The 70,925-nt window shown below is 32.8% G+C and overlaps 7 protein-coding genes and 1 long non-coding RNA gene across 39 annotated transcripts; 2 read left to right on the top strand and 6 right to left on the bottom strand.

Moving 5' to 3' along the window:
- Window positions 1-2,396: 2,396 nt before the first annotated feature.
- LOC129308381 (ultraviolet-B receptor UVR8) lies at window positions 2,397-14,480 on the bottom strand. Of its 28 annotated transcripts, none has more exons than XM_054949477.1 (19): window positions 13,927-14,476; window positions 13,398-13,498; window positions 12,943-13,021; window positions 12,612-12,671; window positions 12,363-12,464; window positions 11,350-11,443; window positions 11,101-11,143; window positions 10,943-10,988; window positions 10,780-10,826; window positions 10,592-10,694; window positions 10,447-10,501; window positions 10,289-10,355; window positions 9,537-9,573; window positions 8,232-8,311; window positions 7,179-7,820; window positions 6,248-6,503; window positions 4,337-4,416; window positions 2,799-2,909; window positions 2,397-2,603 (listed from the first exon to the last, which is right to left on the bottom strand). In XM_054949477.1, the coding sequence occupies exons 1-15, from the start codon at window positions 14,180-14,182 to the stop codon at window positions 7,701-7,703; spliced, it is 1,290 nt and encodes a 429-aa protein (XP_054805452.1). In that variant the 5' UTR covers window positions 14,183-14,476; the 3' UTR covers window positions 2,397-2,603; window positions 2,799-2,909; window positions 4,337-4,416; window positions 6,248-6,503; window positions 7,179-7,700. The 28 variants fall into 28 exon arrangements, with proteins under 28 accessions (XP_054805452.1, XP_054805451.1, XP_054805445.1 ...); XM_054949476.1 differs by lacking the exon at window positions 2,799-2,909 and adding an exon at window positions 3,360-3,444 and having other exon boundaries at window positions 3,546-4,416; XM_054949470.1 differs by adding an exon at window positions 3,360-3,444 and having other exon boundaries at window positions 2,397-2,909; window positions 3,546-4,416.
- A 970-nt stretch (window positions 14,481-15,450) lies between these two features.
- On the bottom strand, window positions 15,451-21,740 carry LOC129307654 (sister chromatid cohesion 1 protein 1). Its single transcript, XM_054948509.1, has 21 exons — window positions 21,606-21,740; window positions 21,243-21,311; window positions 21,088-21,146; window positions 20,961-21,005; window positions 20,818-20,837; window positions 20,655-20,731; window positions 20,331-20,436; window positions 19,893-19,968; window positions 19,732-19,810; window positions 19,412-19,521; window positions 18,284-18,354; window positions 18,057-18,206; window positions 17,615-17,780; window positions 17,353-17,432; window positions 17,103-17,271; window positions 16,841-16,952; window positions 16,525-16,622; window positions 16,337-16,424; window positions 16,121-16,233; window positions 15,929-16,017; window positions 15,451-15,808 (listed from the first exon to the last, which is right to left on the bottom strand). Exons 1-20 carry the CDS (start codon window positions 21,656-21,658, stop codon window positions 15,935-15,937), a joined length of 1,824 nt encoding a protein of 607 aa, XP_054804484.1. The 5' UTR covers window positions 21,659-21,740; the 3' UTR covers window positions 15,451-15,808; window positions 15,929-15,934.
- Window positions 21,741-23,154: 1,414 nt separating this feature from the next.
- On the bottom strand, window positions 23,155-23,568 carry LOC129309002 (uncharacterized). The gene has a single exon (XM_054950351.1). The coding sequence runs from the start codon at window positions 23,566-23,568 to the stop codon at window positions 23,155-23,157; it is 414 nt and encodes a 137-aa protein (XP_054806326.1).
- Window positions 23,569-27,231: 3,663 nt separating this feature from the next.
- Window positions 27,232-30,773, top strand: LOC129308036 (peter Pan-like protein). Its single transcript, XM_054949007.1, has 8 exons — window positions 27,232-27,390; window positions 27,465-27,574; window positions 27,854-28,054; window positions 28,477-28,707; window positions 28,836-28,928; window positions 29,011-29,198; window positions 29,609-29,802; window positions 30,330-30,773. The coding sequence occupies exons 2-8, from the start codon at window positions 27,572-27,574 to the stop codon at window positions 30,488-30,490; spliced, it is 1,071 nt and encodes a 356-aa protein (XP_054804982.1). The 5' UTR covers window positions 27,232-27,390; window positions 27,465-27,571; the 3' UTR covers window positions 30,491-30,773.
- A 6,042-nt stretch (window positions 30,774-36,815) lies between these two features.
- LOC129307746 (uncharacterized) lies at window positions 36,816-40,495 on the bottom strand. The gene is made up of 3 exons (XR_008592476.1): window positions 38,753-40,495; window positions 38,203-38,292; window positions 36,816-37,152 (listed from the first exon to the last, which is right to left on the bottom strand). It is a non-coding gene; the product is annotated as an uncharacterized LOC129307746 (long non-coding RNA).
- Window positions 40,496-41,796: 1,301 nt separating this feature from the next.
- On the bottom strand, window positions 41,797-50,822 carry LOC129309078 (protein HESO1-like). Of its 5 annotated transcripts, none has more exons than XR_008592789.1 (11): window positions 50,604-50,822; window positions 50,377-50,406; window positions 49,144-49,335; window positions 48,307-48,483; window positions 47,543-47,727; window positions 46,965-47,060; window positions 46,305-46,350; window positions 45,416-45,522; window positions 45,136-45,237; window positions 44,130-45,049; window positions 41,797-42,083 (listed from the first exon to the last, which is right to left on the bottom strand). XR_008592789.1 is itself a non-coding variant. In XM_054950430.1 (11 exons), exons 2-11 carry the CDS (start codon window positions 50,393-50,395, stop codon window positions 44,845-44,847), a joined length of 1,023 nt encoding a protein of 340 aa, XP_054806405.1. In that variant the 5' UTR covers window positions 50,396-50,406; window positions 50,604-50,822; the 3' UTR covers window positions 44,694-44,844. The 5 variants fall into 5 exon arrangements, 3 of the variants coding, with proteins under 3 accessions (XP_054806404.1, XP_054806402.1, XP_054806405.1); XR_008592788.1 differs by lacking the exon at window positions 41,797-42,083 and adding an exon at window positions 42,101-42,228; XM_054950430.1 differs by lacking the exon at window positions 41,797-42,083 and having other exon boundaries at window positions 44,694-44,886; window positions 44,993-45,049.
- A 7,324-nt stretch (window positions 50,823-58,146) lies between these two features.
- On the top strand, window positions 58,147-60,323 carry LOC129309003 (uncharacterized). The gene is made up of 3 exons (XM_054950352.1): window positions 58,147-58,504; window positions 59,167-59,882; window positions 59,937-60,323. Exons 1-3 carry the CDS (start codon window positions 58,147-58,149, stop codon window positions 60,321-60,323), a joined length of 1,461 nt encoding a protein of 486 aa, XP_054806327.1.
- A 3,055-nt stretch (window positions 60,324-63,378) lies between these two features.
- LOC129310006 (auxin-induced protein 6B-like) lies at window positions 63,379-63,994 on the bottom strand. Its single transcript, XM_054951810.1, has one exon. The coding sequence runs from the start codon at window positions 63,911-63,913 to the stop codon at window positions 63,569-63,571; it is 345 nt and encodes a 114-aa protein (XP_054807785.1). The 5' UTR covers window positions 63,914-63,994; the 3' UTR covers window positions 63,379-63,568.
- Between the last annotated feature and the right edge of the window lie 6,931 nt (window positions 63,995-70,925).

Genomic DNA, 70,925 nt, shown 5'->3' on the forward strand with positions numbered 1-70,925 from the left:
CTCAATCACCATAAAACTCATAAACTTAAGGTTAAATGCTTGATTTAACTCCCTAAGACTTTAAATAAATCAATGAATTTGGCCTAAACCTTAGGGAATTGAAATTCAAGCCCCCATTACCTCACCAATCTAGATTTTTGCATAAAAAGGGGAGAAGAGGGAATGTGCAACTTACCTAATGGTGATTCAAGCTCCAATTGCTTCTAAAATAGCTTAATAATCGTGCCCTAGCAGATTAGAGCTCCTTTTTGTCGCTCTCTCATTTTTCCTTCTTTCTCTTTTTTGTTTTTGATATGTTCTTGCGAATTAATAAGTGCTAATTTTGTACGTGCACTGCGGTGGATTGACACGCCTGTTGTGGCATATGGCATAGAATGTCCCACAAAATTTTAAACTCCCTTCCGTGCCATGGCCCGCTCAAACATTAACCTAACCCTCTTCTAAGGCTGTCCAAGGATCCATAAATTATATTAACCTCCCATAAACTTCATTAATTAATAATTTATCTAAACTGACTAAGTTACCCTTGAAAACTTTGATAATTACTAATTAAGAAACTTAGGATGTTATACCAGGGAGCACTTAATAAAACCTATTTCAGTTAAATAGTATTCTATTTATTAAAAAATGTAAGGCATTTTTAGTTTTTCAAGGCATAATCATTATCTTTTTTTTTTAAGTGCACGCTATTGATAAATGACTTTATATTTATTATAGGGTGTTTAATAGGGGTAAATATAGAAAGATAAGATTAGTTTGAAAATAGTTAATTACTTTATTGAGGGGTGAGATTTAGTTAAAAATGCCTTATATTTTTAATAGAGGGAGTATTAGATTTTTTTTAAATCTATTTAAAACTATAGTTATTTTAAAACAAAGATAATATCATTTATAAATTGTGAACCATATGATCAGTTATGTTAATTTCATTGTATAATTAACATAGTGATTGATTTATTGATGTACTTTAATTTTATCCTCCATACTCCCTCTGTCCCTCCCTAACTGAAATACTATAGTTTTCAAAATTATGCAAACCAGGGAACTTGTTTGTGTCTGAATAATTTTTTGGTGTTTCCAAATATGCTCCTAATTAAATAGGAGTATTTTTGAAAATATTATTAATTAAGAGTTGGGGGAAGTAATTGAATATAGATAATTTTCTAATTTTTTTAAAAAACATCACAGAATCATGAACTATATATTATAAAAAGGGACAGATGTGGAGAAAACTAAGTGTAAATTTAGGGAAGGAGAGAGATCATCAAGTATTAGTAATCTGAAATGTTTTCGGAGGAATCCTTTTTAATTTATCAAGCTAAAATAGTAAGCCATATAATTCGAAAGGAAAAGAAAGGAATGCTTTTTCATCAAGTAAATAGTAATTGTTCAAGAAAATTGATTCTAATTTTGTACATATAGATTGAGGCTATTGTTAGAGTGCGCGTACTTGTATGATGCAGAACAAGTTGGAGTGGCTAACAAGCCAGTGGAAATTGAAAACTTGTTTTGTGTGTGAGAGAGAGAGAGAGAGAGAGAGAGTCGTTGCTTGAAGGGATTGGAGAAAGAAGGAAGAGAGTTGAAAATGATAATAAATTGAGGAAGAAGCTGTCAACGCACAGAAAGGTCAAATTGTTTCCGTTAATTTCCACACGCCATTTTTGTTTTCCTCTCCCCTCCTTCTCCTTCATTTCATTTCCCAAGACGCGCCAGACACTCACTCGTCACTAATTCATTTACTCACTCCTCCACATGCTGTCATGTTCCCTCTTCAAAATCTCTCTCTCTTTCTGGGAAAAAAAAAAAAAAAAACCTTCCTCTACAACATACAAACCATGACTCCACGAAAAAGAAGAAGCTGCTACTGCTGATCCAACCTTTTCTAAAGATGGTTTCTGATTTTTCAATAACTTTGAAAGCCTCATTAATATGTTACACTAAAACACAACCTTTTTTTTTTTTTGGGGTTTTTGCTTCTTTCTCAGTTTTCCATTTCCAGGTTTAGTGCATCAGCTTGTGTAGCACACATACATATATGGTTCGTAATGATAATGGAAGCTGCATGGTGTAAGAGAATCCCTAGCTAGCTTCTCCAATTCCATACATTTCTCGCTAACCGTTCCCGCACATCTCTTTCCATGGCATCTTCACTCCTTTATTGATCATTCATTCACAGAGATATCTCAGCAGCTTCACCAACCCTTGGGATTGGGATTCCCAAAATATCACTTTACAATACTTTTTTGTTTTTCCTTTCTGCAGGTAAAAATAATACTAACATTTAATGACACCCTTCGATTTTTTTAATATCAGAATACTTTTTTTTTTGGTGCACACGTCAGAATGCTAGCTATTTGGTCTAGCTAGTTTATGCGAAGATGATTTGAAATTGAAAATGCTTGAAACCAGTATCAGACCTTTTATTCGTCGCTTTTGGAACCATTAAATTTCATTTGATTACAAAAGAAACTATGATACAATTATAGTGATAATATAGTATGTGATTCATCTTCATTATTCAAACCCGCTGATTGAGATATGCCTCATCACGCCTCAGCTTCTTCACCAGCTAGTGTCTTCAATAATGGAGGGCATACATTTCACTGCAAAACAAAAAGCAACAAATTCATCCGCAAGCAAAGCAACGCTTAAAAGTTGATTATAGCAGCTTACGTCAAAATAATTTGATCAGTAATAAGTGTTCCACGGAAAATTATGGGATATCAAAAGCCCAGGTGAGAGTGAAAAACTTACCTACTAAGGTTATTACTGCCCTTACAGGGAAACTGTAGATTTACCTGTGGTATATTCAGATTCATGAAATTGATGCTTCATTTCAGGGTGATTTGCGAGGTTTCTGTAAATATTTATACTTTTGGCTGCCTGAAAAGGGGGTTACTTCGAAAAAGCTGAAAGAGATTCAGAAAGAAGAAGAACATTATTTCGAAACCCTAGAAGCCAGAGCTGTGCTAATAGTAGTACCTAGCTAGCTAAGTAGGCTAAAGAATTTCACATCCATCTATCTATCTATCTGATGGATGTAGATTTACACAGCACATGCTTTCCCCCTATCTTGTCCACGTGAAGTGAACATTCGATGGTAATTAATTTTCGCCAATAAAATCGATAACAGAACACATTAATTCATTCACTAGTTTGATTAACATCAGAATGCTAGACATCTAGTGATGGCTATCTTTGTGAGTGAGTGTGAAAGAGAAAGCCGAAGGAGGAGGGGAAGCAGATCTGTTATAATTTGTGAACGAAGAATCAGGCCCCAGAAACCGAAGCTGATGAAGTGAAAATCTTCAAAAATATGAATATCTAATTAATCACACGAAGCAAGCATATATACATACATATATGTGAGTAATTTGAGCTGGCACTTCTGACCTTGCGACCCTAGCCAGGTAGGAGCAGGAGAGCCTTTTTCTTCGGTATGAACTGATGGTGTAATGATTATTAGCAATATGCAAAACTTGAGTGATGAACTATTAGCTATATATAGCAAATGTGCAACATAAGAATTGGAAGAGAAGCCTTACCAAGACCAACATTTATGTGAGGAAGATGAAGACTGAGCGTTGAGAATGAGCAGAATTAAGGTATGAATATAGCGAAAAAAGAGCAAAAGATGGCTGGGGGGAATGAAGCCTGGTCCGAGAGTCATTTTAGGGTTACCAAATTTCCTTAACCCTTTCTAGTGATCGTAAGCAATCACTACTGCATGAGAATGATCAACTCCCAATTCGTGACCTCGAGCCAGACAACATTCCTCTCAACCTAACCTTTGCGATAATCGATCGAGGGCCAATCCACAGCGCGCGCGCACACACACATACAGTATCGATGATCTGTTCTGTAGGTTCAAACTTAGAAATCTCTCAGGGAAATAATGAGGATTGAGAAAGGATAAAAAATTTTGAGGGGAATGAAGCCTGGTCCGAAGCCTTAATAGTTCTTCTGAGTGAGAACCTCCTTTGTGGAAAAGCCTCGAGCCAGCCAACATTCCCCTCAACCACAGAAACAAACACGCACCTATTTTCTCTACCCATAAGTTTACCGCATAACCCTAACCCACAACGTACCTTCTTATATATAGCTAGGGTGAGAGAGAGAGAGAGAGGAAGCACTGACTCACTCACTAGTAATGTCTAATGGTGGGCTTCTTTCTTCTAGGCTTTTACAATTCAGATGTTCCTAAAATTAGCTTATGCAAAACGGCATTTTAACTAATAACATAAACCCAAAGCGTCGTACTCGATGGTCTGAACTCAAGAGAGAGTTGAGTTTTGAGAGACCCCACTGATATCAAAATGTAGATATGCATACACACCCAACAAAATGCTGTGATTTGTTTGAATTCCCAAGCTTTGTGCTGACCTCGTGGTGCCGGTGAACCCGACGACCTGTGACCTGCTAGCAACAGTCAAAAAGAGGAGGAAGAAGAAGACAAAAAGGGTATTTTGAAAAAAATATAAAAGAACACATGAAACTAGACAAAAGTCTGTCTTGGCTTGAATGCGATTCTTTCATCATTACCTTATTATTTTGAGCTTTTTGCAACTCCTACTTTCAAACTCCTCTGTACCACCCCTTACCCGCACGGCCACCACCCTCAATCACGCTCCTCTCTTTCCATCTCTATCCTTAATTTATTGGTCATAGGTTGTTTATTTGTTGTACATGTTAGGCTAATTTTCTTATCAAGAAAGTTAATTTTTTTTATAACATTGAGTAGTATAAAATTGCAACCTACTCCATCCATCTCAAATAACAATACATCTTACAAAATCATACATATCAATAAAATTTATTACATATATTTTACGACTTCATTTTTTAAAACAAAAATATAATTTTTTTTAAAAATGCCCTCAATTTAATATTTTATTTATAAAAGAATATTAAAGAGAAAGGATATAATTGTAAGGATAACATTTAAAAAAATTATTAATACAATTTTATTTTTGTCAAAATATATTAAATTTTGGGGCATCAAGTCTCCCCCAAAAAATATCTTACAATTTGAAAATGAAAAAAAAGTGTACTAATTTTGTTATGAAATGGTAGGAGAAAGTGGATGTTAAATTGACACCGCAAATTTATCCCCACTAACTATAATGATAAAAACAATAAAATAATTTATTTTGAAAGTTTTTAAACAATTTGACCTTTTTTTTTCCCGTCAAGTACAAAATTCGACTTTATCAAGCAATCGACTGTAGTTTTTCTTTTTCAAATAAAAGTTTTAAGAACCCTTCAATTATTTTTTAAAAAAATAATATAATTTATTATGTTTTGAACTACAGAACATTTTTAAATCAACAAATTTTTTTTTCTTTTCAGTCCGTTCATATTTTTCTTTCCTCTACCATAACTTTATCAGTCTACAACTACAATTCATGAAATAATGTGGAATGTTGGTTACAACAATAAATATATAATATGCAGACATCAATTTTTCATCTCCATAATGTCTGTCAATAAATGCATGGAATACACTGTTGGTTCTCATTTTTTTCAATGTGTTTAATCTCAAGCCTTAAGCAAAACCTTGACAGTGAAATAGACATTGAATCATTTAACAGTCATATTAAGTAAAAAAAATATTTGAATTAATACTCTAAGTATAATAGTAAAATAGCATTGGTTTAAAGAGTAAAACATATTTATCCGGGAGTTTGTTCAGAATTTTTTTTTGGGGGTAATTTGAAAGGATTTGGGAGTGCCCCACGGTGCCAATCTCTCTCTCTCTCTGTTTTTGTTTTGTTTTGTTTTTTTGTTTTTTTTTTTTTTTTGGGATGGATTTGTTATGGTTTTGGCCCCCGTCAATCTATATCTATCCATGGTATAGCTGTGACAATCAACAGTGTCTTCCGTGAAACACGTCATGAGAAAGACGGCGAATAGGGAATCAAGAGATCGCAGCCGTCCACCGGCTGTAATCGAACGGTCCACATGCAAGCATGATGTAGACCCCGGACATGTCGGTGTCAGCGGGAGCGTAGGATCGGGGACCGAGGAACACAGCCCGATTAACGAGGAGCAGAAATTACCAATTACCAATACACTACTCGCTCCCTCTCCCCCCCACCTCCATTACTCCTCCTCCAACCAACCCCCTCACATATTTCACAATCTCACATTTAATTTTTTTATTTTCTTTCTCATCGCCAGCCAGTACTAGTACTTCTCTTCTCTCATCTCTCTCCTCTCTCCATGCATAGCAAATAATAAATCATACCTCTATGGCTATTAACTCCGGAGTCCAAACCCCCGGCGAACATCCTACGGCTCAGATTCTCCTCGCATCGTACGCTGCAAGCATTGCCACGTGATCCCATTAAATGCTCTTTGGTACGATGGATTCATTGTGGGACCTATTCCCCCAGAGACAACAGCACGTGGACTCCAGGGTTGTCTTCACAGGTGGGGTACGTGGGGGACCACCATTGGTTTTCCAGATGTAGTTCCCCGGTTCATGTAGGGACCACCCCCTGCTGCAATTATGGGTTAATCATAATGCAATTCCCACCAACCCATACGAATACGAATCTACTACGATACGATATATTGCACTCGCACGATATAATGTAATATAGCAAAACATTAGTGACAACACAATTAAACCGATACTACTACAACATAGTTAAAGCCAAGGCAAGGCAAAAACCAAACGCAGGATGGTGTTGAGAGATGGTCTCAAAATCTCAATTCTCGAGGCATAGGCTTAACAGGTGAGCTATGTTCCAATGTTTTGACTTATCACTGCAGGCATTTATTACGCTCCCCTTTATGTATGAAGATGTGTGCATGTCTCAATCCATGGAATCCAAAGATGTTTTAGACAACTTTAATGCAGCGTCTGAACTGCTTTCACTTCTCACATAAAACTCATGACCCCCCCGAGCTTTATGTTTTTAGAAGAATATTTGTGATAGCATAATCACAACATCCATAACGGAGTAGTAATTAAATTCCTTTGACAAAAGAAAATTTAAATTTATAGAGGAGACAGAGGTGTCACTGCTACGCTATTACGCAATTAAACCAGATGATGCCGAAATAAACTGAAACCGAGTACTGTAAGATTTGCCCACTGTTCGAGGTTATACATATGCTTAACCTAACATGAGCAGATTCCATCCAAAAAATACAAACAGAAAAGAGGATACCTTTCCAATCGGAGTGCTGGAGAAGGGATCTGCACGTAGCGTGACCATTAACAACGCATGGGTTCCTCTAATTGCTTCGCCATGATTTATTAGAATAGCGCCCACTCAACCGTCATCTATTTTGAGGGACTAAAAATAGATTTTTAGAGCCAGATCCAAGACACCAGCCAAAAGTAACATGTACACAATGGAAGAATGATACTGTGAGCTATCAGTCTTTTTTTCCCCCCGAACATCATTTAAAATTATTCGCATATACATAACATGTTCTCGTCTTCCAGGGAAACAAGAGCTAAATGCAAGAAATATATGGTTTATGCCTCGTTTAAGTTGAGCCACCACTTCCTGGAGCCTGTTGTGTGTAAGAAGCATCCTTTGTTCATCTGGTGAGATTTATGAAAGATACATGGTAATAATGCGATACAAATAAAATGAACAAATGGATGGCATCACTGCTGTGTTCATATTTGTTTAAACTTGTTGACTATTGAAAAGTAACTACATATAATTGGGTAGCCAAACCTAGGTATATTCAATTATAGCACCTGTATGATTGAACCCACATGAAACTTGCACTGCTTTCATATTTTCTCCAATACAAACCTTTGTTGGATTTATGTAGTCCACATCACTTCCGTGACCCTGAAAGGAAAGCATAATAAGTCAAATCAAATTGGCAGACAATAGCATACTTACAAAACCAAACAATAAAAAAAAAAAATGATTGATGAAAGAAATGCGTTAGTCTGATTGTACTCAGATTAGACATTCTCTAAATTAACCAATATTATTACATCATACAATGATAAGCCAAAACGTTCACGGGATTACGTGAACGTCAATATTTAAAATGTGGCAACTGGAAAGCTCTCCCGCATGCTTGTTGGTGTATATTTGGTAATCACAGAATTATTTGGAGAATGACAAAAGGAAATTCTTGAATATATCTTGTGACCCATGTCTTAGTAGCATCCATAATGTGTGCGCAGGGGCATTCTTCCCTAGGAATGTCTAATTGGAAAAGGCATATAATTATGGGATGAAGAAACAAACCAGTTGTCCACCCGAAGAATGTCCATCCTCCGAGAAAGTCCCATGAGAACCTCCCCAGCCCCATGTAAAGACTTTTCCTTCTGGAAAGACAAGAAGAAATTCAAGATGAGTAACAAAATAATATTGTTCCCTACAGCAAAAATACAACTTGAACATCAAAAACACGTGTATCAACCATCAAGAGAGCAAAAGAAACAAAATATCATATTTTAATGAAAACAATAAAAAACACTGGCAAATTGGAAGAGAGCTGTCTCTTCAGTTCTACAACCCAAACAGACTGCTATAACACGAGGTCTACTGAAAGGCCACTCCTCTAAGCAGAACTCGACCATGCTGACTGAACCCAGGTTAAGCATCTTTTACACCTTTTCTTTAAAAAGATTAAGAACTTTCTGAAAATTACCCGGAGAAAATGTTTATTAGAGATGACTAACTCCAAGCCTTCTCCAATTCATTGTTGAAAAATAGAACACTTCCCTTCCTAGCAGGTAAAGGGTGTATCATAAATATTCATAGATATAACAGAAAACTAAATGCCTGAAAATATGAAATAATTATTCTTTTGTTGCATGAACTTATCTTAATTCTTGAGTTGTTTGTGTCCCTTAATTTTCAATATTTTGGGGCATTTAGGAATTCCAAATTTCCTGCATGAACGACTGGAGGACTTAATGGCACTTTGGGCATGTGAATACAATTATGACTTCTCGTCTCTTGTTGCCTACGGTTTTAGATATTAATCTTCTCCTATTTTTCTTATTTTGAATACAATTTTAAGTGGCCAAAATACTCATCAAACTTTTCCCCCTTAATCAATATATCATTATATATAATAAAATCTATAACAAGTTGCAGTATAAACCATAAATGATAAAATCCACGAGAAGCCACATTACTTACAAGTCTGAACCGTGAGGCTCATTTGCATGGAAAATGTGTCTACTTTCATAATAGGTCTATTACAAAGTTCCTCAAAATCTATAAGAAGCAACTAGATTTTAATTTTTTTTAAGTTTAGAATATATATATTTAGTTTATATATAGCTATAAGTAGTGATAAAAGAATTATAAGGATTGTAAAATATTATACAGTAAAAATTATATGGACAAAAGTAATATGCATATTACCAAAGGATACTTCAATAGAAAATTTTAAAAGCAATAATGACCAAATTGACAATGCGACATGCCAAGATATGAGGGAATTAAGATGACATCAGCAATATATGATTTGACAAAATACTACATATTTAATCTCTATGAATTTTTTCTTTTCAGAAGGAAGTAGGGGAGGCATCTTACCAGCAATAGCTGCTGTATGTTTCCAACCACAGGATACCTGAAATACAAAATAGATAGAGTAAGGAAGTTAAAAACCCGAGTTTGGTGCTGATTTGATTATCCCATGTCAAACATTTGTATTTACAGTTTATGCAGAAATTGCACCCATTGTTCATTTCATGCATATAACATAAAATTTTGAATAGTAAAATGTTGAGTCAATGCACATCCTACACTTTGTTTGCATTACAAACTGAAGTAACAAGATTACCAATGGTGCTGAAAAAAATGCATGAAAGTTATTAGTATGTGATTAGATATATGCATTATATGGCACACAAACAAATTAACTAAAAAATGCATCTACTTCACCGACAGAATGCAGTCATAACACCAATGTGCATAGCAGATATGGGAACAAGATCATGCAAAAATTCACATGACAAGTTAGCTCTAAAAGCTCAGCTACTCTACGTAAATGACTATTAAATAGAGCATAAAATATCAGCAGTAACACAAGAGTATCCCAAGTTTTACTTCCCCTTGAATTTAGTGCAAAATCATTCGTAAATAAAAACAAATTCTGTCAACCAATGCTAGCTGGCTAGATTAGAAATTGAAGTTCAATACTAATATTAAAACGTAGTGCCCAAAATCTGCTCTGATCAATCATATTGCAAACTACTATATTTGCAACTTTTTTAAACTTATTCTTCCCCTTCCTAAACAAACTCTCCATGAAATCAACTGTAAGAATGAATAACAGTACAAACCTGGCTAACAGAAGACTTAAGGAATGGACCTTGAACCCTTTCAGGTTGATCAATAACATCTGAGGAACTAGGAATTGAAAAAAAAAAAAAAAGAAATGAAGATACAAAATTAATTTAGTAAAAAAGGAATTGTTCAAGAAATCACTTCAATAAGTTACCCAATGCCAAGGCAGCCATTTTCATTTGAACCCCAAGTGTAAAGCTCTCCGGAATCTATAGGGAAACAAAGAAATAAAATGAAACCATAAACAAAATATGATCACTAGATCAGCACATACTTTATCAGAGAAACTGATGAATTACTTGTCAGCACACAGGTGTGGTAGCCACCACATGCAACTTCTTCTGAGCATGGAAGTTCACTAATCAATGATGGCTTTGTTGCATTATTCATCCCACCAAAGCGCTAAATATATTGTATGAAGATATCACGACTCATTACAGGTTGTATACGGCAAAGTATGTGATTAAAAAAAAAAAATCACACATACCAACTTGTCAATCCCTTTTTCACCAAATATGAAAACAGAACCATTCTCTGCAAAAATTTACATGAATGAAGATATGATCGAAGGTTAAATGAAAGATAGAACTAAGGTCATGCAGAGTAGAGAAATGTATTTTTTATTTTTTAAAAAGAAGATCATCAAATACCATCCGTACAAGCTGAAGTTTGCAGCCCAGCAGCTACATATTTAACCTAGGAATATAAATTTTTAAACCAAAACAAAGGAGACAACAATTAATATCTTCAAGCTAATATATCCAACTCGGAAACAAACAACATTAAGATATTAAATCCAACATCATACCTTGACTCCAGCAAGATCCTTTATAAGCCTTGGCATATACTCACTGCATTATTTAAAACATGCCATAAAATAAAAATAATAATTGATATAGCCATTTTAATGGAGATCTTTCTTGTGATACCAAAGGCAGTTATACAAACTCTCATATTTTCTTTCACTCGGTTGAATAAAACATAAGCTAAAGACAAAAAGAAGTATCAATTAATGCAACAAAAAAAGTAAGTGATGTTTTTTTAAAGAAGACAGAACCTGTTACTTTTTAAGAATCCTAAAATGCTGGACTCGTGGCCATGACCAAGTTTACCAGACCCTCCCATTCCCCAACTTAGGGCCTCTCCTCCATCTAAGAGAACAATTTTGAAGATATGAAGGATATTTATAAGGCAATATGAAGTGTCACATATGCTCTATGAAGTGAGTAAGAACGGATGAAATACAATTAGAATTAAAATCAAAAGATGTAATATAATAACATGATGAAGAAACACAAATCCAGCACAGATCTAGAAAGAATTAAAAGAATCCACCAAACAATTCAAACCTATTTGCATTTTGTTAACACATTCTATTTGTAGCCTATACAAGACAGTATATTGCTACGGTCATCACCAAATTTAGGGTAAATGTAAAAATTTTGCTGGCTTAGGGTGAATTTCAATTTAGGAGCCAAGGTTTATACATGATAATTGAGATTTTCTCTATGAGGGCAATGATTTGAGAGAGTAGTCAAACATAGAAGCATCATGCTGTAGCTTCATATGTCTAAATAAGAATGAAAGCAATGTTCATATGTGCCCTCTAATCCCTCTTTTGATTCCTGAACGAAATCCAAAACATAACCAAGTCCAACTTTGCATGGCAGTATTTGTATTAGTATATGTAAATCTACCTCAAAATTTTCAAGTCATGTAACTATAACAGCTTACAACTTACTGCTTGCACAAGGAATACAAATAACGGGAACACCATAGTACATTGCCATATCCATGCCACTATAAAATCATTCAATAGAATTTGAGTTCCTACTAGAAAAAGGTTTTGGCTTAAACTAGTTGAACCAAAAAAGCAAAATCCAAACCCATTTCTAAGGCAAATTTCAGAACTCTGAACTCTAAATTTTAAACTTCTCCACATGAGAACTTGGAGAATTACATGTAAGCTCATTAAACCATCAATTCTCGTGTACCAACATTACTAAAGAAAAAAATAAATAGAGAAAACAATCTCAACAACAAACAAAACGAGGATGTAAAATTGCATACCACTGATAGCCAATGAATGCTCTGAACCTAGTGCTACCATTTTAATCTTGATTCCATCCAAGCATTCCACTTTAGTTGGCATAGGAACTACAGATTCAGCTCCTGCATTTCACAATAGAAATTATATATTCAAAGCAATCTGTTATCTTCAAATCTTTTCTCATGAGTGCCTGAATCGTTACTGCTAGTAACGGTTTCAATTTTGAAAAAATTACAAATAAGATGGCCAATATAAGGTTTTGTTCATACTTTTTCCAAGTCCAAGCTGTCCACTCGTGTTCCTTCCCCACATGTACAGTTCTCCATCCACTGAAAAAAGAAAGGCCGTATTCTGATATCAAAACTCATCATGGGTTTTGAACAACATTTGCTAGTTGTCCTTCCATTGCAAGATTATATTCATTAATTTAAGTATCTTCAAATAATGAATTTCGCATGCCATTACATTTTTCTACCTTTCATTGCTATTCTACAGAAGCTTTTCAATTGCCTATGAAAACTGCCAACCAGCTTCAAATATCAGTGGTTATATTAATGGTATGGTTGATAACAGTAACTCTAGAAATTCAATAGCACAGACCTGAAATTGCACAAGAATGATTATAACCAGCAGAGACTTTCACAATCTCCTTCTTCAATCCCAAAACCTGAATTGGTTCCTGAACATGAACATTAGGGGAAAATAAACTGGGGGGTGTTGTGTGAGTGGTAAAGACAGAAACAGAACAAACATCAAATTGGCAAACTATGCCAGAGGCATGAAAACACATGAAATCAGAAAAATCTAGCAGATTAAGCTCTGAAGGTTGAGAAAATATAATAATTTTACTACGAATTCACAATTATATAAATTCTGAAAATAGCAGTACCAATAGTGAAAGTGTCACGTGTGCAAAGTTCATAGCATTTTCTTATCATTTTTAAATATACAGTTGGAATTACTGAATGAAGAGGTGATTAAGAGAAAATATACTTAGGAAAAATTGAACACCAGCACAACCTATCATAAACGCAAAAAGTAGGCTAAAAAATTACATGTATGAGATCTAGAGGTTCTACCACTGAGTATTGTTTATTCTCAGATATGCCAAGTTGTCCGAAATCATTAAGACCAGTGGCATAAACACGTCCATCGTCTGTGACAGGAAGATCATTGTGAGCCTCTACCCGACAATTACAGTGAATCTTCAAAAGTCATCAACAATTAAAAGACTGATATATTCTTGCCATTTAATATCATAAAATCTATTTGTTCTAAAGGTTCTAGTATTCAACAAACGGAATACATCATCGATTTCTCCAACAGTTTTGTATAGTAGACAGCCCGTTGTTTGCAATTGCAAAAAGAAAATTACAGCAGAACATCTACCGATAATATGACCATTCAAGAAAATTTTGCACTAAAAAGCACTTTTTAGAAGCAAGTTTCCGGTGCCAAATATTTGTCCATTGCATAAGCGATCACAGCTGTTTTCTCAATTAGAAAGGAAAATAATATTATTGAAATTACTTTTACTTCAGATAACGAAGTTAGTTATTAGCGAGAAAGTAGTGAAAGGAGAACCTGTTAAGAAGAGAGTATGCGCACCACCACAAGCAATGGCTTTAAGGCTTTGATTATGAAACGCAGAGCAAATCGCAGGTCTCCACTGAGAATCTAAGCTTCCAAGACCCAATCTCCCATAATCGCCATTGCCCCAAAGCACGGCAAACCTCTTTCCTGGCTCACTGGCGAACGATTTTCTCAAAAGCCCTAAACCTAACTCCAGTCCAGTTCTGAGTTTAAATTTCGCAAAATGGAATCCAATTCGATGCTGCATTTCTTTTGCTTTTCTTTTCCCGCTCGTAATTTAGAAGCAGTTCATGGAGAATCAAGAAGAATAGAAGCCAGATAGACTTGCCAAGAAAGATCACAAAGCGATTAAACCTCAGATGATCGCGAATGAATTTTGAACAGCGAATAAGAGAAGCAACGGAAACTGATGGCGTACACCCGCGCAACGTCTCCAAGTTATGGCGGTAAGTGCAGAAGAATGTAGAGAGATGCATCCATTTTGACCGTTTTAACCCTCACCCGTCGAATTTCCTTGGTCACTGCCTATCTCATTCTCATAAGGCCATCAGCCCCATCTTTAGCTAATTAACTAACAAGGACCTAAGAAATAATTTAAATCATATTATCAAAATAAGCAATTTAATTTTGAAGATAAACCCCGGGATTACTAATAAATAAGGGAAAGAACTCGTTCTTGAGGTAAAACGATGCGGTGATCACCAGAGCTTATGGAATTGAATTTTTTGCCCCTATAGTTACCCAATAAACAAGAAAAGAATTGATTTTTCCCTATTTATCACGTGAGTATTTATTATTTAGAAAAAATTCTCAACTTTTATCTTCATTCATCAATTATTAGTACAAACACTGGAATTGGATTTTATTATTTTTTGTGATGATTATCTTACATGTTGTAATAAAGGGACTTTGCCTGATCAATTTTAAGTTGATTAGCTAGTTAAAAACCTAGCTGGTTAACCAAAAATTATTGTTTATATGACAGATTTTTTTTCCCATTTTGGTGGTGCATGATTGATCGATTAGTGAAGCCCCCATGATTAAGTTTGAGGGTTCTTAACGGTAAGTGAAGAATAAAAATATAAATTAAAAATAATAGTTGTAGATTTTTAGAATGTGGTTGGAAAAAAAGATCATATGACGAATAAAAAAGGCTCAAGATATTTTTATTTGGACAAAAAAAAAGGTTCAAGATGGATAGAATTTGAAAATTTTATGCATATAATGGATAGATTTTTCCATTTTGGATGGTGAATAGCAAAAACTCAAGATAAATAGAAGCCACAATGGTCAATTTGGAGGCTCGTAACTTCGATATATTTTACTTGAAGGCTTGTTCAATTTTCCATTATTCTTTTTTATATGTTATTATTTTGAAGATCGACTTTATCTAGATTTAAATCAATTCATAGGTCCTTCTCTTTTTTGTCTGACAGCCATTTAACGGAAAAAGGAAATAACAACTGAATCAAGTGAATGAACACACACACCATATGAACACACACGTGCGTGAGTATATATATAGCATGTTGATATTTTTTTTGTTTCAAAAAAACAACGGTCTTATCAGCTAGCAAAATAAAAGCAAAGATTACAAACCAAAATACTAAATAAGAGTTCCACGATCCTTCCTAACCCTTGAGAGAATAGAATTCCCCGCCAGAACAAAATGGGAAGAATCTTACTTGGAGCAACCGCAAGAAGACTGAAGAGTTCATTTTGGTCATGCGCTATACGTTAGAAAGATAATCAATGGCGTAATTTGCGTGCCTACCTAAGCGCTTGCTGGCTCTTTTTCAACTAAACATTCCTATCCAGCACCTGCAAGCTTGGATTGGTGAAGTATGTATAATGTTGGACATGTGTGATTACCCTGCAGTTATATTCTTTCACTTTAGCATCACTCTTTAATCTTTAATTTTATTTAAAGACCCATACGGCGAATACGGAGGCAAATTAGAAGACACATATATAAGTGAGGAGGTGGTCAAACCTTTCATCACAGTTTCGATCCTCTAGAAATTAGGATCTCTCCATAGGGCATCGATTGCTCGACTCTCAGGGCATCACGGGAGGCAAGAACTACACATGACACAACACAGTGACAACATAGAAGATGGGGAAGCTAAAAAGAATAATACCAAAATATCAAAACGCGAATATGGAGCAATATGTATACATATACCACAAGTCTGATAGAAAAGTAGGGCTGCAGATTTCCGAGTCATTCCAGCTGCAAGGACATGGAGGGATTCTATTTGAGGAGCTCCTGGCGTGTCAAAATGAGCTTTTATATGCCTGTTTATATTCAATCATTGTAAGAAATATTCATTACTTATTTATTCTACTGAAAATTACTCTTATTATTATGAGTAAGCAAAGTCCTAAAATAGAATCGTACGTTCTAATAGAATCAGTCATATTGTCCAAAGCATTTTTAATGTTCACTTGCACTTGCGTCTGCGTGCGTACCGTTTCCACTAACAGTTCTACAAATAAACTCGTGAGGCTGACAAATGGACCAAGTGGATTAAGAAAACGTCACCCTAGCTATACAACATTTCTAAAACATTTGAAAATATAATATACCTGGATCAGGCGTAAGACCACAATCAGACAACCCAGCAAACTTGAAATTCGCGTTCTCAGCCACTGGCTCTAAGCTTGAATGCCTTTTCTTCCTGAAACTGTTACCAGTACTCGTATGTTAATTAACCACAGATGTTTTAAACAAGATCAATTCTTTAACTCTAAAAGGTCATCGGATATCAAAAAATAGAATGACTAATCCTTTTTTTGGCCAAAGAATGACCATTCCTTGAAACAAATAATGAACGGTTTACAGTTTATTTACTTGTCATTTTACTCAACTGTTTGGTAATTAGCTATTCGATAATTGCAGTACCTTCCCATAAATAACTCTGAATCTGAGGAGAGGCCATGATCAGATGCTGGGCCATATTCAGATAGTGGGCCATGTTCAGATACTGATCTTGGAAAGCAATCTGCACTGTCTCCTAAAACAATACAGGAAAGAACAAATTATATGGCATGTCCTCTAATCATAGACAAGACAATTCAAGACCTCATTTAGAGAAACGGAATACCGAACATAACCAAACCAAGACGTGATATATATATATACATACACATATATATATACATACCAGAATTTCTTGACGCAACCTTAGGAGTAGCTGCTTTAGGCGCTCTTGAACCATTGTCAAGGTTGGCCCTCAGTTCATCCATGAAGTTTCCAGTACCAAGAACATTGTCCCGGAACCTCTCTTTCGATGTTAATAGACCGTCTGATCCACTGTGAAAATCTACAACGGGCTTCACATTGGAACATACAAGAGAAATAAGTGAAATATATTTCTAAAATGAATAAACAGAGAGCTAATGGATGTAGCTTACAATTCCAACAAAATCGTCTTGATGCAATCCTGGAGGTGACGAAAACGAGGGCTCTGGAGGCTGGGGTATTGAAGTCCTCTCTTCATTGAATTATGATGGTAAGGTTAAGTAAGTTGTTAGCGATAACTGATTTAAAACGCTCCCTCCCCCTCTCCCAATCACACACATCGACACGCACAAAAAAAAAAAAAAAACAAACAAAAACAAAAGAAAAGAAAAGAAAGAAAGAAAGGAAAAAAAAGAAGAAGAAAAAATTAGTGACCTGATGGTGACTCCTGGGAAGGTTGAGTGCTCTTATACCATAACTCTAGAATAGGAGACGGATAATACACATCTCTATTTCCGCTTGTAAATAAATTACCAATTAGCACAACCGGAGGCAGCTCCATGAGGTTAGCTGTCTTTCTTCTAGATGTGATATCAGAGCGCTGCAAGAGAGAATAGAAACAGGATTGTATTGCACAAATTAGTGACTAATTAATTATTCACCGCCATACCTTCATTTCCTCTCCATTGTTTATGATGTTAGACTCTCCGCTCCCCATCAGATATTTTAGAGCAAAAACAATTAATAAAAAATTATCCATTTCTTCATCTTTTCTTCTCGAATGTTCGGTTAAAACAATGAAACTACAAATGTATATGCATTCCAATGCAAAACATATGGACAGATATATAGATGCATATTATAGTAAACCACGAACCTTTCTCTTCCTTCCTCTTGAGACTATATCAGAAGCATTTTGCAGCCATGACTGGTATAAATGAACAGGAATGATAGTTTGTTCATAATCCATTGCATTTCTTACTGGTTGTCTTCTTTTCCTTTTCATAAGGCCTCGTCTTCTCTTTTCCTGTTTCATTTACTCTCAATGATATGGTCATTTTTTCTTTGCATCAGTGATCACGGATTGATAAATGATCATACTACCTGTCTTTCTTCCATGCGTTGATCAGATTGCTGATTGACTTGGGATCCTGGATGTTGGTCTTGAATTATGTCTGTTCCAGAAAAATTAGATGGACAAAGCCTTTTTGTTTTTGTTTTTCTTTTTTAAGCTGACAATGGTTATTTAATCTAAGCAGCATTTGTCTGGAATTGAGTCTCCAATAGGACTACTGGTAACAGAAAGTATGTATGCATGACTAGAAACAAGTAGCCATGGAACAAAATCTTATAAGCTACTGGGGTCAAGTTCATCAAGAGGACATGCTTTGACGATGAGAGGGAACGAGACTGTTACATTTATATAATAGCATCTTCCATATTTCGGGAAAACAAACTCTCTACTTTCTTGCCACTAGCTATTTCTTGCTTAATAATACTGCCACGATGCTTTCTCAGAAGCACATTTCAGATAAGAAGAAGAATTGACTACTCACTCCTCCCCCCTTCCAAAATAACATAATTCTTGTAGAATGTATGTCATATAGTATCACTTTTGAAGCCAGAACTCATCAAGTCCAAGCTAAATTTCTCACAAAAATCAGACAACCATATGAAGAAAATTAGCACTATATATTTTGCCTCACTTTTAGTTTATTGTTGTTCAACTCCTCCAGGAATGGGACAGGGAAAGATGTAGGATTGCTCAGGTAGTACAGGGTAGGTGTTTTGGTCTAAAGTTTCTTACAATCCTAATGCTATATGTGACTCTAATAGTTCAAATAAAATTTCTTTGAATTCCCAAGCATAGGATTTAACCATTACATATGCAGTTAAGCATAACAGAATTCGGATTTTACTGAGAATAGATAGCATAGATGCATCTTTCACACTTCACAGCAACGAAAGGAATTTTGTAGTGATAATGACAAGAAATTGTGATTGAATAAATTAAATTTACTGTTGTTACTATTATGCCTTTTTTAACTTAGATGCCAGTATTTTGCGTTAGTTTGATTGCCGTTGCCTGGGTATACAAAATAGAAATTACAGGAAAAAAGTGCACGTGAAGATAGTATGTAGTTTATGTTCTTAATATATCAATGATTTCAACAAGGCAGGAAAGCTTCCTTATGAAAGATTTTATTGTTTATGAGCAGTTAAGCGAGTCACCTCCTGTCGGATCAACTTGGTGAGGAGGGGAGGGTATAAGTGTTGGAATTTGAGTAGTATCTCCATAAGTAAAGTTCACTTGCGTTGTCTCATCTCCTTCAATATCAAACCTGCCTCAGCATTCACAAAGAATAATACATGAGATGATAATATTATGAATTATCTTAATGCCGGCTTCAACTAACTAGAGAATAGATACATATAACAGTATCCCAATTCTAACAAGCATATACAGTACAATCTTCCCCCTTAAAATGACAATGGAAAGCTGTTAATAAAGAATTCATGTAAACAAAATAAGGACAGCAAAACTAAATAACCTTTCAAAGCGATAATGTGGATCCGCATTAGCTTGGAATGATTCAAAACGTTCAGATAAGGTAATATTCTCTACATCAGCTGCGAATGATGAGAGTCAGTATGCAAGCACTTGAACAAATTGCGCGGTATGTAAATGCTAAGCACATTGAAGTAGAAAAACCTTGATGAAGAGGTTGGGATGCATCTTGCTCCTTTGCTTCATTAGAAATATAAGGTTCGTCCACACTATCAAGTCGCTGCAAAAACGTGAAATTTTTTCATAGATCAGCTCCAAGTTGTGTGGAGGATTTCATTATTTGAATCACACTTCTAGAAAAACTCCTTCACCATGTTGTGATTATCGTTAAAATCTTTATTCCTGCGGAGTTCAGCTTTGGAGATCTCAATTAGTCCTCTGGTGGTAATTTCTGTTTTTTCTTGAAAGAAAATTGCCGATTAACTCGCGTAAGTCCGTTTTCAAGCGAGATTGTTATTCGCGTACTTATTAAATAGGAATAAGTTACAGCAGTTGTCATAAAAAGTGATTTTCGTCGTCTTTTTCGTAATTGGATAAAACCATCCAATGGAAAACTCCCAAGTAAATAAGTGATATAGGTACCATGGTGATATAGGCATCATGTTGAAGAAACTCCATGGGGTTCACGGACTGCTCCATGTCTCCAACATTTGTCTCTTCATTCTCAGGTAAAGTAATAAACTCTTTCCTGCATAGGACACAAGGCAGACAAAAAATATAGAAATGAATATTCTACAAGTTGACCTTCTCCTAGCCTTCCGCTACTCCCCTCTGAAACGCGTAATTATATCACCGAATAAAACACGTGCTTCGTCTATCAATAAGTAAGTTGCGTCGTTATTATCTAAGCTAATCTGGACTTTTAGAAAGGAAAATGAAAAATAAATTGGGGAAAGAATGTCTGACTTGGCCTTGGATTTTCCCTTAGGGAGTATTGTAGGGTCTGCGACTGTCCTCACCCTCCACGCTGAATTTATTTCAAGCTAAGCCAATTGAAGCGGAGAAGGTTTTAGTGAAGAAAAGGATTAAAGGCTCAACCAACAGGAAATATGCAAGTTGAACTTCGTACCAGAAGACGGGTAACATCATCTGCAAATATATTATGACAAGATAAAAATTAAAACATGAAAAAAAAAACGGAGATCAAATGTTATCATGATTGAGTAGTGATCCTCCGAATTGATAAGCAGCTATAAGGGATTGACAGGTTACCGTAAAGAAGCTTCACTTTCCTTTCATAAACAATCACAATTCCTCCTGAGTACAACGGTGATGAGAAGAGATTTCCTAGCAATTAATATGGAAGCTAAAATTATCGTAGACAGAGTGTGTGCGTTACCCATGAGAATTCCAGAGAGTCTGAGAGCCATGGGAACCGATGGATTCAAAATCTCTTCGCTGTATAAAAACAGAGGACGTAATATCAGAGAATCAGCCCGATAAGAAACAATACGTCAAGACAAGAAGAGGGAAACTCAGAAAACTAATTTTTACCAGATCTTAATAATATTAAGCTTGTTTAGCCCTTTCCGGTTTATTTTTGCGTGCATCGTCGCAGCCATCCTTAGTCAAGAACACAACGACGGAGAAGTTACGATCATATTTACTCATTTGCCAGAGAACGAAGTTAAAACGCACTTGAAACACAGACACAGAGCAACTGGCTTAATAGAACCCACGTTAAAACGGCAAATACACTCACAAAGAAACAATGATGTAAACAGGTCTGGATCACCATGACCACAGTTGACATTCCACATTACTTCATGAAAACCACAATAATCGGAAAATGACAAGTTTAATTGCCTAAGAGAAGCCAGAGAAAGAGGTGGCACAAAATGAGAGTGAGGCGAATACCAAATTTGACCGAGCGGAGCCTTGCGAGCAAGAAGCTGGTGAGAGTAGAACATGGTGAGAGACAGAGAGAGCCAGAGAGAGTTGAGCTAAGGCTATGTTCAAATCAAAAGGGCAAACAGAAAAGGGGAAATCGAGAGCATGCAAAAACTTGCTCCTGTTACTACCCGCCAATGCAAGCAGCGCCAGCAAGCAATATATCCAAAGCTACGCCCGAGTGCACCGAACCTTTCCCGTCCTACCATACATGCGGTCTGAGGGAAAGGAGTACAGTCTGTTGGTGCAACGTTGGTCGTTATAAGGGGGCCCCACAATAATCAACGACATTCTCCCTCTTGCTCGCACAAATGGGCATTAGAGGATCCGTTGGGAAAATAATTATTGCGTATCTTGACATTTTTGTTTACCACCTTTGCCATAGTTTTCAAGAAAAATATGCCTATAATGTTATAAATTGTGATAGTGAATGTTCTGCTCAATTTTTAGGGGCACTTAGAAAGTCCAAACTACCCTTAAGTAAACTAAAGCGGTTTAGAAAAACATCTTTAACCGGTTTAAAAATGTTTTTTTCCACTAGTGATAGACTAAATGTAAGTTGTTTTCCGTGATTTTAAAAATGTTTTTTTTTCACTAGTGATAAGCTAAATGTAAGTTATTTTTAATTAAATCAAGACATATATATCTTTTATATATTATTTATTCTATAATAAATTTTTATTATTAATAATATTAACATATCAAAATCTACTTGTTTTGATTTCATTAGATAAAAGTATATTAAATATATAAAACTAAGTATTTAAGCCTTGCTTTTATAAAAATATATGATTAAATTAAATAAACTTCAAAAATTGTAAATATAAACAAATAATTTATTTTACATAATTATTTTATCAATATAAAAATGATAAATCTCTGAGAAAAAAATAATATATCAAATGCGGAATCAATTAATTAGTTTCTAACATGAAACGAAAGCTATGCTTGAAATAAATACAAAAATAATATATCAAATGTGGTGGATGATGAGGATGATTCAATAGATCATATATCATTGATGTAATCTTGTTTTAATTATGAATGTATTTTTTCAGTCAAAAAAAGAAAGAAAGAAGTACAAAATAATATTTTTTAAAAAAATAAAAAATCAACAAAATTGTAATTTAAAAAAATAAAAACGGCCTACGATTGGCAGAATTTTTTCAACCCAAATCATAATTTTTGGGTTGGGTCCAACAAAATTGGGTGGATATGCCTGCCAAGTTTAACCCATCATCCTGCAAAGATAACTTTGTTACAATAACTTAGAATCACCAAACCAAGGACGAATTAGAAATTTGCAATTCTTAGATGTTACACTTCCGTAGTGATGCATTTCCTTTGGGCCCCTTTGATTTTTGCAGAAAAGAAAATCTCATCCTTCTCAATGAAGTAGAATTGGTCACGAAAACTACGATAACAATAAGGTAGACAAATATTTATTTGCTTATAAGTTTTATTCATAGGACCAAACAAACACATCACCTGTATTACAAGCATTTTATTATAGGAATTATTTGATCCAAGTATCACAGTAATATATAATCTCTGAATAGTTAGGATCCACCCTACAAGGCCGATCTGGCTTGATACTCCAAGTGCACTCAGTAAGACAATAAGGATTATCCCTGTAATCAACGTATATTGGGAACAAGTGAGAAGTATCTTTCCACTTGAACGTGCAATCAATACTCGGAGTAGCAATTGAGTTGAAACTAAATTCTTTTATTTGATTGCTCTGAAGAACTCCGTCCACCGGCGCTGACTTGGTATTATTTGCTGCATTATATGTGCAACTTAGGGTTAGGGTTTTGCCCTCGTCTAAATTGTTCTTCACTCTCACTTTAGTTGCATTGGAATTGTAATCTGATGCTACCAGAAGCAATGAGAGTGCCACGAGGATGGTTTTCGTGACAAATGCAGACATTCTTCTCTCAGAATACTCTTCCTTTAATTTCTAATTTCTTACACTGAATTAGGTTCATGTTAACAAGGGTTTGCAGAATTTATAGTATGGTGTACGAGGTCCATGATCTGAAATATGTTCCCGTATTTCTGGTTATGGTTTATTGCATATTAATTTCCAGTTATTATGAGGGATTGTGTTGGATGCATATACACATGCCCTTGCTTGTATTTTTGTCTCAGTTTTTTTTTTTCAAACAAAGCATCTAATCCCTCTACTAATTTAATCAAGGACTATTAGTTATTTTCATTTTCATTTCCCGTAAAAGTCGATTTTTTCCCACATAAATAGCTGATGTTCAAATTTAAAATTCTAATTTTCTCTAAATAATCCTTTTTTGTTGCCAAACTCTTAATAGTCTTTGACTCTCTTCCTTTTTAACATTTTTTAAAATTGTCGATTATCAATATATCATTGGCATTGGAAAAAAAGATTTTCATTTGTATCACAATCTTTTGATTCTATTTATAAGTCACTTTTAACATATTTTATCAATATAAAAAAAAACTTTAAAACTCATTTATTTTATTTTAAAATTTAATAAGTTCTCAACTTTATCCTTATTAAATATACACATTTCAATAATATATTTTTTTTTTTCAACATTTAATGAAGAGTAAAAAAAATTTATAATAATAATAATAATTTAATGACATAATTTATAAATAAAATTAAAAAATTCTTCTTTTTTTATTTTATAAATAGGATTAAAAGAAGCAATTTTTTTTTTGGAATCAATTTAAGGCTGCAAGGCCCGTACTCATAAATTAATATAGATACCTTTTGAACAACCCCGAGAAAAAATAATGAATTCTTAAACAAATCATACTATTTTTAGCAAAAGAAAATAAAAGAAGATTGCCTTCTAGCTCCCTAGTCCCTATCCAAACAAATCATACATTCATCTCATTCGAAAATTAAGAATCTTTATCCTTAAAAATTATAAGGTAACTATTTTCTTCTAAGGCTATCTACAACAAATCTATCATTTAATGTGGTTAATTAGTGCCACAAATGATTCTAAGGGAATACATATAAATATGATCACATCATATTTTAACTCCAAATGTTAAAGTATTGAGTTGATGGATGTTTCTTAAATATATATTTTTTCTTCCGCCCAACTCTTGCGGGATTTTTTTTTCCATACTTGACAGCCCAACAAATATACAAGTCTGAGGCAGTAAATTCATACCTTTATCATGGTTAACATCTCCTATATATACAGGGACGAATCCAAGATGAGGTACTTGGGGGGGGGGGGGGGGACAAGAATGGGAAAATAAGAGGGGGATGGGGGGCTAAAAATCCTTCAATATTATTTTACAAGTAACAAATATGAAAATAATAACAAAATATGAAAGTGGGAGGTAGGGATTGGCCCCTCCTTGCCCCCCTAAACTTGTCATTCTATATATATATATATAGATGAATAAATATTATTTAATAATTCATTGCCTTGTTTTAAAACAAAGACTTCCATCATCCCATTGACTAACTATTATACATATACAAAAACACACATATGTATACATTCATCAGGAATAACAAATTATCAAACATGCTAGAAATGTTGAGTTTCAATATATGATAAGAGATTTTCGAGTTCCCTTATCACAATTTACTCAAATGTAAAAAATATATAAGAATTAGTAAAATAAGTGTTTGATTGATACTAAAGATTACAAAGCATAAATGATTACAAGTTCAGAATGAAAATAAAAACTCTCTGATAAATTTAAGAGCTATAGGTGCCAAGTGTAAGTCTTTAGAGTTCTCTCTTTTTTCTGTGATTTGTTGCTTTATTTATAATGACAAAATGATGGTGGTTACTCCCGTGGAATTTGAAACGTTCTTGTGAATAATCAAGGATTCCTTACGCATGGTCTGTGAAATGCATGGCACAGTCTTTTATCAACACGTTCCATTATTGAACAACCAACCCATGCCCCTGAGTTGTTTGAGAATAATGATCATGTCCCCACGAGATTCAAGACCGTTTGAGATTGTGATTTTATGCACCAATGGTCTAATGAGTGGATTTGCAACTAATGAAATTTCGATGTATTTATCTAGCCAAGGCTTTCTCTTGAGATATGGGCTAGCCTTTTTATTTAGATTGTTGATTGAGTTTGACTTTTCAATTACTTAATCCATATGATATTATGGCTTACTCAGACATCGTGATAGATAACATTTCATATTTAATTCAAGCAGTATATATATTCAATGTCAACGATGGAGCATGCTAAAAGCCCTTCATAACCTTGAGATCAGAACGTGATAGAAAAGAGCAATATCAACTTAATGCGCGATTGACCCAAAAAAAAAAAAACAAAAAACTTAATGCGTGATGTTACAAGTTACGTGTGCGCGTGTCTGTGTTTGGGGGGGGGGGCGCTCCGCGCCAATTTCACTCCCGTCCCTTAAATAGCGCATGCAGTCTTTGATGCGTGAGATCTAATAAACAGCATTTATGTAGGGTATATTATCCAATAAAAACTGTCATCACTAACCAATTAAAGTTATTATTAATGTTGTCTATAAAGAGTTAACATGAAACGATTAAATATACTTTGAGTTACAGTCAAAATGAGTATATATATAAGAATAAGCTAACAATTTATTCATTGGATGAAGTGCAAACAAAGTGGTGAGAATATCTAAATCAAAGTTGAAACTCACTCTTAGGGATGAGATGCTCAAAGCTCACTCTCAAGGATGATGGAAGATAGTAAGACAAGACCCTCAGAGCTCAAAGAGTGGAAGATGTGATAGAGGAGTCCAAAAGAAAGAGGTTCAGGTGTTCGTTTGAAGACAAAGAGCAAGAGTAGAGCAATGGAAGGATGAAGGAAGATTGAAGCAAATGGTCGAAGAGAAAAGTCAAAGATGGAGAATGAGATTCATTTAGGGCTTTTAGCTTTTTTTAAATTTTTAAATTTTCTATATATTCTAAACTCAAATGATGTGATTTTGGGGGTTAAAATTTTCAAAAAATATCAACTCGCCCAACCCGTGAGGATAGACAGGTTGATTTGGGTTAATTTCAAGTCATTTAGGCTAACTCAAGTCAATCAATTCTACTCTAAAATATAAAATCGGACCGAATAGAAGGCCAAGTTACATATTTGATTGGCAAGTTCTCTTCGGTTTTAAAACCAATGTTAAGTATACATCTAAACCACATACATTTAAAGTTTAATACTTTTTTCTTTGAAAGTATCAAATTAGAAACAAAAATAAATCATAAAATTTGTCATTTTCAATAATTATATTTCTATTTTCAAAAAAATAATTATACATCTTTTTAAAAAATTTTAATTTATCAAGCTGACTTTTGAAAAAAATTAAGGATAAATTATGTTGGTAATTGATTTTAATCCTAACTTCAATTTTACAACTTCTAACCCAAACACACACCTTTTTCTAATATTTTGTGAGTTATCAATAATTATGTATCCTAACAGTAATGCTATATCTCTCTCTCTCTGTTTTTTAAAAAAAAAAGAGGCCTTGGATTTGAACCCGCATTATGAGTGTGTGCTTTCCTTTTTTGTGAGAAATAGTTAGGTTAGGGATAAAATTTTAAAAAATATTTTATCAGTCACATTGAATGAAAAAGCCGTTTGAGAGGAAAATCACGTCTGCAAAACGGAAAGAATGAGTGCGTTTCGTGGATAGACGTTTGAAGCAAGCCCTGAAGCTTGAAGTTCTGTCATGTCATTTTGGCGCCGCAGTCCTTGCCTCATCATCTGCGGCTTCTTCTTCTGGCTTCTATCTCAGGTGTGTTTTCCACCTCTTTGTTTGATCGAAACTTTGCTGGGCTTAATGCTGAGTTTGGATTGTCGATTCGACAGTGTCGCAGCAACTCTTTTTACCCTACCAGGCTCTATCGACTACTGCAGTAAGAGGGACTAAATTGCTTTGAGCCTTTGAGATCCGCAGAGTCACTTTTCCCCAAACTATGGTAAGATGAGATGCTCCTTTTTGTCCTTTCTTCAAGTATCCTTGCTTTCTTTACCACCTTGGTAACGGTCCTTAAATTAGTCAGATGGAGGGGAAACCAGGAGCTAACACTTAGTTTAAAGCTTTTCTTGTCTTATTACTGTATTGGGAGTTACTTTTCTTCAAGTCTCTCTTGGTTATCCAACCAAAATCCCCTCCCCTTTTGGTTATTCTCTTTTTATGGGCTTTAGCTTTGGCTTCACCATTTGTTGTTACTCATTATCCTTTTTGAATGAAACAGAGGAAAAAGAAGAACTTCTCTAGGAAGCCTGTTGTCATCAGGAATCAGAAGCAACAACAGCAGCCGTCTGTGGATCCTATTACGGGAAAGAAGATCCCAAAGAGTTTTGTGTTTTCAAGAGGGAAGTTGCCTGGTCCTCTCAGGCAACTTCAGATGGACCTGAGAAAGTTGATGTTGCCTTATACTGCTCTCAACCTCAAGGTGGATGTTTCTAGATCCTTTCTTACTTTTTCTGTTTTCTATTCATATCCTGCTGTATGTGTCGTCTAAACAAGATTAATCAAGCTGTGAGAAGAATAAATTTAGTTTTAATTGTGAAGTACTATCTGTGTGGAAGTCACTTAATAAACTGTTCATTCTTAGAATTTACTATTATGAAGTGTCTACTTGACTGTGAAATAAACCATTGGAGGGTTGGAAATGACTGTCATACCATGAAGAGTTTAGACAACAAAGAAAATCGCTTCTTCACTTTTAGCTTAGGAATCTAGCCACTATTGGAAGTTAAAGTTGATTATTGGAAGTTAAATTTCTTTAGGAATCTGCAGACTGCACTCTGCGTGTATTTGATAGCACTAGTTAAATCCTTTTTTGTTGACTATACATTTTTCTTCTTTTTGTAGGAAAAGAAGCGAAACAATCTAAAAGACTTTCTGAATGTTGCTGGACCTATGGGTGTTACACATTTCGTGATATTGTCAAAAACGGCAACTGCACCTTATTTGAGGGTTGCAACCACCCCTCAAGGACCTACTCTTACTTTTAAAATAAATGAATACTCATTGGCAGCTGATATTGCTCAGTCTCAATTGCGTCCTCGGTGCCCTAAAGATCTTTTCAAAAATTCAGCTTTGGTAAAATATTTTATCCATGGGTGTTCATTGATGGTCACTTGCTTTTCTGTTCTATTTCCGGATTTTACAGTTTGCTAGTAGAATGTTGAGAAATGATTATTTAATATGCTGGTTAATTATTTTGGTAGATTGTGCTTTCTGGTTTTGTGAGCGGAGAACTTCCTCTACAGCTTACAACTAACATGTTTCAGAACATATTCCCAACAATTGATGTTAAAACTGTAAGTTTTAAACCCCACAGCATTTAATGGACTTAACGTTCAATTCCTTCATCTTTTATTGCTACTTAATGTTTTATTTCAGGTTAAACTCTCTTCTTGCCAGAGAATTGTGCTGCTTAATTACAACAAAGACACAAAACTCATTGATTTTCGGCATTATTCCATAAGATTACAACCTGTAGGTGTTTCACGCAGAATAAGAAAATTTGTGCAAAACCATCAAGTCCCTGATTTAAGGAATCTTCATGATGTGAGTGATTTTATCACAAAGTAAGATACTTGCTTTCCATCTTATTTCTTATTCTTTCTTATCTTTAGATGATGGGTTGGGAGACAGTTAATATCATTTATTTATGGTATTTGTGGTTAGGCTTTCCTGACCATTTGCAGCCTTTTTATTTTCTGAATTACTTATCCGAGAACTTGAGATTGGCGTCTTGGGCAGTTGTGTATATGAATTAACCAAATGGTTTTTCAAGGATTCTTCTCTTCCGAAATATTTCTTGAACTGTACTCTTGTACAAATTTTTTTTTTTTAAAGAGAATCTTTTACATTCTAAGAACAGGAATTGGGAAATGAGCGAAAAATTTTGTTGAGTACAGAAAATAATTAATCATATCGAATATTCCTCTTTCTTTTTGTTCTTGTTCTAAGATTTTGTTTATTTGTGCTTTCAAAGGGCTGGTTATGGATCAGAGAGTGAAGCAGACGATGAAGCAGCAACAGTGACTTTGTCAAGTGACCTTGGTAGAGTTAATCGTGCTTCTACAAAAAGTGCAGTGAAGCTTCAAGAGGTCGGTCCCAGGATGACGCTTAAACTAATCAAGGTTGAGAAAGGGCTGTGTTCCGGTGAAGTACTCTTCAGTGAATATGGTACAGTATCTCTTAATTTACTAGGCATGGTAAATTGATAAATAGGAGCATTGGCATCCAGACCTTAACACCGTTTTATCAGCTGTTTAGCATATTTTCTCTCTTAAACCTTAAGAAACCAACCAGAATTCTTTCATTAAACATTTATTATTGATGCTGAAAGAAATAACTGCCTGAGAAGTAATGATGCTTGCTAGATCTCTTGTTGTAGACTAGAGATTGCTATTTGCATCAGATGGTTGCGTTGTGCGTGCTTGGTTTCATCACCACTCTATTTTGACCTGGTTTTCATATACGCGAGACCACACATGATTCCTGTGACAGTTTTCTTTGGCTCCATTTCTTCTTTTTCCCTTAATCATGATTTTTGAAACGTGTCTTTTGTTGATGAATTTGGCTGTTGATAGAGTACAACAGTATCATACAATTCACATATCTGATCACACTTAGTGGAATAAAGCTTGTTGTTAGTGTTGCGGTTATCTTTTGTTGATGAAATATGTGTTGGATTTCCCTGTTCTTGTTAGGAAACGATAGTGGCAAAGGAAAAAATGATGACAAGATGAAGGAGAATCAAGATAGAGAAGATTCAGAAGATAGTGAAGATGAAGATGGAAATGGCGAAGATTCAGAGGACATTGAAGATGAAGATGGAAATGGAGAAGATTCAGAAAACATGGAAGACTAGGAGCATTAACTGAACGATGTGTTTTTAGTAAGAAATACGGTGTTTTATGTAAAAGCTGTCGGGTATTTTTATTTGAGCAGCATCATAACTATACGAAGATCCTACCAGAAAATTTTTTCGAGCATTCGGGGTACGGGCATACAGAACAGATCCGGTTTAAGTAAGGCTGTGAGCATTCTGGTTCCTTAAGATCTATGAGGATCATAACTATATTGGGGCTGTCTGGATTGAACAAATAATCGATTGCAATGAAAATTATCCAAACAACTCAAAATTTTACTAATTGATTGTTAAGGCTAGAATCACGTTTTCTAGTAAGCTCTAGGAGGCTTCTTTTCCTCAGATCAATTTTACTGTTATAATATTAATTATTTGTCACAATCTCACCTGTCAATATTACCCTCGGTAGTATTACACATGATTTTCTATTTCTCTAGTCTTATCTCTCGTCTCCCGTCTCCCGTCTCTCACTCTCTCGATCTCCTTCTTGTGCCATTTCTCTGCCGTCGTCCTCCCACCCCCCACTTGGTCACCATCCGTCGTCTCTATTCTACGGCCAGTGCAACAATCTTCGGCCATTGCGTTTTGTCTTGTCTCCCATCTGCGGATCATGTGCTCCTTCTCTTGAGCTGTCCTCCTCCCTCTGTCGACTAGGTCGCCGTTTGTCATCTCCGAGCTTCGGCCAACAGCAGCAAGCTCCAGCCGTAGTAGAAGGTCCATGTTGGCTTGATCTAGTCAACCCATCTTCGATCTGCTGGTCTTCATCCGCCGTCGATCTGGTCTGTGGAAGAATCTGTGCGCTCCTTTTTTGGTTTTCTATCATTTTAGGTTTCCTTCCACATTCCCTAATTCATCAGTATTTAATATTTATGTTGCTATGTCGTTTAAATTTAATGGGACCGATTGATATTGTTTAAACTACGGTGTTCTGACTCTTAGATCAAGAGGTATTCTCCTCTCGTTTCAATGTATAGCAGTTTCAATTTACTCATCGTTTCTTCTCTGAATTTAGTTCTTGTTAGCATTGATTCAGCAACCAATGGCTACTGATAACACTTTTGAGAAACTATATATCTTTTTGTTTGACTTGGTTTGATTTCTCGTGGGAGATATCTTCTTCCACAATAGATATTGGATTCCAAACTTCGTGGAAGTCTGTTTGCTATTCTTGTTCTAGTGCTTTATATTCATTTATTTACATTGTCCTCTCCTCTGTTGGCTTCCATGACGATATACCTTTGCGAATATGATTTGTAACATCTGTTTTTATGATAATATCCTTTTGTTGTACTGTGAAGTCCATTTTTTCTTTTTGTCTGTCTTATGCTTTTATATTTTTTAGCTTGAGGCATCCTTGCATCAAGGAGCGAAGCAACAAATGCCTTCCTTCAACCTGCCTCTGTTTTCATTTATTGTTTGAACAGAGCAACATTGTCCTCTCCTCTATTTTTTCTTTTTGGCACTTGAATTTGATTTTCTACTTGCTTATGGAGTTAACTAGGTGATGAGTTTTAAAGGGCATTGAATTGAAAAAAAGAATTAAGAATTCTTACGTATTTGGTCCCTTTGAAAATGATTAATATTCTACTTACATGTGAAATGTTGGACCATAATCAATTTTCTTGATTTTTCATTCAAATTGGAAACAAAAATTGTCAATATATATCTTCATTGCAAGATAGTAAATAAAAGTATAATATGCTTTTTGAAGTAGAGTGTGCGAGATATCTCTGTTAAAGCTATAAAATGGTTATAAAGGCGAGAGACAAAGATTAGAACACACAGAGTGATGTGAAGAAAACAATGCGTGATTGACTTGTCCCCTTTCCTTGTTTGTTTTGAATGATTTGTATTGTTGTGTTTAAGAAGATAAGAACTAATAAAAAAATTTAAAAATAGTTAGAGATTACGCGTGTTGGAGATTAAGCGTGTTTAAAAATTGTTGGAACAACAAAAGACAATAGAAAAAGTAATGATGACAGATTCCCAGTTAGATCCCTCCTTCACTGTAATTTTCTGGTCATTAACCACAAGGAGGAAGGTTGATGCGCGACGACAATGCAACGAGAGGGAGGGAGGGAAGGAGGGAGGGAGAGAGACAGAGAGAGATGTGGGGCATGTTTGGAAACTTATTCTAGGAACAGTTTTCTGTTCTCTAGAATAAAAGAATAAAAAAATTCATTTAGTAACGTGTTTTTAAAAAGTATTTTGAAGAATAAAAAAAATAAAATATTATTCTAAAGAATAGAAAAATGAAAACAATTTTTAAGTGTTATGTGACTATTATTTTAGAGAACAAAAGAGGAATGAAAAAAATATTTTTTTTATTATTTTTTTCAAAATATGTTTTATAAAATATCAGTTTTCAAAATATTAAAATAAAAATAATTTCAAATAGCTCCGTACTATTTGGAAAATGATGACTTTTCCCCTTGCAGTTTACTCTGTTGTCTCTTCCTCTCTGTGATAGCAGAGAGAAGCTGTGTTTCTGTACAAGGTAGTCTCGGAAGGTGAAGTAGCTTCTATTACTTCTACTGTTATTCAATACGTTCACCGCTTCCCTTACCTGTGAAGTTGTGATTTACATTCATCAATATATTCAAGTTAAAATCTATAGCTATCATTGTTTTTTATTTTCATGGCAAGTAATTTGATACTAATTTGACTTGCTTATATGTGATATTGTACAATTAATTCTTATATAGTACAATAATAATAAGAAGTCAAAAGCTTCTTCAGATTTGAGAAATACTAAAATATTTATTGAATATATTTGGAACAAGCATGGAAATCGCAAAGAAATGATTGTAGCTTTACCAAAGCAGGATGGAAAAATATAATTTGTAGCTTCAATGATAAGATTGGAAAAAAAAATGAGAAGCAGCAATTCAAAAACAAATGGAATAATATGAAAATAAAAAAGTGGTAGCTTTGGGATAACTTAATTTCTAATAAGATAGAATTGGGATGGCATTATGGAAAAAAAATATGGTGGATGCTCCAAATGATTGGTGGGAGAAGATATTGGTATGACATTATTATATGAGGCTATGTATTTATTCTATTTATTTGTATATTCTGTAATATTATTAGTAATGTATGTGCAAGAAAATATATCGTATGAAAAATTCAAAAATAAAGGACTACCCTTTACCAATGAAGTAATTGAATTGTTCTAAAGTACCACAGCTAATAGACCTAGAGTATAGGCACCTTTAAGTGGAGTTTTGCCTAATTTTCACAATAGGAATGACTGAATGAGGATGAGGATAGAGATGCCTATCACCCAAGTATGGTAAATGAGGGTATTGATATGGAAGAAGGTATAAGAGATAGTGATGAGATTTTAGGAACTATTGGAATAATGGTGAATTTAATAGAGTAGTTCTGAATATTTCTCAAGGAATCTTAAGTGGAGGCAATGGTAAGAGGAAGAGGGGTGAAAGTGTTAGAAATTGTGCCATAAGGCCAATCATTGTACTATGCATATTGTTATTTAATGAATTTCTCTTTTATTATCATATCAATTGCATGTTTAATATGATAACTGTATCCTTGGACGAACTACAGTGATTGTCCTAAATGTCTCTAGTCAGTCATCTATGAGAGATCATAGATGAAACAAGACTAGTATGACTTTGATTAATTATAGAGATACAAATCAAAGTCATAGGCACTTGAAAGAGTATAAGGTGCTGGACCGACCCACTATGAGAAAGTTGCAAGATACAAGTCATAAGCTTATCTTATATGTAATTATATCACTAAGCCTTTTGACTTGAGAACATTATGGATTCCTATATGATGACCACTGAACTTTGATCTAATCAAAATTTACATTTGATCGGGTGATTATAAAGGCTATAATTGAGTTTGTGATATTCATGCAGAGGAATATGAGTAGTTAAGATGAAATTTACCCTTTACATTAAGTGAGAGATATTAATGGGTTTCTCGATGAGTAAGACTCAAAAAATGTATGGCCATGCTATAACAAAAAGGGTTTTTCCATTACTACAGTTAGTCCACTTAGAGATTAAAAAAGTAACGATCAGGTAACGGAGAATGACAATTTCATGTCTCATGCTTGGTCGAAATATTACGTGACAAAAGGGATGTGATACAGTTGCATGATAGGTTACATCAGATCATCGATCCTCATGTAAATTGGGTAATTGCAATGTCTTGTTAGAGGCCACTTGTGATTTATGGGCTAATAGCGTAATTAGCCTACTGCTAATTACATATAGACCTACAGGGTCGCACATAAGAACAGCTTAACTCAAGCTATCATATCCAAGTTCATTTAATTTGAAATATGTCTAGATTCAATTAATGTAATATAGAGTGAATGAATTATGTGTGTGTGTGTGTGTGAATATTTATTTGATATATATATATATATTTATATGAAATATAAAATTTAAAATATAATTTTATGTGTATATATATATTTTCAAAATATATATGTATATGATATATGTAAAATTAAATATATATAATATATATTTTTGAAATATATATGTATATATATAATGTAATATGTATATGTGATATATATTATATTATATTATGTTATGTTATGTTAGTTTTAAATTTAATTTTATATGATAGATTAAATTTAATAACTAACATAATATGAGAGAATATCATATTAATTTTATAATTTAAATTTATAAGATAAATTTGAATTAGATATGATATCTTAAATTAAGTTTATGAGATAAATTTAATTAAATTTTTGTGAACTCTTTAAGTAAAAGACAAAAATTCTAATCCATATACTATATATAGATAGAGATGTGTTTTATGAAACAGGAAATAGTTAGAAAAGTTTTGATGGTAAAAACACTTTGAGAGTCACGAAATAACTTATAGAAAGAAAAACTAACGTTCAAAGAAGAACGGACGTTAGGAGCGCTAGCATGTTGTTCGAGGTAAAGAGTTATTCATGTGGATACAAGTAGAGGAAGTAGATCTACATTATCAATTCTTGAGATTCAAACTCTTGAAAAGAACACATGCCAAATTTGAAGAATTAAAAAGTTTACTCTTTTATCCACCTTGACTTAAACGAGTTCGTTCGGTTTATATCATGATAGAGACTTCAAAATTTTAATCTTCCACTACGCCTCCCTATCTAACAAAAAGCAGTAGCAGTAAGAAAAAGAAAAAAGCACTTAATAGAAGTCAAATAGCAAATACAATGAGTGTGATAGCTCAAATAATAAAGGAAGAATCCCGAGGCTAAGGAAACATCAATTCCTCAAGTCTTGTCTCTAGTCAAACAAATGGAGGAAGTTGCAGTTGACAAATGTTGGCTTTCACAATGCATGTCACTCTTCATGTGTCGAGAGGCAAGGGTAATGTTTTTAACCATGAAGGATGATAGAGAGATTGTGTTGGAGTGATTGAGATATAAGTGTTATAAAAATAATTGATTATGAGGGGTTTTAAAACATGTTTTGAATATATTATCTTACTTAAAGATTTGTCTGACATGTTTGTATTATATTATTGAATTTGATTTATGTAACTCTTTAAACTATTTATTTACTTTTTATATATGCTAGTGAAGTATTTTAATGTTGTGGAAAAGTTATTGCTATTTGTATAGTTAAATTATTTAAATATATTTATAATTGAAATTAAGTGCACATGTTATTTATGCATTTGGCTATAGGCAAGAAGGTGTAAAATCTCACAGTTAGCTAACAAAATCTAAGATAATCAAGGGATTAACTCATAAGAGATTACCAAATTTAAAATTTATAGAAATGGGATCTAAAGTTTTTGTCATTTAAAATAAATCAAAATTATTTATTAAACTACTAATCAGAGTAAAACAATGTTAAAGAAACAGGAGACAACTCAGAAGAGTGAAATGATTCAAAAATAATTGAAAAGTATAATAGTTTCAAAAATAGAGTAGTGCACAATGCGTTGCAAGTCCTCACTCTGTGTCACACACTGCAGTGTGTTGCACGAGATCAGACAGCATTTCTGCTATCATTTGACAACAATTTTGTGCAACTTTTAGCGTGCTCCATTTCTCCATTTGATGCCTGAATGAGATGATTTAAGTATCTACAAAAAATTCTTTTCATATACTAGCTAATGACTTAGATTTTACTTTCAAATTAAATCATATAAGGAAATTCAACACTCAAACATATTTTCACAAATTTTCTCATTTTTTACAAATAAAGGGGTGTCCAAAACCCCATACATGTGTCAAATGCTATTCATAACATTCAAACCATACTTATTGGACTAAGATTACTTATACAACATACCATATGAACATAAACACCACCATATCAAATTTTCACCTTTCAACCCCTTTAATACTAAAAATAGAAGAAGGAGATTTTAGCATTACATTTCAATATCAACATTCACAGTTAAAATTAAATGAACATCCCTATACTTATACTAATATTTTAGCCCTACAATACACTTGAGCAACATACAACAACAACCTAAAGCTTAAAATATATTTCAAAAATCATAAACATTAAAAGTACAAGTATATGCAAAATATAACCTAATTGGTAATATATCAAATATTACAGAGAAAAATAGAATCAAGAGGCTATGCAGTAGGAATCTTAAATTTCTAAGTCTCTGTAGCTTTTTCCTTTTCATACTGGAGCCAGAGCCTGTAAAATAGAAAAAGAGAGAGATGAGTTTAGCCACTCAGTAACAAAGGTACACCTACTCCATATAGTTATATATCAATTGATCTAAACACATAGAGTGAGTTAATTACTCAAAAACATTTAATTACAGGACACATAATTTGTTATTTCTCAATTTTATTCATTTTCAGAATTCTCATCTTAAATCATGCGGCATATTATCACAAGACACACAGATATGTAATAATGGCCCAATTTATTATTATGACTTGCTACAATTTTAAACAATCATGTGACATGTCAGATAAACACTTATGTGTGATCAAACTACGTTGTACTTTCTTTGTACCTTTCAATTGAAACAATGGACTATAATATCAAACAAGACTTCGTCCGTGTGACTGGACTATCCAAACTCACCAATCATGAGGTGTTACCTAGCCAAAAATTATAGAACTCACTTTCAAACCACAACTTTTCCTACTCTCAAATCTCTGAGGTGTCATATAACTTAAGCTAATTTCTTCGATAAAAAGGTGGAGATAACTAGATTCTAGTCCTTTGACAAACTATAGGATAAGGCTATACCCTCGTGCATTGGAGGCAATCGAAAATATCATTTGGATTTTAACTACTCTTCTTCTTAGGCGAATTCTCGCCAAATGATCATGCAATGAACGATGCTGACTCATTTCACAATTTCATTTATTTAATATTAACACATTGGGTTTATGATAATACACTACCCAAGTAAGCATTCATATTGTTTTAAAAAATATTCTTCACTTTACTAAATCATTAATTTCTTCATCAATACATAATCATCACATCACATATCATCACACTTCTCATCTCAGTATATGTACATATTTATAGTTTTTGAAAATCACTTTGAATTCAACTCTACATTTCAAGTCAATATAAAACATTATGCACATTCACAATTTAACCAATTATCAAGCTCATAACATGCTTTCACATTCAAAATTAAATTATATATGTCAATATGCACATTTCACAATTAACATTCAATTAACAAATAATTATTCAAAATACAGTTCCCCCGATTACCTTAAACATTTGAGAGATCAAAGGTTTATTCTTCAATAACTAGCTTTCAAGCTTGCTTTTGAAGCCCAAAGTAGTGCTTGGACAATTAATCTACAATAAACAAGTCCAAACCTTAATTAAAATTATTGACAACACATTTCTAACTCTCATATTTTCTCTTCCAAAATACTTAATGCTTTTACTTCTCACATTTAGACCTACTTAATGCTTTTACTTATCACATTTAAACCTACCCATTAGGTTTATTGACTATCTTTAGCTCTCAATATCTTTATTAAACTCCCATATTACCATTAATGGCTTTCTAACCAAGTCTATCTACCTTAATAAATGGCATTTTCAGCCATAAATGAACCCATAACTATCAAAATGTGTAACTTCATTAATCTTAGGTTTAAATATCTTAAAAAAATCTCACTAACTTTATTTGAGTCAATGAGTTCAGACCTATAACCTATATGAATCAAAAATTATCTCCCATTATCAAATCCTAACTAAAAACTTCAAGAAAATGGAAGAGAAAGGAAGGAAAGGAGTGTAGAACACTTACCATAGTTGTTTTCTAGCACCAAAATACTCTCAAACCATCAATATGGTAAACCTGAGTAAAGCAAGAACGAGCTCCTTTGTTTTTCTCTTCTTCCTCTTCTAATTTCTGTTTCAGCTTGTGAGCCACTTATAAAAAATTTTGGCCATGCACTATGGCACACAGCACATGCCGTGTCATTGTGCATGGCATAAAGAGGTGCTCTTTCATTGTTTCTCATCTTTACGTTGCGGTGGATGCACTGAGTGTCATGGCATGTGGCACAAAGACAATCCCTTCATGTTTTCTCCTCAATGCTCAGGTGGCCTGCTTTCACTTTGAACCCATAAGTAGGGCTCAAAGCACAACCAAATATACTTATTAGACTTCTCTGCCACACACCATATCAAATCACTCAATTATCATGATTAAACTTGAATAATTCCTTAGTAATCCAAGGATTAAAATTTGAGATGTTACATAAGGAGTATGGAAGAGTCATATAAAAAAGGTTAAAAAATCCCAAAAAGTTGGTCCCTTGATTAGGTTGATGCAGTAAGACATTTATGTAAAGAGCCATGTAGAAATAGTGAATATACAAGTCATTTGTGGGTGAATGAAATCTTAAAAGGACACTCAATTTGTTGCTATGAAATGTTTAGAATGGAGCCATATGTGTTTCATCAATTATACAGTGAATTGGTACAGTATGGACAGAAGGATACAAAATAAATGAGAGTACAAGAAATGGTTGCAATACTTTTAAATATAATTGGACATGGGTTAGGAAACAGGATGACATAAGAAAGATTTCAACACTTAAGAGAGACTATTCACAGACATTTCCATGAACTTTTAATGGCTTGCTCTAAACTTACAATGGAATATATCAAACCACAAGATAGGTCCTTTTGTCACACACAAAAAAAAATGGTAAGTGATATTGGCCATTTTTTAAAAATACAATTGGAGCAATTGATGATGCACATATTCCATGTGTAGTCCTAGCCAATGAGAAATCAAAATATATTAGAAGAAAAGAAATCCCAATGCAAAAATGTAATGGCTATGTGTGATTGGCATATATACTTTGCTTTTGTCTTGGCTGGATGTGAGGGTACTACACACGATGCTCGCATTTTTGATCGTGCTTTGACAACTTGGTTGTCAATAAACTTTCCACATTTGTCTTCAGGTATATTTATTGGTTTAATTTATTTATGTTGGGCTTTTCAACTTACAAACATTGATAATAATCTCTTTTTTACAAGGTAAATATTATTTGATGGATGTCAGCTATCCAACACCAAATTGATATCTTGGAATGTATAGGTGGGAATGCTATCATCTTTTTGATTTTAGAAGATCAACTAAATTTGCAAATCTTAATGAGGTCTTTAATTATTTTCATTCAAGTTTACAATGCACAATAAAAAGAACATTTGGAGTTTGGAAGAACAAATTTGCAATTTTACACAATATGCCTAGGTACGACTATAAAATACAAGTTCAAATCATTGTTGCAACAATGATAATACATAATTTCATTAGAAGACAATCTAATTCTGATTCTGATTTTATGTGCCATGAAAGGGAAGATCGAATAGAGCATGATGAGGAGGAAGATCATCATGTTGATGAATGTTCATCCTTGCTATCATCCATAACACCTTCATAAGATATGGCTCATATCTGTAATATCATTAGAGATCAACTTATATATTATCATCTTCATTAATTATTGTAAAATTGATGTTTAATTTTTAAGAATTATACCTTTCTCTTTTATAAAATTTATTTGAACTTAGATTTATTGAGTCATTTATTTACATAAATTAAAATGTTAATATTAATATAATTTAAATTTCTATAATTAATCAGATATATAAGTTAAATAATATATTTTACTTCTTAAATAAAGTTTAAAAAATTTAATAATATTATGTACAACTTTATCAATAATTTAATTTTAAAAAGTAATGTCATTTATGATAATTTGCACTGGTAAAATTAATTCTGACTAAATTATCCAAATATTTTTAATTATATTAAAATTAATTTTAAAAAAATAGTATCCAAACAGATTGCATCATAATATAATGAATTATAATCAAAATCAATCATATTAACCAATTGTTTTCCTAATTAATTATACCTAATTAAAATCCATACGGGCTCATTGTCTATACAGAAGTTGCTACTATAGTAGGTTTTTCATCGAACATTCTGGTTCCTCAAGATCTATGAAGATCACAAGAATATCAGAGATAAAATTGATGATCACTATGATTAGTTCTTTACTTTGAGAACCATCCTATTGTCTTTTTATTAACTTCGCATGACGGAGCTTAATTTCAAGAGAGTAGTTCTTTACTGATGTACTGAAAAAGATAGAGAATTTGAAATTCACAGATGAAGAAAATTACTATATGAAAATAATTATTTCCATTTGAGATTTTATTATGCTTGAATCTAGACTATTAAGTACTACTTGATATATACAAAAAAATCAAATTATAGTTTTATATCAAGTTCACAGGAAACAAGTAATAACATAAAAGATGACAATCAACCAGCTAGTTAATCACTGTGAGGTCTGGTTCAAACCACACAAAGAATTAGCCATGCAATGCAAAGAATCGGTCAAAAACTCAGATTACAAAGCAACATATCAGAGGAAGATTCATTCAGTTTAAAATTAAAATTAAAAGTATCCTCTATAACTCCAAGATGAGCAGGATGTCTCTCCAATCACTACAAACCGAGAGTGCTTTTTTAGGAGTTGACTTTCCCTCTTCTGAAGGAAACCCTCCTTTGCACCCCCATTAAGGAAATGCATAATCTAAATGGTTTAAATTTTAAATTTTAAATTTTAATGTTTTTTAGATTTAATATTTTTACTTTTAGATTTTTTTTATATGTAATGCTTTTTATTTTACATTTTTTAAAATAAAAAATTATATAAATTGTAAAAAAATTTAACAAATCCATTCATTCACATGAACAATCTAAATTTAATATGAATAGACCACGTATAATATCAAATTTTTTTATAAATTAACTTTCTGAATATATTTTGGACATTGCAAGTTTAATATTAAATTTTTTTATAATTTTTATAAATTAAATGTGGCCATTCATATTAAACATGAATTATATAAATAGGTAAATTATTAAAAAAATTTATAATTCATAAAAATTTTAAAAAATATAAAATGAAAAAAAAATTGAGCCGTCCAGATTTGGCATCTGCAAGAAGAGGGAAGCAGGCTCTGCTAACCCAAGAAGCTCAGCTAAGAAAGGTGAGTCAGCATCAATCATCTCTGCCCAGCGTCAGGAAGTGACCTGTGAGAATCTGCAGCAAAAGCACAGTCGAAGTTAACAACTAAACTTCCCACAGCTCTGGTTTTTCCATCAATTATTTCCTTCTGGACTCACAGCAGCAGCACGCTCGTATCTCATACGTTTGTCTTCCAAAATTCCTGAACGGAACAGTATGTCTGAACACACATTTAGACCATGTTTTTAACCTTATGTCAATTTTAAAGATACATACATACATACATATAAATCATGAAAATGGTAAATGCATTTAAATACCGAGGATTCACTTAAATTATCGACGAAGTTTCGCTTTTATTTTTTTATAGATTAGTTAAAAGAAAAAATTTCCGAAACAAGATTCCGGTTTGGCATAGACAGATGGTTAGCCTCCGATTGTGGTGAAATAAATAAATAATAAAATAGAGTTATCAAGGAAAAATCACTCATGAGTCCCACGGAAACAGACTAAATACTTTAAAGCCTCATAAAATGCAAAAATACTTCTATAGTCCCTATTCCAAAGTCTAAGTTAATTTTGACATGCAAGGATCAAGATGGCCTCTCTATCATTTGCCCTGTCTTCCTCTCATCCTCCTCAACGTGCTCTCCCTCCACTTCATCACCGCATTACCATTTCAAAAATCTTGTGTGCTCATCACATTTGCAAATATATTGTTAGAAAAAAAAAAGCCTAAAGTTGTATTTGAATTTGGATTTAAATTTAAATTAATTTTTTTATTTGAATACGTAAAAAGTATACTCCCTCTGTTTTTAAATTTTTTAAATTGAAATGCCTGGACTAAAATATCATTGTAATTAATGCTTACTTTTATCTAATTTAATGATAGTATGATACTATCCATTTATAAGGGACAATTTAGAAAAAATGTAATTAATATTTCTTGAAATTTTAGTTTTGCTTATAATAAAAAACAAACAAATATAAATTAATTGATCTTATATTTGAAAACGGGGTAGCATGTATTTAGATTTGATCTAAATTGATATTTTATATAACTTATTTATAATTTCAAATTATTTCTAAATCCTATTCATTTAAAATTTTAGTTACCTTAGCCCTCTAGTGGTTACTTTTGCCTCCCATCTCATCTCTCATCTTCATCCCTCACCAATTTAAAAATAGAGATAAGTTCCTCATCCCTAATATTTTGTATCTATTTTCTACTTCAAATCTCATATGGTCTCTCTTTCACCATTAAAATTATCTAAACAAAAGATTTTAAATAAATGAATTTTAACTCTGAAATTTAAACTCCAAAATTTAAATTCAATTCAATAATCTAAATGCTACCAATTTTTTTAAATTTCATAATTAAATGGGTGAGTTATATATATTCTAAGGTTGGAGGGGATTGTGCGCAATTCTAAAATGCCCCACCAGTCCTTAATAAAGAATTCTAAAAATTTTACTTAATCTTTAATATAAGATACCTTAAAAAATTTGATGAAACATTAATGAAGTTTTTCAAAAATGCCCACCATTCTCATTTGGATGCCATGTTTGACTTCAATATTGAAAGGTAAAGTTAATAATTGTAATTAAGGGTAATTTGGAATTTTATAGAAATTTTTTAAAAAATCAATATTCTTAACTAATTTTAACCACCTTTCTTAATCCGCATAATTTAATTAAAAATGTCTTATAAACAGAATTTGAAATATGTCTTCAAAATTTTGCAAGAAACTCTTTTAACTCCAAACACAAGTATGACTTTAACAGGAAATCAATCTCTCGAAGATGAAAATGAAAAGTTTCATGTTTCACCGATATATTTAAATGAGATTTTGAAGTCTAGCAAAACAATTTGACTAAATCACCTCTGAAATTTCATCATTCACTGTGTTAATCCCAACAGGGAATCATTTAATGTTACAATTAAAATAACTGTAAAATCAATCTTTGCCAATAAATTATTCAATCTAGAGACACTCATTGGAGTGCTTTAATTAGCCAAAAACAGATCAAAAACAGCAAACAACTAGTGCCTTTCTGTTTCTAGCCCAAGTTCTCACTAAATTTCTAAAATTTAGATATGCTAGAGATCGAGAAGTTTACCTTATAAACAATTGGTTGCGTCATAAAAGCATTTCTGCAACTTCAGATTCCAACATTTAGATGCTAGTCAACATCTTCATCTCTTCGTAATACTGCCTTTTGTTAGTCAAGCAAGAAGGGGCTTGAGGATTGGTGGTTTACTTGTGAATTCTAGTGACTGTAGTCTTACCAAGAGAGGTAACAATCAATGTACATACAAGAGACAACGAGAGAGGGGCAGAAAAGGAAATTTATCACTTCTGTGCATGTGAACTGGATGGTTCTCCTTGATATAGATTATTACTCACAAAAGGACTGTGCGAATGAATGGGTACAAGAGATTGATTTGGATGGACATGTTGTTGATGAAATGCCCCCAGACAACCCATGGAATTCAGAAGGGGAACAAGATTTGATAGTAGCGGGGAGTTAAAAGAACCTCCAAAACCTAGTAGATTTTGGGCAGAAGCAGAAGGAGCTGTCCCTAGACCGTAACCATGAGGCAAATTATTATAGGAACTCGAAACAGGAGGAGGTTGGAAGGTCCCACCCTGAAGGACATCTACCTGATGGGCTAGTACAGAACCTTTCCATGGCTCTGCTCTTTGATTACCATGGGGAAGATAGTTTCCCTCACTAGGTTTCTGAATCTGCTTTCTTTCTAAATCTTCCACGAATCTCTGCCTTTTTGGTGGACGCTGATTTTCTGAAATAGGAAGATTCTTCGTATTGTTGTCTATGTTCCCAGCACCGACAAGGCCAGTGGTGGAAGGAGTATCTCCTCCAAACAAAAGATCAATCAACTTAGTTCCCAACATCCTTCCGTTCAGATAATCTGAAAAGTAGTTGAGAGATTCACGAATGCATCTGTAGATTGTTTTTACCTCTTCAGTTCCAACTGCTCTTGCAACATTTTGAGACCGATCTGTAAAATCCTCAACCTAGTAGACAGAAATAATCATTAAAATTCAACTCCATTAACCACAGCAGGATTCTCACTACTCAGAGAAGGAGAGAATTCAATTACACTTATTGAGTAAGTACGAGAACCCCATGATTTACGAATCCATGATCCTTGATGCAAGCTTGCACACAGGCCTTTCTCCCAAAGCTTTTCAACTGACGCTAGCTAAAGTAGGAATGATGTTATCAAATAATTACTTCACGGAATTGAGACAACCTACAGTATGGTATAACTTAAATACATTATGGTATAACTCAATGCACAATTTTACTCGATGGTGATTAGGATTAATCTGGTATCTATTAAGATTAGGAAACCACATACAAAACAGTATAGTAACTACCTTGACAAAAAGAGTTAAAAAAAGCTCAGCCAACGACTCTACGTTTTTTTGCCCAAAGGACATATAATCGTTAACAACCTTCTTCACTGCTGCTGGATCAGATCCATCTGGAACATGAAATATACACGACTGTCAAAGTGAATATTGAAAATCAACTTTGAAAAACATAAACTCTAAAAAATCAAAATACCAACTGTAAAAATTGATGTTAAGGTTTCAAATGGAGAGCAAACAAAGTATTTTAAGTTTCAAAAGTTTGGTATCCTTTGTGTAATATAGTACACATTTGATAATTACTTCTATTCATTTATGTGAGCACATGCGCAGTACCAATTTAGAAGTGCCTACTACCCTATTTTCACCTATGAATTCCAATGGGCCATTGCGTGTCAAGAATAACTCATTAAGGATTTTTGTCAGTCGTTCATTGTCGCATCTCAATCATTCTTCCCCTTCCTTATTTCTTGGCTGAAATAATAATTCGTCTTATTTTAGATTTTGGTTTAGCAGGGCATGGGGGCTTAGGTCATCCATGTAAACATAAGACTAATATCCCTGACATTCATGACAGACTAACGCAGAATGCAGTCGTTATCAAATATTTAAAACATCAGCTATTTAAAAAAAAAAACAGATTTTACACGTTTACAGAACGAGATTCAATATTTAACTGACCAGCTTAAGTGACTTATCAGAAACATTTAAATAGTTAAGTCCAACAGTGCAATTGCTAAACAAGAAAAGAGAAATTACAATAGGAAAATATTTAGTCTTTTCCAATTGACACGGCTGCTTTGCAAAGATAATAAAGGCTAACGGTTACCATACGATTTAACGAAACAAATCAAATCTCAAGAGAATTTATTGATACTACGAGCAGAAGTTTTACCCTTAAGCAAAGCAGAGAATGGAGGCAATATAGGAGGATTGCGAGTCTGCATAAAAAAATAAGTATAAAATAAGTATTAAATTTAAATAAAAAGAACAAGAGTTATATATATTTATAGATTTATAGACCAGGAGTCAACAAGGAACCATTTTGGGAATCAAGTGGGCATGTCAACGTCAAAAGCCACAACTTTATGTTCACAGAAAATTCACGGTGCTTCGAGTTTTGAAAGCTTAAGAATACTTCAAAATTACCTAGAGACACCTTTTTCAAATATTAATTTTTAACTTCAGAAAACAGAAGATATTAACTCTTAAACATCTTCATAACGTATTTTTTAAAGCCATTGACAAACTTTGAAATAATGTCTAATTGTTTGTCAATCACATTTATCAATATTGGTATCCTCGAAAACTAAATCAACACAGGCAAATGTCTGTTTACCAAAAGTGGAAACCTTTATACCATTTTACCAGCAAGAAAAGTCGGCCAAAGGTCCTCATTTATTTCACAGGTCAAGAAAAGCTATTCCAAACCCAAATATCCTCCTTGGGAAATGGAACCAAAAAGCACCAAATCCAACTCTAATACTGAAGGTTTATAATTAGGATAAAATATATCAGTGAACTGAACAAAACGGATAAAAAATGTCCATAATACCTGCAAATGAAGAGCAACTAAAGAGACAATAGATAAAGAGTTCAGAGTATGGTCTTTGGAACTGTTGATGTTATGTGCTTTTGCCCAGCATTTCATCTGCCACATGCGAAAAAGAGTCACAAAAAATTTCCAGCCATCCCACCCGTGAGAAAAGATCAAGGAAACTAAGATTGCCAAATTCTTTAGTTCCTGTTGTTCCTAGTTTTTATTCTTAAAGGTATGTTAATCTTGCATTTGGCCTGACTTCCACATTGTCCAAACTTAACATCAGAAAGCACAGGCTTTTACTCCAATTTCAGATGGCCACACAATTGCCTTGCACTTTAGGTTCACCATCTTGCAAAGAGTTCTTCTATTTGTCAAGAGAATATGATGATTTATCACCACTCAATTTACTTGAACAAATGCCAAATCTTTTCTTTTCATTTCAAAATTAATCTTATGTATTATCAATTCTAAAAGTCACAAATATGACCAGTAACGTATAAGATATGCTTGAATTTCTCAAAATAAATATGCATCATCACGAAGCTAAAATGAGCAATAGCTCATTGAATGAGAAGGGTATGTTCAATTACCAGAAAACTTAACTTCTGAAATCTTTCATCTATAAGAGAAATTGCATGAATAATATGAGATTTCTCAATGCCATCCCTGTTTTCTACTGATAAATCGCATTCAATGCCAGTACCACAATCAATAACTTTTACAATTGGCACCCTAGCATTCAGAATGGCCTGTACACCTCTAACAATTCCTTTTCCTGCAAACACAAGTCATCTGTGTCAATATGTTGAGCTTCATCAACAAAGATGGTAGAATTTTTGACTTATGAATGCGTTGCAAAGAAAAGGAAATAAGATCTGCACATCCACAATCACTTTCAATGAGATTAGATGTGTTAAATACCCAGTTTAGATTCAAAATCCTGAATATATAAAAATCCTCAATTAATAACCAACAAATGGTATTTTACTAGCATCAGTTTGATTAGGCTTCCAAATACAACATAGGCCAACCAATTCATTGTTCAAACTTCAAATGGGTTGGGATTAGTTCACAGTGACTATAGATAACGACAAGTATTGTTAAAAATAGTCAGAAAACACATGATCTTTACAGGAAGCTCATATAAGATACAGCTCCAATGCCAAGTTACAAAATAATGACAAATATATTCAGTTCTTACCTAAGTCCCCTTTTTACTCCCAAAGCATTAAAGCACACGATAACTACAAGTCTAAAATATAGAGCAGTAATATAAATAATTATACTGACTAACTTCCTAAGCAAGAAAACTCAACAAGTAAAGCACACCAAATTTATATTGTGGAAATTTTACTTTGAAATTTATGGAACTTCTTAGCAAACTTTCGAAGGGTTTCAATTTTCTTCTGCCGAGGAACTTCATTTGAATTGTTTCTGAAATTTATAGACAAATCCAGATCACTTCCACCACAGAACATATCCATAACATAAGAGCCATATTCTTCCACAACTGGGGAGGTACTGCCATTGCCTGAAAAGAAAGGGTTAAATCGTGTTCAAAACAGAGAAAAATCTAAAGGAAAGTAGGTTTATATCTCAAGACAACTGAAACTAAGGTAAAGGAACCTGAGACAGAAACAGGTGATAATAAGTCAATAACAATATAATAACTGTGCATGTAATGTTTCAGATGCAATCTATAATGTCTGAAAATATTACTGCAACAATGCCAATATTGGATTATCTCTGACGCTGTAAAATATTAAATGCCACCATGAAGAATATTCCCTCACAACAGATACTTTCTTTAAAAAGAGAAAGAAAAAAAATCAACAAAAGCATATCAATTGAGACGGTAGAAATAACTTGACAATTTGATTAAATAGTCCATGAGAAGACTCATAAGATATATATGTAGTTTCTCATTGGGCTGTGCTTATATGGTAAAGGCCAGCATGACCATGGAGTGCAATATTAAGTGCAAGCTTAAAATCCTGCTTCTTAGAAGAAAAACAAGCAATACATTTAGGCTGTGTTTGGAAGTTTCAAAGATGGCATATTTTGTAACACACCGAACTACATCATATACGCAGCCATATAGAAACAGGAACATAAGATGACTTCAAAAATTACTATCCCTGCAAATGTACAATCATGATGAAATTTAACGAACTTTGTAACGGAAGGTTACCATATACTTCCTTTGCTATAATATTGAAGATACGAATTAAATCCTTCCTGTTGAAATAATCAATAGGTTTCGGGCATCGTATAGTATAAGCATCCTTAAGCAGCTTATCAAGCCCACCAGAAAGATGTGCAGGGTTAAGCTTGATAGTAGCTAATACCTCAGACTCAAGTTTCATTGCCTCCGTTAGCAGGTCTAGCATGACAATTGAAAGATACAAGTCACTACTTCATAGATAAATAGAGTGGTATTTAAATCATCAAGGAAGTCAAGAAAATGAAAGAACTTAAAAATCATCACAGATATCCATGTGATCAGGCTCAATTTCCTTTCGCCACCTTGTGTCTTCAACAAAGTGTCATTTCAGCATCTTATGGTAAACTTCTCTCAAATTTTCTAGAATCATTTGCATTCCCCAAATCTCTGGACCTGGTGAACTTAAAAATGCCAACAGGCACACCTAAGGCAATTAGTCACTTGATGAGAGAGGGATATCCCTTCAGCCAAGTAGATGCCTTCAATGGCCACTTAAGGAAGGCAAGGTGGCTGCAGATGCCATCAGAATCAAACCTCAGGTCGTTTCATCCCCCCGTTTTTTTTTTTAATTAATACATCCGAAAATTCTAGTGATGGAATCATGAATTTATTTCAAGCAGACCCACTACCTAATTGGGAGGGGTTACTCTTTGTCAATCCTAAGGGAAATTAGAGATAGTCTCTCTTGAAGGATATTTTAGGTGTCTAAAAAAAAAGTTCAGCACTACAACAGATGTGGCAGCCTGAAACTATTCAAGAGTAATGTATCTATGCAGACAATAGTGTAGAGTTTGTTTATTTATTTTCAGTTTCTGCTTCCAGCGTCTATTTGAATTGTCAATTGATTGGTTTTATTTAGATTATATTAAGTTTAGAATATGCTAAATCAGCTTGCACCAACTGGAGAACTTGAGAGCTAGTGTGAAATGCTGAACTTTAGTCCCTATGATTTACTTCTGAAACATTAACTGTTTTACATAAATATTACGCTTGAGCAGTTGCTTCAGATGATAATTGTCCATTACAATAGTTAGAAGTCTTTGCAATTAAATAGACAACATGAATTTAGATCGCCTCTAACACACCGTTGGTATATCAAGCAGTAGTGCTTTCAAGCGTAGTTAAGTAGTTATCAACACATAAGAACAAAAACTATATCGCTGAATCCCAAATTTCATCCGGGTATAGTAAATTGCTCACCTATATCACCGAGTTCCATATCCTTGAGATCTGGTCATTCATCCAATCATTAAAAAACAAAAAACAACAAAGTCAATTTAGATTGAAGCACCAAAAAGAAGAACAGGAATGATAACCAGCATTATATCGCCATATGCAAAATAAGGAGAATCTAGGTCACCAGAAAACTCTGATTAGATTTCGGAGAATATAGATTACGTGGCCAGATATCTGGGGAAGAAGCTTACTGATGTAGGAATGAACCACGAACGTCGCGCAGATCGATTCGGCTTCCAAGTCCCAAGTTTGGAACCTTTGATTGATTGTAAGATAAGCAGATAACGTTCACTTTGACAGTGAAATTTTGTATTTGATGCGTTTCTCTGCTCTGCCGCTCTGCGTCGCGCAAACACTGAGTGCCACGTTGGCTTCCCGAATGCAACACACACGGCCCCTCCCACCTTCTAACTGCCGAAATAATTAATGAATCCCGCGCTGGAGTCTCATAGTATTTGATATTTATGGTTAATATTTTCATACAGATAAGGATTTAAATGAAAGTTGAGATTGACAAATTTAGGTGAGGATTTTTATTTATTTTATTTTTCAAAAAGTATAAAATATTTTTTAAAAAAAACATAAATTTCATGCAATTCTTGGATTCTGAAATTTAGAGAATTTAAATCTCACAAATAAATATTTATAATGTTACTCCCAGCTAAAAAGCTCCATTTGATCTAAAATATATCACTTTAGATAGATTTTATATATGTTTTTTCAGTGATACCTAATTTTATTATATTCCACTCAAGTAATTAATAAAATTTTTTTAAATAAGTTAAATGTTATATATATTTTATTTAATAGTAGATATTTGGAAAAATGTAAAAAATTTTAGAAAATTAAGATTAAGATTTTAATCAATTTTTTAAAATATTAAATTAATTAACAATGACTTATATAATTGTCTCAAGAGAGTATATTATAAGAATAATAAAGAAAAAATTACTTGTAGGTCCCATGAAGCAAACTATTTGCCAATAAGTCTCATGAAATTTAAAAATCATAGCTAAGTCTCTGAGAACCCGAATGCAATTTAAAATTAGGGTACAAATACAATAATGCATCTATTAAAAATACATTATATCAATACAACTATCACTTCAATTTTTTTAAATTGTAACTTCATATATCCAATAATTAAACTGATCATGCTTACAAGTTTAATACTAATTTTATACAACTACATCATCATTAATTTACAAATATTGCTTCAATATTTTACAACATAATTTTATATATCTAATAGTTAAACCGATCATGCATTATTATCAAAGTTTAACACTAATTATTTTATAACTATTTTATCTATAATTTACAACTATCACTTCAATATTTTTAACTATAACTTCATATATCTAATAGTTAAGCTGATCATGTGTTACAAGCAAAGCTTAACACTAATTGTTTACAACTATTTTATTAATAATTTACAACTATCACTTTATTTTTTTACAACTGTAACTTCTCACATTTAATAGTTAAACTGATCATGCATTACATGTAAGGCCAATATTGTCTCTACCTGATTGTGATTTCTAAATTTTGCAAGACTTATTTATAGATAAGTTTGCTCCACATGCCTATACATAATTTTTCTAATAATAAATGGTGTTATTTATTTGAGGACGCGTATGACTTAGGAATACTTCATCCTCTCCTATTTTCAATGTTACAAGTCATCCTTAAAAACATCATGGTTCTTTTATAAATCTCATTTTACTCAAGAATATAAACTATTAATTAATTTCTTTTAATTTTGTCTTTTTGCAATTTCCTATGAATAGGTAAAAGATTGGATATAAGAGATTATTTATTTTTAAAATATGATATATTTAATAAGGATAAAATGAAATTTTTATTTTTCAAATAATATGGATAATTTAATTATTTTATATTTGAATTAATTAAAGTGGCATATGTAAAAATAGAGGAACTACGCAGGGACTCCGATAATACATGGACTGATGATAATTATTTTTGCCTTTCAAAGGATAGATCATGTTCATGGATTGATTATTCTTTTTTGGGATAAAACAGATTGACGATTCCAAAAAATTTCATTAGAAATTAGACAATAAATCTCATATGTTGCATATAGTTTATAATAATTAGTATATTAATGGTTTGTTTGGTACATTGGAATCGGGTTTGGAGATGTGGAATGAGAACCCAATTCTTGAAGGAACTTACTTTCACAAAAATGATGGAACTCACTTCTATCGTGCCCTCTAGGAACTCAGTTCCACGTTCTCACTTCCATCTTTATCCTTCAAGCCTCCATCTATGACTAACCTTATCTGCCTCTTCCTGGATGACATGCCTCCTTCTCTCTGGCTCTCAAGTCTCACCAGCAGCAGCAACTTAGAGGGAGATAACAGTGATAAGCTTCGGCAACAAAAAATGGGACTTAGACAATATAACATCTTGAAAATTTGAACCTTTAGTTAATTGGATTAATTAAGGATAATTAAGTGAGATTAGTGTAGTGTGTGGACAAAGAGAAATAATTAGTATTTTAGGTTGTGTTTTTAGCCTTAGATATGAGTCTGAAGTGAAGTTAGATCACCCAAACATTAAAATAGGAGAAAATAAAGGAAAAGTGGCTCTATACTACATGTTGTTATGCATGCACAGGATGCCGCAATGCACGAGTCACAAAAACATAAAAGAACCCTCTCTGTGCCACATGATGCGGTGCATGGGGATAGGTGCTGCAACTGACAAACAAAATTATGCAATAATAAGTCGTGAATCAGATGTAAGAAAATAGAGAGAGAAGAGAGGTTTGAGTGGGAGGATAAAGGAGAACACCAAAAGCTCTACTAGGGCTTGAAGAAAGTTTTAGGAGTATTTTGGAGTTTTCAATCACTTGAGGTAAGTTTCTCAAACCTTAATCTTCCTTTGTCTTCCTCTTTTTAACAAATTTAAGAGTTAGGGCTTGATGTAGAAATGATTTTCAAACCTTTAAGTCTATATGTCATATCTCATTAACTTAAATAGAGTTAATGAGAGTTGTTTAGGTTATTTAAATCTAACATTTATGATTATAACATCCTTGAGCTTGGGCTCATAATGATGGATGAAAATGTGGATTTGAAAAGTCAAAAATGTGTTTTGGAAGGTAATGACATCTATTAATGGTCCTAAAGGGGTTTTCAAACCTTTGAGTCTATATGTCATATCTCATTAACTTAAATAGAGTTAATGAGAGTTGTTTAGATTATTTAAATCTAACATTTATGATTATAACATCCTTGAGCTTGGGCTCATAATGATGGATGAAAATGTGGATTTGAAAAGTCAAAAATGTGTTTTGGAAGGTAATGACATCTATTAATGGTCCTAAAGGGGTTCAATGGGTTTGGTTAGAGTTGTAGAGAGTTAATATATCTAATGATTATGAGTATTAATGAATAATGGAGAAATTGGGGTTGGTGAAGTGTTGATTTTGAGTATAGAAGTATGCCTATGGTCTGATTAACTATGGTTGGCATGATTGATTGTAGAGAAATCATTTTGTGCACCATTTTAAACTTGTATCAAGCTTTGGAAGCATCTATTAAAGGATAAACCTTTGACTATTCAAAGGTTTGAAGTAATCAAGGAAAGTTACTTTATGTAATTATGTGTTAATTAATTTAAATTCCTATATAACATGTTTTATAGAATACAATTGAGGCTTTGATGATTTTATAAATTTTGATATGATAATAAAATGAACAAAATCACATGTTGTGTTATGATAATGATGATTGTGATATGAGAATGAGAAAATGTGTAATGGTATGCATGTATGGAGGAATGTTGATATGCGAAAGTATGTCTTAATTTTGTTGATAAAATGGTATGGATCTATGTACTATACTCACATGTTATAGCCTGATAGAACATCCATAAATGAGTTTGCTATTATGAATTGTAAACATGTGAATATGTAAGTATGAGTGATTGCATGATCGTATTAGTGAAAGTTCACTTAAGGAAAAAAGTAGTGATATAAATCCATGTGGTATTGGCTATTTATCTTTGAAATTGAAAGCTAGCCTAGCTACCTATCGTTATAATTAGGAAGTAGCCATTGTCCTACTGTTTGTCAAGGGACTCGAACCTATTTATCTCCACTTATTTGTCGAGGAGCCTAGCTCAGGGTTTACAACACCCTAGGAATTTAAGAGTCAGGGAAACCATGGTTTGAGAGTGAGAGTAGTGACCTTGGCCAGGTTGCTTCTTACAATTAGTGAGCTTAGACAGTCCATTCATACAAACAAAGGCCTATTAGATGTATAGCCTATGATTTTAGTCTAAAGGTATAAAGTTGGTTTGATCATGCATATTATCTAACGTATCACATGGTTGTTAAGTTTGTGGCAAGTCATGATATTTGAGTTGGCTATTGTCACATGATTTTTATTATTGTGGTAATGTTCATTGTACATTTAATTTGGCTATTGTCACATGATTGTTAATATTATGACAATGTGCCTAATTATTTGGATTGTAAAAAGAAGAGATTATAATGGTTTACACGAAACCATATGAAATATTTGTGAAATTGTAAGATATGTGATTGTATGCCTTATACATGATTTGTGTTAAAAATGTCAACTAATGTGCAATTGTATAGGATAGAATAACCTTAATTACTGAGTGATTATAATCACCTCTCTCTGTTAACATTTTACAGGCCCTAGCTCATGGCAAAAAAAAAAGGAAAAGCAACTGAGGCATAGGACCACATGTTCCTATTGGAGGCCTCACCTTAGTTTATTTTATATTTAATGTAATATTGATATTGCCAACTATAATTTCATGTTTTGAGTTCATGCATTTCACTTACATTAATTACTTGCTAATTTGATATTTGTATTTTAGGTCCTTGACATCGTGTAATATGAAATAATAATATTGATAGGGCAAAATACTAGTACAAGTAAAGTATGAGAGATGGGTATGATTGTGAATGTATAAAAAAGAATTTATTATACCATACATGCAATGATAGGTCTTCTTCTTTCGTTTGATGTTCGTGAGGAATGCAAGTTGAAAATAAGATCTATGTGTTACTTTGCGTATATGGTGCGTCGAGAAATGAGAAAGTAACCTCCACAAGTCTACCACATAGTCTGCTTGAACCCATGTTACCTATACTTCATAAGGTGCAAGAAAATAGGATGAATGGTGCCAATAAAGTGGATGTGATTGGGCCTGAAAATGAGAAATGACATAATGGACAAGCCCAAATACAGGACGTGCAAAAAAATCCTCTTTTGTCACAGAGGTAGAGTATCGTGGGTCAATTAGTGAATGAGATGGTGATTGATGTCAGCCCATCACCAATGGATAAAAAAGTCTAACAAGTATGATGTGAAGGAAGGATTAGAAAAAGCTATTGTAGTGGCCCAGTCATTATCCCTAGTTTCTGAAGTCATTAAACGCATAGGTGGTTTTAAATTTGAAATGATAGATTGCTGAGGCCGTATTACCAAGCTCAACAAAAAGAAGGAGACTATTTTTAAAGTCTACGACCTAGGAAGAGGTGGAAAGAAAGGTTTTGAGTCCTAAAAAGAGTCTAAGGCATAAAAGTGTTCGGCACCCGAAATAAGAGGTACGAAATCAAGGAGGGGATGTTTGCTACATGCCAATCTGTTCTTACTTTGGTAGTGAGATTGATTTTCTAGAAAGTTGGATGGTGCCGAGTGGGTTTAGTGTTTTCACAGATGAGGAATGATTTGCTGGAGGTTCTTGTGGCTGTCCTACATTAGCCACCCAAGGGCCATGATTTGTATCTCGTGAAACTATCAAGGGATAGGGGTACCCTTAATAGTAAGGAACCTCAAGGAGGAGGTTAGGAAAAATAAATCCCAAATTGTCTTCCTTATGGTGACAAAGAATGGAGTTACCTAGAGCAGATTCACCGGAGTTATGGATTTGATGAAAGTTGGTATGTAGACCCTGTGGGTCATTCAGGGGGATTGGTTTGTGGTGGGTTGGTGATCTGATAGTAAATATTTTTAGTAGCTTTAAGAATCTTATTCCTACCTTTGTTTCTTCTGGATTATGGGAGACACCTGAGTATATTTCCTGTATGTATGGCTTGCCAATTGAAGCTGAGAGATTGAAGGTTTGGGAGCAGATACGAAGGACTGCTAGTTCCATAGCCATTCCGTGGTCGTGTGTGGGTGATCTTAACGATCTTATGTCTTAAAGTCAGAAACCAAGTGGTAATCGATATGCTCTCAAGCGTATTTTCCACTTCTAACAATTTGTATCTGACTGTCAATTGGTGGAGCTAGAAGCTAAAAGGGCACGGTTCACATGGTGTAACCAACGTGTTAGAGATGACCATATCAAGGAACATATAGATCAGACAATGGGTAATTTAGAATTTAAGGAAGCTTTTCCAAAGGCTTTGGTCTTTCATGTTGAACCGGTAGCATCTGATCATCATATGCTGCTTGTTAATCTTCGCTATCAGGAGATGAAATCCCCTAAAAGTTTTAAATTTAAGGCAAGTTGGGCTATGCATCCAGAGTTTCTTAATGTTATTCGAAGTTATTGGAATTAAGAGGTACGGTCTCAAAATGGAATTCAAGCTTTCATATCGTGCCTTAATAGCTATCATAAGCGGCTCATAATCTGGAGTCAAAAGGTTTTTCCTAACAATAAGAAGTTGATCGATGAGCTAATTTCTAAGATAGAAACATTGAATGTTGATGTTTACACAACAAATAAAAAAATATTAATGTTTTGATAGCAGAACTGGGGAAATTGTGGCAACAAGAGGAGTTATTTTGGTGGCAGAGGTTGAGGAATAAATGGCTTAATGCAGGAGACCAAAATACAAAGTTCTTTCACCGTACAACGCTAAAGGCAACAACGTAATTTGGTGGTCAAATTAAAGGATAGTGCAGGGAATTGGGTGGAACAGGAAAAAGGTATTGCAAATATGGTCTGTAGTTTTTACATTAACTTGTTTAGCACAAGTAACCCATGTAATATTAGTGGAGTTCTTGAGTGTATTTAGCCAAAAATCACTGAACAGTAGAATCGGTGGCTTACATTACTTGTTACTTCGGCTGAAATCAAAGATGCCACTTACCAACTTGGGGCTTTCAAAGCTCTTGAGCCAGACGATTTTGATAGCCACTTTTACCAAACTGCATGGTCTGACGTACATAACTCTCTCTAATTTGGTACATGATTTTTTTGTTCATGGGGGTAATCTTACATATTTGAAAAACACTAACCTTATTCTCATTCCAAAAATAGACCATCCTGAATCTGTCACTCAATATAAACCTAGTAGTCTGTGTAATTTTGCCTATAAAATCATTGCAAAAATCCTGGCAAATAGGTTGAAAATGGTGCTTAATGATTGCATTTTTGAACACCAAAGGGCTTTTGTCCTTAATAGACTCATCTAGGACAATATTATTGTTATACATGAGGCTTTTCACTACTTGAAACATAAGAAAGAGAGCTCAAAGTATGAATTTGCACTAAAAATGGATATGAATAAAGCATATGATCAGCTTGAATGGCTTCTTACTGAAATTAAATTTTAGCCCTATATAGACTAACTGGATTATGCATTGTATTGACAGTGTTCAGTTCAATGTCCAATTATCTGGTAAGACAATTTGAAGAATCAGACCTCAACGAGGCATTAGACAAGGGGATTCCTTATCTCTGTATATATTTATCCTGGCCTCGGAAGCTCTATCGAGTATGATTTCTGCCCATGTAGATAATAGTGATCTAAATGGCATTAATCTGGCTAGAAATTACCTAACTCTTACCCATCGTTTATTTGCTGATGATAACATGATTTTTATGAATGCGAAATATAGAAACTATAAAATGCTCAAGAAGATTTTGGAGGATTATTATGCTGCCTCAGGTCAACAAGTTAATATGGAGAAGTCGAACCTATTTTTCCCAGCAAATACTCTAGACCATGTACGAGATGGGGTTACTGATATTTTGAACATCTCAAATGCTGAGGACCCGGGTAAATATCTTGGGTTGCCTATCCTATGGGGTAGATTAAAGGATGCAGCTCTTGCTTATGTGCGGGATAAAATCAGTATGGAAATACAAGGAAGGAAATAAAAGCTTCTTTCTTTTGTTGGCCGAGAGGTTCTCATCAAAGCAGTGGTAAATGTCATTCCCACATTTTCTATGGCCTGCTTTAAGTATCTGAAGAAGACTTGTCTAGCCCTTGAGAGATTGGTATCAAATTTCTATTGGGGTAATGATGTTAGGAATGGCAAGATTCACTATGCTTCCGGTCCTAAATTTGATGGAGGCTTGGGCTTTAAGGATTTTCAAGTCTTTAATGATGCGTTATTAGCTAAAACTACTTGGCATATTCTCAATCAACCAGACAGCTATTAGGCCCATATCCTGAAGGGAATCTATTTTCTAAATAAATCTTTTCTTGATACTGAAAAAAGGCCTCATGCCTCTTGGCTATGGGATAGTATTTTGCATGGTTGAGATTTTTTTTTTTTTTAAAAAAAGTCTATGTTGGCAGGCAGGCAGTGGGCAATGGCCAGTACATCCAAGCATGGAAAGACCCTTAAATCCTAGGAGCAGATAAGTTTAAGTTGTAGATGATAGCAAGTGCAGTAGTAGATAAGGAAATGTCTGTATCAAACCTTATAGAAGATCGATGCTGGCAACTTAATGGCATCCGATCTGTTGTACAGCCTCGTATGATAAGACTAATCTAGAATATTCCTTTAGCTACTAGGCGGAGGCCTGACAAGTTGGTTTGGGTAGTAGCAAAGGATGGGCAATATAGTGTGAAACTGGGATATGTTGCAGCTACACGACCAAATATAGGGGTGGACATTTATAGGCCTGGGTCATCGCGGTCTCGGTTGATGGATGGTAGTGTATGGAAGGTAGTTTGGAACTTGAAGGTCATGCTAAAAGTCAAACATTTTATGTGGAGATTGATGAATAATGCCCTTGCCACAAGAGAAGCGCTGGCCAAAAGATGTGCTCCGAATGAGTTCTGCCCTTTTTGTGGAGAGGAAGTGGAGACGACTGAACACGTATTTCTTTTGTGTAACTGGGTTCGTGTGGCTTGGTTTAGTTGTTCTTTGGGTCTGCTCATCAATTATATGGAGGTGTGTGACATGAATTGTTGGTTTGGGGCTTTATTACTAGATGAGTTTAAAAATAATGATTATGGCAAGGCATATCTTATCATTTTTTGCTGGTTTATCTGGAAAATGAGGTGTAGAAGTGTCTTCAAAAATATAAACCCTGACCCTGCTGCTACAATTGATCTTACAAATGCGTGCGTCAGTGAGTTCTGGGGTGTTAAGGAATTGACGAAATCTGCCCCTGTTATGCCCGAGTATGTTAATGAAGTCAAGTGGCAAAAACCCCTCCCTGGGTGTATCATTGTCAAGATGAATTGTGATGGGGCCTTTGATGCTCGAACTGATAAGGTTGGATTTAGGATAGTTTGTAGAAACCACGAAGGGAAATACATTCATGGGTAGGCTGAAAGCATGCAAGCTGATTCTGCTTTCTTCGTTGAACTCTTGACAGTGAAGAAGGCGGTTCTGCTCAGTGATTTGTGGGAAGGTATTCCTATAACTATTGAGACTGATTGTGTTGATGTCTTCAATGCTGTGCAATGGCGGAAATACTCAGCATGCCCCTGGAAGTACCATGAGGTTTTGTCAGATGTGCTTGAATTGATTGTGGACAGAAGATTGATCTCTGTGTCTCTTATTTCTCGCAAGAGAAATTATGCAGCAGACTATTTAGCTGCCTTAGCTTCAAGTGAGTTGGGACCTCAAGGTCTGGTTTCTGCACCGCCATCTCCTCTAGCTCTTATCATTCTTCAGGAAGCAACCATGAATAGTACCCTTGACAATGACTAGCGTTTCTAAGAAGTGAATCGTGAAGGCATTGGCTAATTCCTTGTGTTTATGTTTTATTGCTTCAGTGGTGTTTGTTTTGGTTTTTTGGGTTTTCATTTTCTGAACTCTTCAAGTATTTGTAATTCCGTTTGCTTTGCCCATGAAATATTTTGTTGGTAAAAAAAAAAATAGAGGTTGGTCCAATGAAAGGAATTAGTCTTACATAATATGATAAATTAAAATTTAAATTTTTATTAAAAGGCATACCTACATTTAATACCCCGACAATGCTTTTAATAATTTTTTTTTAAAAAAAAGATTGGCTAAAAAAATAAAAAGAAAATAATAATAAAATTCACTCGAATTATATAAATAATAATTTAATATTTTACAATGTCATAATTTCATTAAAATTTTTAAAGGCTTTTATGTCAATTAATTTTAAATTAAAAAAAATTATTGTACCTTTATTAAAAATAACAAACCCTGATCACAACTCTTATTTAAGGGATAATAATTTTTGTTCTGTGAATTGTAAGAGTTAAATAGTAAAATATAAGTTATCAAGTGTAATTTCTATCATTAAAAAATAAGTTTTCAAAATAAAAAACTTCAATTATAACCTTTATTTAAGAAATAATAGCTTTTATTAAAGAATCACAAGAATTTAATAATAAATTATAATTTATGAATAAGGATAAAGTGATCTTTTTAATTTAAAATTTTTTAAAACAAATTTTTTAAAAAAATTTAATAAAATTATGACATTTTAAAAATTAAATGTTATTTATACTCTTTCCTTTTAAAAATATAAGATATTTTATGAGAAGTTGGATGTTAAAAATGTAAGATATTTTTAATTTTTTAAAGTGTAATTATTATTTTTTTTAAAAGTGTTCATATTGATAATAATTTTATATTTATTATAAAATATTTAAGAGAGATAAATATAAAAAAATAAAATTAATTTAAAAGTAAGTAATTTTTTATTAAAGAGTTAAAATTTAATTAAAAATATTTTATATTTTTAAACCATTAGAGTATAATTTATATAATTTAATTGTGATTTTTACAAAAACAAAAGAAAGGTAATCTGGAGACGCAGTCTGAAGTCTGACAAATACCCAGCAACATTCCCTGAACTTGTGTTCTCTGCAACACAGAATACAAAAAGACACCAAACACTAGAGAGCTCGACCTGGCACTTGTCTTGTCACTTCCGTCACATCTCCTCTCACGACAACAAAGCCCGATTCTCGATCCCTCATTTGAGTGTAGTTTGTCCCTCCACCTTCCCGTGATCGGTTAATGTGAAAATTGAATGGTTATCGGACTGCCACAAATAATTGCTTCCACGTCAATAGTTTAATGATAGTATTATATGCAGTGACGATAATAGGAAGCTTTCTCCGTGAGTGTGTTTGGATTTCAATTAAAAAAACATTAATTATAAAAAAAATTAATTATTAAAATGTGATGATATTTAAATAAATTTTTAAAAATTAATTACGATGAAATAGATGATGTTTAGATAATTTTTTTAAAATTAATTTTGAGTGAATAAAATTTACTATTTAAAGTGATAAGCCCATAGTGTTCAGAGTTTTTTTTAAAATGGAACAAATTTTAACGTACCCAAATAAATTTTTGAAAATTAAATGAAGTTTGAAAAAACTATGGAGTTTGGAATTTTTTTTTAAACTATGATTTTAAACTTAGAATTAATTTATAAAGGTATCCAAACAAGTCCTATATTAGTTATTTATTTTACATATTAATTGCTCTTTGTTTTGCATACTTTGTTTTTATTTGAGAAGATTGGAGTTAATTGTGTCATCTCTTTTAAAAACATAATTTTAGTTTAGTCCAAAAAGGATTCACAAGGATTAAATTTATATTTTATAATTTTAAAAAACGTATTGTAAATAAGTTGGTGGGGGAGTTTAATGAAGTTTTCTCTAATCTTAAAAGAAGAAATATTTAAAGGTAAAAATATATATTTAATCATTTAAATTTATGTGAAGTTTTAATTTAGGTTCTTAATTTTATAAACTATTTTTTTAATTTTATAATTTTAATACTTTTAATCTCAAATGATAATTTTTATTATTTTAAACAATTATATTTTCACATTTTAAAATATTTTTAATATTTAAAATTTCAATGTTATCATTTTTAATATATTAAAAATGTTCAAAAAATATGATATAAATTTGAAATAACATCAAATTTTGATAATTTAAATAATAAAAATAAAAAATATAAAGTTTGATATGTTGAAAAAATTATATAATAAATCATTCAAGAAATATTAATATTATAATTAATATAATTAATTATTCAATTTATAATATACATTCCAATCATTAATTAATAAAAATAATTTAAAAAAAATATAAAGAAAGGTTTTTGTGACAAAAATATAAAGAAAAGTTAAATGTAGAAGAATCATTGAAAATTTTAGAATAGCATCGTCACCTCATATCAAAAATTAAAAGGATCACATGTTAAAAGTATGTCACAAAATCTTCTCCCCTCAGCTTTTAATCTTTAACAAATTAACCTTTAACAATATTCAAAAATTATCTTTCAAAAGTTGGCTTGAAATAAAATTTATATCCATACAACATCCTACTTTCTTAAAATGAGAAAGCACTTTTACAAAGTGAGATGTGAGATATGCAAACAAAGCTTTAAACTTATATTACATGAAAAATATTTTATGAAGTTCATATTTTATTTTAAAAAATAAATTTGACAATTTAAAATTATTAATATTAAATTTTATTGATATGCATAATAATTTTATTTCAAATTATCTTATCATTTGAATGGTGGAGTACTGTTTTTTCTTTGATTTTTTTAACTCAACATAATGCAACTTCAGACTAACAAGGGGAAACGTCGGCCCATTTAAAACATTTCACCGAACTAAAACAAGGAGACTGATTCGTTGAGTCACTGATCTAACTAATTTAGATTGGGTTTCAATACATGCCTCTTTTTTTCATCTCTTTTATTTTAATTTTCTATCACTGTTCTTAAAAAGGATTAAAAAAAACATAAAAACAAAAAGTAAAGCCGGTTAAATTCATGTACAGTCCATATATGGGAGGTCTTATTTCTGATCTCTTCAAAATTCAAGCAGAATATGGATTACGAAGCAGCCTAATCGAAACCTCAACCTCTGAAATTAAACGGAATCAAGAAGAGAAGCACGCTGCTTTGATCCCAGAAAGGCCAGTACTGGCCTGGCCTGAGAGAGATCAACAGTGAAAGAACAAAGCGTGAGGAAGTTGATGGTGGCTATGGTGTTGGTGGTGGTGATGGTGGTGGTTGGGTTCTTTCTCGATTCGCCACCGGAGATGGAGGAAGTCGTCGACAGAGCAGGGAAGCTTGAGAGGGCCGTCGGAGTGGTAGCCATAGACTTCGTAAGCCTTGTCGAGAAGACGCCGGAAGAGAGGATGGTAGAGATAGGAGATAGGGATGACAAATCGGCGAGCGGCGGCGCCACGATCACCGTCGTCGTCGTCCTCCTCCTCCAAACCAACCTGAACAGCGAGCCATCCTTTCTTCACTTTCATCTTCTTACTATGCTCCTCCTGGATCATCGTCTCGATCTATATATATATATATATAACTGCCAAATCCACGCCAACAAATAGGGCGAATTGAGGAAGAAGAGGAATACAGCGAAGTCAAGTGGTGGGGGAACGAAGGAGTAAGGGAATATATATATACACAGAGTAGGAATAAAAGAAAAAATTTGTGAATAAATAAAATAAATAAATACTGGCCAAAAATAAATAAATAAATAAATAAAATGTTTTGGCGTGTCAATGGTACGAAATACGGAATCAGAAGACGGTGGTGGTGTCGTGGAACAGTGGTGTTTGACGTTAACTTTACCTCTTCACTTGGAATAGGAACGAGTCTTTATATATTGGCCTCTCATAAATGCATTCGTCGTATATAACTATGTCGTGTTTTTTTTATTAATAAATTGCAAATATAAATTCATAACAACTAAAGTTCTTGAATTTACAATTTTTTAAATCAATATTTACAATTTATTTTTGAAAATTCTATCTAAGATATAACTGTTATTAATTTTTCAGAGATCAACTTAATTGTTATTCTCCTTATTTTTTTTGTGGGACATGTTCGAATCTTTCTGCGTGTGTGTGTGTGTATAGTGGTTTACATCCGTACTATGTTCCGAACAAGCTATGTATTTAATATACTTGTGTCTTTTTATACTTTATATATTGTATAATTTTTCAAGAAAACAAATAATACCATATAATAGCCTATATTGTTGAATAATTTGAATTTAAATGATTTTTCTTAATAAAATTTAAGCCCAGCACAATATTTTTATTTGAAAATATAATGATGTAAAATAGTGACATCCTAATTTTCTATTTGAAAATGTGAGATTATATGTAAATGTATGCCAAGGGGAAGAAAAAAAAACACTGAAATCGTACTCATTAATTCCTTTGTTTTCGGCAGCGTCGTCTAGGACTCATTGAACCCATAGTAGTTTAGATAATTAAAAAAAAAAAAGGAGTGAGACATGAGTAGTACTTTACCACAATATAAATTATTGTTAATTAATTTATGTTTTTTTAAAAAAATTTAGTTAAAATTGTACATCTTTTCAATTGTGCCTTTAAGTGTAATAAATATAATATTTAACTTATTTAAAATATTTCCATTAATAATTAAAGTAAGGATGTAATTGAAAAAAAAATACTTAACATCTACGAAATATGTTATATTTTAACCAAGCAAAACTTCTAGTAAACAATTTATATTGTGGTCCAGAGAGAGTATATATCTCATACTCTCATCCTTAGATGAAAAATTAAATAAATAAATAAGAAAAAATTTAATTATTCAGTCTCTATATTTTAATAAGTTAACTTATACTCCTTTCGTTTAAAAATGTAAGGTATTTTTTGAAGAATTAAATGTTAAAAATGTAAGGCATTTTTAATCTTTTGAGGCATAATCATTGTCTTTTTTTTAAAATGTCCCTGTTGATAATGATTTTATATTTATTGTAGGGTGTTTAATAGGGGTAAATATGAAAAGATAGGGTTAGTTGAAAAGTAGATAATGACGTTATTGAGAAATGAGATTTGATTAAAAATATCTTATATTTTTTAATAGAAGAAATATATATATGCATATATATTCATGAATCATGAATAGCCTGACTTGCTATAAATTTTATTTTCTATGCTAATAAAAACTTATAATTATGAAAATAAAATATTAGAATAAACGAAACATTGTCCCGCTTTTTAAACCAAAAAATATCACTTTACATTTAATGGTTAAAAAGATCAAATTTCATACAAAATATGCCCACATGATAGAACAATAATATAGTTAAGATATAGTTGCCTTCAATAAAATCTTGAACTTACCGTTTCCTATAAAGGCCTAACTCCAACTTCAGAAGAAGCAAATCAAGTGGTGACATTGATGATGACCTTGCATTCAAAGTAAAATACCCAATCCTCATGCTATCCACTTTTTTGCGTCGCTTTTTAATTATATATTAATAATTAACAACCCCGACTCACAAATCTTCCTGATGTTTGGCCAAATTCATCCATTGTGGCCTTCATCTTTCACTATCTCTTCCACTTAATTTACCTTTAATTTCCATTTCCCATTGTTCTATCCTTGACCTATATCTTCAATAATCCTGCATGTTTGTCATCTTGTATAAGTCCAATTTGTTGTTCTACTTCATCGGTGGCAAGTAGGGCTGGAAAAACGAGCCGAGCCTGTCTAGCCAGCCCATTTAAGCGCGTATAATAATAAGGCCAGGCTTACAAATATAACTTCAAAATAATAAACTTGCGAGGCCAACCCATTTAAGTCCACATGTGCATATTTTTTAATTAATTCTCATGACTTTCACTCTTTTTAGATTTGAAAAAAAAAATAAACTAAATCTTACTCCACATCACATGTCAGCCCATATCTATTGAGGATAGAAGGCCAAAAAAAAAGGAAAAATAGTAATGAAGAATCATTGATCAAAAATTATATCAGTCAAGGATCACTTGTTGTCAAAATTTGAATATATACTTATGAATTTAGGTTAGCCTTTATCAATAAGTATTCATTTATGTTTTAATAATAACTCATTTTAAATTAATAACAGTTTATTGTAGTTTGTTTTTCATTCAGATTTGACAACAACTGGTTCTTAATTAATATAAATTTCATACAGAAATCCTTGGTTGCTGTTTTTTGAAAAAAAATACAACCTTAAATTCTCTAATTCATCTGGATTCACAATAATGATTCATTCAATTCAACATTTACTCTTCTTTCTTTAATATACTTCTCTCCTTTTTGCTACTACAAGTTATCCTTGCTCTTCAGCAAGTCATCGCATCACCGTCCCCATCCCCGTCACCATAACTCACAAGTCATCCTTACTCCTGTTTTTGCTCACTTTTCAGTTGTCCTTGTTGCTCACTCCGATAGTGCTCCCTCTCAAGAACCAAATCTCAACAATATTCCATTAATTGACGCTCGTCGTCATCGATCTCCCAAGTCCTCCTATCACTTATCATGCTCATGCATTTGTGACTCATGAGCTAAGCTTTATCTGATGCACATATTGTGCCCATGCTTTTTATTTTTCTCAGTCCCTTATTCCCATATCTCAGTCCTTCGAGGCTCAATCTCATGTAATTTCGATTGGGTGTTTGTTGGCTTAATTGATCCATTGCTTGTATTACCTTGCTATCATTTCATTTGTGTTTTTAGTTCATTTAGATGTTATTTAATTAGTTTTTTCTTACCTTTCTTGATTGGGTATTATATTGGAATGAGATAATTTTTTGTTTTGATTAAAAAATTTTAAAAAAAATAAAAATAGTTAAAAGGGTATGGAGCCTGCAGGGCCGGTCCTGAGCTCGCTATGTCAAGAGCCGAGCTTTGTATATTAGGGTCTTAAAGAAAACTCGAGCTTAAAAGGGCTGGCCTTTTTAGACCCGAGTCCTTTAAGGGCCAACTCTACAAGGTCGGGCTGGCCCTTTTTTCTAACTTTAGGGGCAAGTAAAAATAGTTGGATTATTATTTATTTAATTAATACTCCTTTGGTCCTATTTATAGGATAGAAAGAGAAGAAAAAGTTTGATCCTATTTATAAGGCACTTGTCAATTTGCAATGCTCCTCTTTACATTTTTACCCTTATCAAATGCTTAAATAAAAATGTCAGTAATAAGATTTAAGAATATCTATTAGGGGTAAATACGAAAACTTGTTAAATTTTAAGATAAAATCAATGAAGTTTAAGATTTTTTTAATTCCGATAAAACATGCTGGAAGTGACTTATAAATAAAATTGAAAAGAGTAAACTTTAAAAATTTACTCATTTTAATACTTTACGATATATTAATAATCCGTTTTTTCAATGTTGTACAAGATTTATTATAGATAGGCATTGTATCTAATAATTAAAAATAATTTTATTATAGCCAGGCATTGTATCTAATATATAATCAATTAATAATTAACTAGGCATTGGAGCCATAGTAGTTAATAAAGATTGGGCCTTTCGTGCTACACATTTAGTTCCTATATTTTTGAGTCAGGCTTAAAAAAATGAGAAAAAAAATTTATAAGAAATTGCTTTCAAGCCTGCCTTATAAAACTATTTAAATGTGGATTGGGGCTCATGCTAGCACTTTTAAGCCCTATTTTTTTTATGTCAATATATAGTTGAAATTATTGAAATCATTTACTTGAAATTATTGTTAATATTGCAAACTAACATGGTCAAAATTATTTAGTTTATTTTAATTTTTAAATTAATGTATGAAAATTATACAATTTGTTGAATTGTATATATTAGCATAATTGAAAATTTGAATAAATAATTAAAAAAGTTATGTAGATATTCAAGCTCAACCCTAAATCTCATCAATGAGAATGGAATGTAAAAAACATGATCAATGAGGATTTATGAATTTGAGGCTTTAAAGACTGAGCCCTAAAGTGACCGGGGGAGGTATTGAAGTTTATATCTATTTTTTGAAACTCAAAATTTAGCTTTTTTTTCCAAAAAAAAAAAACATTTGCTTCACGCCATGCAAGAGATAGATTTTTAATGTTGTCCACTCTTGAAATGAGTGGTGTTCTTTGGTGTTTTATCCATTAAAGTTTTCTTCTTTGTATATATCCCTGTCATCTTCATACATAAAAAGCCTCAACTCAAGGCCCTTTGTCATAAAATATCCCATCTGCAATATATTTTAAATTAATAAAAAAATTAAAAAATGAAATAAGAAGGAGAGATAATTATATATAATTTATTATTTGTGTGTGAGATAATTCTTTAGTACTTTCTCTGGAGAAGATACTGATAAGATACTCTTTTGAAATACTAGACCAGGGTCGATATCCTCCACCCTGTTTTTATACGATCTTTACATATATATATATATATATATATATATATATAAAGATCAAATGACACATTATTAATCTCATAATGAATCTTCTTCAGGAGCCAGGGATTAATGACTCTTTCCAATTTTGATCCTAATTAAAGCCAACTACTGTTAATTGGAAAGTGCAGGCCCCACACATTCAAGCATGCTTAGAAAGCATATCTTAATTAAAAGCGCTTCATATAAACTAATCAATCTATAATATATATATATATATATATATATAGTGTTGTACAATTAGTACGCTTTGGCACTTACTTGGTTGTACCAAAGATCCTTTGGTGGAGAGTGACATTGCTTGGCAATAAGTAATAATTAAGTAATTAGAGTTTAATTGCACTGTTAATTAATAAATCCATAGTTTGCAATTAATAATAAGTACGTATGATATGGATGAGATCAATTAATGTTAACCAAAGTAGAAGTACATTAATTTAACTCATCTTGTTGTAACAACCTCCATCGTTAATCATACTTAAACTCAACTGATTAAATTAAACTAGACAACTTAAATAAGAACATTAAACAAAGGTAAGAGGATCAACCTTGACTAAAAATATCTTTATAAAACATATTTGAATAAATGGGATTTTAAAATAATTTAAATAAAAGTTTTAGATTAAAGCCTTGCATAACATTTGAAATCAAAGTAGAAAAATCGTCAAAACATGAAAAAGAATTAAACATATAAAATAAGTTTAAATAGGGGCAAAAGAGTTATTTTAACAATTATAGGTGCATCCACTGTGGCCAAGTGACCATCCGCCACAACCTGTGGCACATAGATCACTCATCATGGCCAACAACTCAATATATCATAGATAACAGAATATTGATGACAATGGTGTAGATTTTGTTTCAGTTATAAATTTAGATTTTTATGTTTGATTTTTTTATTTGTTCTTTAATATATAATGAGGAGGTAGTACCATTAAAATTTGTCTACATAGATAACAGGATATTGATAATAATGATGCAGATTAACGAAAAGAACTCATAAACTTTTAAGAATAAAAGGATAAAACACAATGATATGGACCTATATATGTTAATAAAAATTAAATTAATTTCAAAAATAATTTATTTTCATTTTGTTATATATATGTCAAGTCATCAACATATATACTTTACACGTTATATTAATACGTGAGTTAATTTGTATTTTTAAAATTTAAAAAAATAATATAAAGAATTAAATTTGAAGGCCAAATAAATAATTGGAACAAACTTAAAAGATTAAAAGTTTTATTATCCTAAAAAAACTTATCCATGGTTTTGAAGGTATAAATGCCTATCTAACTCAATTAAATAAAACATAATGAATTATTATAATTTTCCACGGATACCCACACTATATGTTCTTTTTCTAAAAAAAATAATAATTTGAATTCGTAAGATTATTGTCAAATGAAGAATAAAATTAACCATCATCACTTCCGTGAGGGGGATGAACTCATGTTATAATCAAAGTCGTACGAACTCCATCGTACCACTGGAACTCATCACATTATTATAATTTTTATATTATATATATGGATTTTTTTTTTGAGAATGACAAGCTGGGACCGTATAAAAATATTAATATCAAATTAAAAATTTTACTATTAAAATATGATAGAAAAAATGCTAAAATTTGAGAACGTAGGTGTTGAAAAATTTTAATTTAACATTAACATTCTTATTACAAGGTCTTTATTTATCATTCTCTCCTTTTTTTTTCACTTCTTTGTCATGTCTCATGAACTTGGAAGGATTTTTTTTAAATAAAAATTATGTATCTCTAAAATTATGGTTGGTGTTTCAAATTATTCCTCTTCATTTTTTTTTTTCAATAGCCCAAGGAATAGCTTCGCTCATAAAAATCAACCATTGTTGGCTTTTACATGAGGAAGAGTTAGTTTTCTCGCTTAAAAAGGAAGTCCTGGTTCAAATCCAATAATAATTATATTTGATCATCATACGGTCTAAAAGAATAATTAATTAATTAGTTAGTTAAAAGAATCTATTGAATATTTTTCCCGAATTCATTGAATTTACCAAACTAATTAATTATATTATTTAAAAGTTAGATTTGAATATATACATACATATATATATTACTATATCATTACTTTGAGGCTTGAGCATATATA

This window comes from Prosopis cineraria, unplaced genomic scaffold (genome assembly GCF_029017545.1).
Source record: "Prosopis cineraria cultivar Desert tree isolate PC_DT_omini unplaced genomic scaffold, ASM2901754v1 PC4, whole genome shotgun sequence".
NCBI classification, from domain to species: Eukaryota; Viridiplantae; Streptophyta; class Magnoliopsida; order Fabales; family Fabaceae; genus Prosopis; species Prosopis cineraria.

What these genes read in the sequence shown, in the direction of transcription:
- LOC129307654 (XM_054948509.1), bottom strand. Translation starts at nt 21,658, where the DNA reads ATGTTCTACTCTCACCAGCTTCTTGCTCGCAAGGCTCCGCTCGGTCAA. An exon ending in ATGATGTTACCCGTCTTCTG is followed by an intron (nt 20,732 to 20,817) that starts GTACGAAGTTCA and finishes CAATTGGCTTAG; the next exon opens with CTTGAAATAAATTCAGCGTG. An exon ending in GGTTGCGTCAAGAAATTCTG is followed by an intron (nt 16,953 to 17,102) that starts GTATGTATATAT and finishes GTATTGTTTTAG; the next exon opens with GAGACAGTGCAGATTGCTTT.
- LOC129309002 (XM_054950351.1), bottom strand. Translation starts at nt 23,568, where the DNA reads ATGTCTGCATTTGTCACGAAAACCATCCTCGTGGCACTCTCATTGCTT.
- LOC129309078 (XM_054950427.1), bottom strand. An exon ending in TTCAGAAGTTAAGTTTTCTG is followed by an intron (nt 47,061 to 47,542) that starts GTAATTGAACAT and finishes CGCATGTGGCAG; the next exon opens with ATGAAATGCTGGGCAAAAGC. An exon ending in TAGTTGCTCTTCATTTGCAG is followed by an intron (nt 46,351 to 46,964) that starts GTATTATGGACA and finishes TTTTTTATGCAG; the next exon opens with ACTCGCAATCCTCCTATATT.
- LOC129308036 (XM_054949007.1), top strand. An exon ending in ATACTGCTCTCAACCTCAAG is followed by an intron (nt 28,055 to 28,476) that starts GTGGATGTTTCT and finishes TTCTTTTTGTAG; the next exon opens with GAAAAGAAGCGAAACAATCT. An exon ending in AGTACTCTTCAGTGAATATG is followed by an intron (nt 29,803 to 30,329) that starts GTACAGTATCTC and finishes TGTTCTTGTTAG; the next exon opens with GAAACGATAGTGGCAAAGGA.
- LOC129310006 (XM_054951810.1), bottom strand. Translation starts at nt 63,913, where the DNA reads ATGATCCAGGAGGAGCATAGTAAGAAGATGAAAGTGAAGAAAGGATGG.
- LOC129308381 (XM_054949483.1), bottom strand. Translation starts at nt 14,182, where the DNA reads ATGCAGCATCGAATTGGATTCCATTTTGCGAAATTTAAACTCAGAACT. An exon ending in TTAAGTCTTCTGTTAGCCAG is followed by an intron (nt 9,574 to 10,288) that starts GTTTGTACTGTT and finishes TTTGTATTTCAG; the next exon opens with GTATCCTGTGGTTGGAAACA. An exon ending in ATTCTTCGGGTGGACAACTG is followed by an intron (nt 7,821 to 8,231) that starts GTTTGTTTCTTC and finishes CTTTCCTTTCAG; the next exon opens with GGTCACGGAAGTGATGTGGA.
- LOC129309003 (XM_054950352.1), top strand. Translation starts at nt 58,147, where the DNA reads ATGATTTCTGCCCATGTAGATAATAGTGATCTAAATGGCATTAATCTG. An exon ending in TTATGTGCGGGATAAAATCA is followed by an intron (nt 58,505 to 59,166) that starts GTATGGAAATAC and finishes ATATTCCTTTAG; the next exon opens with CTACTAGGCGGAGGCCTGAC. An exon ending in TTGATGCTCGAACTGATAAG is followed by an intron (nt 59,883 to 59,936) that starts GTTGGATTTAGG and finishes ATTCATGGGTAG; the next exon opens with GCTGAAAGCATGCAAGCTGA.